This window comes from Miscanthus floridulus, chromosome 6 (genome assembly GCF_019320115.1).
Source record: "Miscanthus floridulus cultivar M001 chromosome 6, ASM1932011v1, whole genome shotgun sequence".
Taxonomy (NCBI): Eukaryota; Viridiplantae; Streptophyta; class Magnoliopsida; order Poales; family Poaceae; genus Miscanthus; species Miscanthus floridulus.
Window position 1 is genome coordinate 138,548,815 of NC_089585.1, and position 71,827 is coordinate 138,620,641.

Below are 71,827 nucleotides of genomic sequence, written 5' to 3' on the forward strand. Positions count from 1 at the left end.
CAAGCTCCCCCAGGCTGTGGTCAGCTCCGATAACCAATGGGTGGCATCGAACTGCTGCACCACGTCATCGGAAAAAGAGGGACCGCCAGAAGCAAGAGAAGGGGAAGGAGAGGCTGGCTGGGGCGAAGAAGGAGCGACCAAAGCAACCTCTAGGGAAGCTGGAGCCAAACCCTCAGAAGGACCCGGCACGATGGCCACAGTCACCTCCGGAGCGGCCAAGTCCGCAACTTCGCCAGGTAGCTCCGAAGCCCCCGCAGCAACTTCATCAACAGAATGTTGTGAGTCCTGAGGCTCGGAACTCGTTGGCACGGCGGGAGGCAGAGAAGAAGTCGATGAAGAAACGAGAGAAGACGAAACACTAAAAAGTGATAAAAGGAAGCACCGATAAGAACCAGAAGAAGGAAGATAGAAGCCAAAAAGATAAAAGCCAGAATTTACTCACCCGACCACTTTCTTCTTCGCGAAGCCAAAAGAAGGCCTCGCAGGGGGAACCACGATGGCGAAAACGTCCCCGCCACCCGGCGACGGGAGCGAGATAGCCAATAACGGAGCCGTGGAAGAAGCCGGGGCTAGAGCCGTGGAAGAACTCCATACTGGAGGAGCGGTAGAGCTCGGGACAGAGGCTACCAAAGAACTCGACACCAGAGCTTCAGAAGAAGTCGACGTGGGAGCTTCGGAAGGACTCACACCCGACCTCCAATTACTTCAAAAAATTCAAGACTAAAAGTCAAGATAAAGAAGAGAAATTCAATGCAACAGGAATATGGAAAACAACTCACCGTCGCATGATGAGGGGTACTTCATCATCCTCTTCTTCCTCAGCCAAGGAAACCAGAGCACCTGCTGAAAAGTGGATAAAAAGTACTCGGTTCAAGAGAGAAACAGGAAAATAAAGGAACAAAGAGTATTAAATGTGCTCACCTAAGAGCATGCTAGCAACAACTGGAGTACCTGAGGGAGTACTTGGTTTGCGAGGCTTCTTGGAGATAGGCAGGCCAGATGAAGACCCATCCATTCACCCCCTCTTCGGGACACTGCGAGGACCGCGAGGGACTAGACGAGGAACATATTCTTCATATACATCAACAAATCTAGAAGAAACCCCAGGAAGGGCGGTAGAGGTTTGAGACTTACTAATTGCAGAAGTTCCAGCAAGTTTATCCCCAGTCTCCGCCATGGTGGGGAGAACATCGAGAGGGATTGGGTCGACAAAGTTCTGTCCAAGCTCCTGCGAAAAAGGATAAAACACTGAGACAAAGAAAAGCTAAGCAAGAACAGACGTAGCAAGAGTACATAAAGTACTCAAACAAAAAGATAGACAACTCACAGCTGGGGGTGGGTTGTTAGCTGAGAACTCAGAGACAGCAGGAGGAATGACGCTCACTCCTTTCAGCATCTTCTGGAGACGCTTGAGTACCTCCTCACCGGTCAGCTCAAGAGCTAGGACCATGCGTGAAGGATCCTCAGCCCTAGAATACTCGAAGCCAAGGTGCTCCCGCTCTTTCAAAGGTTGAACCCAGCGACAAAGAAAGCTCGAGACAATACCGAAGCCAGTCAAACCCTGCTGTTTCAGCATACTAATCCTATCAAGGAGTGGCTGGATCACTTGAATCTCAGCAGGTGACTCAAGTTTCTTGTCCCATCGATCATTTACCACAGGACCAGATCCAGAGTGGACGACAAGGGAAGGGATCAAATTGGCAGCGTAAAACCACTCGGCACGTCAATCTTTTACAGAATCGACCAGGTCATAGTCAAAAAACTTAATCTTGAGACCCTGACGAAACTGAATCCCGCAACCGCCAAGAACGTTGGTTTCTTCACGGCGGGGTTGAGGTTTCAGACGAAAGAAAAAGCGAAAAAGAGATAGAGAAGGAGGGATTCCAAGGAAAGCTTCACAAAGATGAACGAAAACAGAAAGATGGAGAACGGCATTGGGGGTTAGATGGTTCAGACTAATCCCGAAATAACCAAGAAACTGATGAAGGAAGGCGGAAGCAGGAAGGCAAAGTCCGGCGCAGACAAAGGAAACGAAGAGGACAATCTCACCAGGACCCGGAGCTGGAACCCGATGCTCGCCCGGAACTCTCCATTCAGCAATGACTTTACTTTGGATCAAGCCGTCGCTAACGAGCTCGTGCAGCTAGTCTTCGCTTGTTGTTGGAGACGGCCAAACCTTCTGAGCAGCCCTCATGGCCACAAACTCCTAGTTTTCGATCAAAGAAAGGGATGACTCCTCGTCCATGAAGGTCGCCTGCGACTTGCTTGCGGTTTTCTTCTTTCCCATGAACTGGCGGAAGCAAAGAAGGCACTAGGGAAGAGGAAGCTAGGATGATGGTGCTCGGGTGACAGCGATGATGACGGCGGCGGATTTCTGAAAGCTAGGGTTTAAAGGCAAGAGCTAGGCAGCAAGGGAAAGGAAGATAAAAGGTCTTTAAATAGATTTTTCAGTAATAAAAACGGCCCACAAGGCCCGTTAAAACACAGTGTGAGAACGCAACGGTCCATTTACCGACGCAGCTAAAACGATGGAGGGCACAAATCCACACAACGGTACGAACCAACGGGCAGATTTCAGACTTATCCGTCCGACACCATGGCAGGGCTATCAGATCGCTACAAGAACAACTTGTCGAACCAAGAAGAAAAAAAGGGCTACCTCACAAGGAATGAAGGAACCCGGTTATTTAAGAAAGAACTCGGTAATCCTATGAACGAACAGGGATCACAGCAGAAAAGTAAAAGATAGCTCAGAAGACAAGATTTGTTCCATTACAAGTGGCTTCACAAATAGAAGATTACAAATCTTACAAGACCCAATGAACTCGGCACCATGAAAAGCAAAGTAGCAAAGAGGAACGCGGACACGGCTAGGCTCTAGAACGACTACGTGTCCCAAATTGCTACTCGGAAGGACAAACCGCCATCAGCTACACTGTTTTCTTCAAAGGATGAACGCAGTGCATCCAAGGCGGAAATCGGCAGCACGGTAGGGCAACATGGAGCAGAGAAGGCCGGCGGGCATCTGTCTACCCAAGACCGATGTGATGCTGGATATGGTGTTGATCTGCACCGGACAGTCTCAAGACAGGCGACGAGGATCAACCCAGAACTGCCAGATGAAGGAACAAAGCCCACATCATAAGACTTCCTCCAACTACCGCCATGAACATCCTGGCACAATGCTGTCGCGGGATTAGCCTACCTCTAATCCCTATCACAAGACTTCCTCCAACTACGACAAGACGCAAAGGAACTACAAAATATGCCCGGGGGCTGCTCTACTTCACAAACTACCATATTCATGACCACGAAGGTTCAAACAGAATGTCCGATGGATGAAAACAAGCACTCCGGGACAGTATTTATAGATCAAAGGAGCGGTGCACATAGACTAGGAGTACCAACGAAATAAGCCTAACAAAGGGCACAGTAAAAAAAAGGGGGAGGGGGACTCAATAATGGATGACTCAGGCGAGAGGGAACAGTACTCGAAGACAAGCATATTAGGAAGAATATACCAACACAGTACAACCCATGAACAAAAGGCATTTACACTCAACCACCACCATACAACTACCTCTGACAACAGCAGACTATCAAAGAATACGCCAAAACCTCGCATCCGAGTTCTTCCGGAACAAAACAGCAAGGAAATAAGCTCGGAGGCTGCATGCTGCGAAACTACTCGGATGATGGTTTAATCCAAGACTAAAGAGCAGCTTCGAAAAGATGCCGCAAAACTACTCAAATGATGACATAACCCAACTCTCAGGAACTACTTCAGAACATAAATTTTCAAACAACATAAAGATTCAAGACCCTCTAACTTTTTGTTCCAAATAGCAAGAGGCTCGGGGGCTACACTCAGTGAGTGCCTTTTTCTTCGAAAAAGCGCACGTCACCAAAAGACTTCTTCAACGCGGACCACTTCAAGACATTACGACAAAAAGAACCCGGAACGAGCCATATTCGAGTTCAAACAGAGCAACTTCAAGACAAGATCCTCCAACTACTTGTTCCAAATAGCAAGAGGCTCGGGGGCTACAACCAAACGGACATACTTTTTCTTCAAAAAAGCACTCACCACTCGAAGGTCCCAAGAAGCGCTACAAGGTTTCACTCCAGAAAGCACTCGGATGACGTTTGTTACTACTCATCAAGACCTGAAAAAGCAAAACGAGACTTTCAGAGCTCAACCATGAAGTGCTCGGGGGCTTGTCGATACGAGACCCACAGGATACCCCACAAAGGAAAAAGAAGATCTAGTCTAACTAGGATTCTTCCCTTATAATCCTAGTAGTAGTACTATTCAGTAATCCTACTAGTAACTCTCATTATAAACCGACTAGAACTCTGACCTCCTGACTATATAAAGGAGGGCAGAGCTCCTGGACGAGAGGACGACAATTGTACAACACAACACATCACAATCAATCCAACGCAAAGGCTAACACCGACTGGACGTAAGGTTATTACTCGATCTACGATTGAGGGCCTGAACCAGGATAAATTGACTGTCTCTTGCGTTAACCATCGAGTTCAGCATACGCCGAAGCCCGAACATACTGCCCCGATACCCCCGTGGCAGGCTATCGGTGGTGAAACATCGACAGTTACTCTTCATGCCTAGGTTTGTATTTGTATGCTTACATCTTTTGTCATGCATACACTAGGTATATCATATGGTAGGCTTGCTCGGTTTCATTCTTAACCCTTGAAGCAAACCTACATGGTTAAAAATTGTTTAGGAACACGGCACATAGCTTGTCTTTCGATTATTCATCTAATATATGCCAAAGTCCAAATTATAGATAATCTCTCCCAAATATCGCCTTCGAAAATGACTCTCATGTTTATGTGGTGTCATCTTTCAAGTGGTATTTTTTACTCTAAAATCAAATGTGCATGATTCCTACAAGTAGTCCATACTTGCATGCACAAATTTAGGAGGTGGTTACTCTACAAAGTTGGATGCTTTGAGACTAACACATTTTCAAGCTTATCATGTGTGTAGTAGTCTCATTGCAAGGAAAATGGAGTCCCCGGAGTTAAGCATCACACTTCAAATATCAACCACCTATTGCAAGTGGTAGAAATCAAATTGGTTTCCATATGTGGTATTTCTAAACCAATATCATCATGTTGATTTTATTTTGATATTTATATGTTTTCTCCATGCATTATATAGATTAAATTCCCTTGTGCAATAATTTGCCAATTATGCATATGCTTTCCCTTCTACCATATGTATGCATATATTTAGGGAGAGCTTAATCTATATAATGTGATAGTCAAATTTTGTGATCTACTTCACTCTATACACAAAGGATCACAAAGTTTGACCCTCCCTTGTGCTACTAATGTCTTCCTTTTCGGTGTTTGATTCCAAAGGGGAAGAATTTAGAGGACCAAAAGCAAGCATTAATAAGTAGGACCAAAAGCTAGATCATTTACAAGTGGTAATGATCTACAAATGGTGTCTATAAGTGGTAATGGTCCGAGAAAAGGAGGATAGTGGATTATGAATTAGCCTATGTAATGGGGAGAATTTGTAGAAAGCAAGGCTTAAATCCATAATACCACATGGGGACATTTGCAAGGGCAAGATAAGTTTTTATATAGTCTTACAAGTAGTATCTTTTAGCATCATATAATCTTGCCCCTTGCATTGCATCCTAGCAAGTAGGTAGTTTTCAAATTTCAAAATTCTATTATTTGCTTGTTTTAGTCGTGTTGTCATCGATCACTAAAAAGAGAGAGATTGTAAGGAAAATGGACCCTAGGCCTATTTACTTTGGATTTTGGTGTTTGATGACCAACACAACCAAATTGGGCTAATGAATTTACAAGTGATTGTTTTGTAGTTCAATAGGATGCAAGATGTGACTTGGACAAATGCGATGTGATGATCCAATGATCAACACCTCAAGCAAGACCTTAGGAGCACAAGAGAAGACCCAAGATATCAAGCAAAGTCCAAATATGAAGATATGAACCAAGCCGTATGCAAGATCGCGAAGAAACGAGCTCCCAGAGGTGATCGGACGCTGGACTGGACGCTGGAAGAAAGTGACCGGATGCTCCGATTAGTGGCTCGGTAACAACAGGCGTCAGCAGTAGCGACCGGACATTGAACAAGTGAATCGACCGAATGCACCGATGGCACTGTTCATCAGTCCGGCAACACACTCAGCAAGTGACCGGACGCTGGTGGTAAACCAATCGGACGCAGGACAACAGCGTCCAATCGAGTACAGAGAGGTTCCAGAGCGGCGAAAATACGACCGGACGTGTCTGGTGGCATGTGATCTGGAAGAGGCTTACCGGAAGGCATGTCGGAGACCCACTTGCGCGTGGGGAAGACCCGAGGCTATCCACGGAGTTACCCGACCGGGAGCTTGGCCCTTGCAAGGGATTCCTTGCGAGGGGCTCCAACAAGGACTAGGGGGAAGCTTACGCGCTTCTCGATACCTCGATAAAAATACCGGAGTCATCGACGGGAGTTTGCATATCTCTACCTTGCTCTTTAGCTTTCATATTTACATTGATTGTTTTACTCCTTTTTGCGGTAGAGATAGCAATACACTAGCAAAACCGTAATTGCATATTTAGATAGTTTATCTTTTGCATAGGTTTTGTTTGGATTAGAAAAAGAGGCCATAATTTTGAATTAGAATTTTAAGTTGCCTAATTCACCCCCTCTTAGATGTCATGGTCCCCTTACAGACGGTCACCATCATGGTTCAAGTCACAATAATTAAAGGGGCTATTGCGTTCTTGCCCCTAGTTTGAACCCCAATTGTGATTTTACCCCCATTTTCAGCCACTTTGTGTTTTTACCCCTGCTTTTCCAAAATGAAGGCTCCGTTTACCCCTACTCTGTGAACATCAGGTAACGGTGTTAAAAAAGTTAACAGATGACAAGTTTGCCCTTCCGAATATTGCGTTTTTGCCCCTATTTCAAACCACAATTGTGATTTTACCCCCACTTTCTTCCACTTTGTGTTTTTACCCCGACTTTTCTAAAACGAAGGCTCCGTTTACCCCAATTCTTAACTCAGTTATCTACATCCGGATCAAAGCAACCAAAAATTAACAAAAGGCATGTAAAAAGACAAACTTACCCCTTATCTCTCGGTCATCTCTCTCAGGGTCGTCCCTCTCAACGCTAGCAGGTAGCGGGCGGCTGGGTGCGGCGGCGGTGGCGGCGAAAGGGCAGCGTCGGGCCGTCGAGCGAGCGCGGCGAGTGGGCGCGTGCGGCCAGGCGGAGGAAGCGGCGCGGGCGTGCGTGGCTTAGCCTGACGTGGGCGCGTAGCCAGGCACGCAGCTCTGCTTGGTGCGGGCGCGCGTCTCGTGGAAGCAGCTGACCATGCTGCTTGGTCGCACCCATGGTCGGCTGCTTTCACGAGACGCGCGCCCGCCCGACGGCCAAGCCACGCGCGCCCGCGCCAAGCAGAGCCGCGTGCCTAGCTGCTCGTGCCCGCGCTAAGCAGAGCCGCATGGCTGGTTGCACGCCCACGTCAGGCTAAGCCGCGCGCGCCCATGCCGCTTCCTCCGCCTGGCCGCACGCGCCCGCTCGCCGCGCTCGCTCGATGGCCCGACGCTGCCCTTTCGCCGCCACCGCCGCCGCACCCAGCCGCCCACTACCTGCTAGTGTTGAGAGGGACGACCCTGAGAGAGACGATCGAGAGATAAGGGGTAAGTTTGTATTTTTACAGGCCTTTTGTTAATTTTTAGTTGCTTTGATCCGGATATAGATAACTGAGTTAAGAATTGGGGTAAACGGAGCCTTCGTTTTAGAAAAGTAGGGGTAAAAACACAAAGTGGAAGAAAGTGGGGGTAAAATCACAATTGTGGTTTGAAATAGGGGCAAAAACGCAATATTTGGAAGGGCAAACTTGTCATATGTTAACTTTTTTAACACCGTTACCTGCTGTTCACGGAGTAGGGGTAAACGGAGCCTTCGTTTTGGAAAAGTAGGGGTAAAAACATAAAGTGGCTGAAAATAAGGATAAAATCATAATTGGGGTTCAAACTAGGGGCAAGAACGCAATAGCCCCATAATTAAATGAGCCTGCAGCTACATAGGAGTAGCCATTGGAGGCAAGAGGAACAAGATAATATATTTGAGGACGAAGATTTTTAGGTAGCCAAGGCACATTTGATAGTCACTCGTTATCACACTGTTTTATAGTCTCTCATTTAGTTCTTCATTTTTTTAGTAGCTATATATATATGTAGAGAAAGTGAGAGGGTGAAGGATGTGATCAAAGGGGATAGATGACCAAGGCACTGGTGCCATGCATGAGCTCAATGCCATCGAAGAGTGTTGGGAGATGATGCAGGAGATAGAAGGTCGGTGGAGCGGTGGTGCAGCCTAGAAAGAATAGCAAGAGGGAGGCAATAGATTTATGGACCTATTGTGCATAAGCATGAGCACTCATGCCAGTGTAGCGGGATATGGTGTCAAAACGGCTCTACAAAACCATCCCGGGAGAGGAGGAGTGTCATTTGAACATTATCAGATGCTTTAAGGGCTACAATATTATGTTCGATATACAGTTGAGAGGTTATGTTGCCAGCTGCTGATATGTTAGGAGGTTATGTAAATTTTTTTTCTATTATTCGTTGACTTACTAGCCACCCATGCAGTTTAATAGGTATAATATCTGATTTTATACCTGAGGAAGTGAAGTAGACAATATACCAATAATTGTGAGAATTAAGTAGACTTTTTTCGTATAAAGCCTGTGTGTTCTCCTAAGTGGAGAAAAAGGACCTGGAGTGCTACTGTCTGCATTCATCATGCATATATACTACCTCCACCGTCGGCCATGCACCGTGTCGACGTGTCGGCACTGTTTCATACACATGTATGCACAGGCTCTGTTCGCTTGTACTATTTAGTCGGTTTTAATTCGTACAAATCAACCATAGAACAATATTTTTCTCTCACAATAAACCAGCCATACAAATCAACAGAAACCGATTTAATACCGGCCAAATAATATTTTTCTCTCCCAACGAACCAGCCTATCAATCATTCCTCCCTTCCGATCCCGTGCTTGTGTCGGCCAGTCAAACGGTGGTTTCCTGATCGATGTGCTATGGATCATGCATGCCTCAGCACGCATAACGGCCAGAGAGAGTCCTGCTTTTTTTTTTGAACCGCATTCCGCGGTGTCAACACTCGCAGGACGACGACGATACAATGCAAGAAATGGCAAGACGTGTAAGCCACACTAGTGGGCAGCTTGTGCTTCACAGTACAATTCCTGTGAGCGAGCTAGCTAGTGACCTTGACAATCATGGGCCATCACCAAATGGGTGGATCTATCGACGATAAGCAATTGGAGTGGATGTGAAGCCAAGCCAAGTGCTCCTATAGCTGGAATCTGGACCACGTTCATTAATTGTATATGTGTGTGTTTGTTCAAAAAAAAACTGTTGTTGGGTGGCTTTTAAGCTTTAGAGAGGAGGAGACAAACAAGCTATAGATAAGGGCGGGCATGCATGCATGTTCAAATTCATGAGGAGCTTAGCGAGATCCTGATCAGTAGCACCATACAACTACGTGTTCAAATTCATTGTGACAAAACTATCGTATTATATAAAGTACTCCCTCCGATCTATTTCAAATTGTTTGTCATTTTGGATTTTTAGGTATATAACTTTATAGATACTAGCAAAAGTTATATACCTCGAAAATTCAGAATGACTTATAATTCAAAATAAAGGGACCAATAAGTTTATTTTACAGCGAAACGATTGGAGAAATAACGTCATCTGTCATGAATGAAAAAACGACCTCAAACCATACAAATTAAAATGGTCAAAGGATATCTTGTCCCGTTGTAGGTTAGAGAATGTATGATTTATAATATTTGAGTCGGGGGAGGGGGCGGCTTTTCAAACTCAACAATAATTTCATCGGTCAAATGAACTTCACTAGTTGTTATAGTCAACACTAACTAATTTGCACATGTAAGGATCTATTTGGATAAATAGGCGTGTTAAATTTTTAACCAAGCCTCCAACTAGTTGTTAGCCAACTAGCTATTAACTAGCCCTAATAACTAATATAAACATGCCTTAAGTCCAGCATAACTTTTTTTTAACTAAACATACACTGGAGTAAATTGCAATTAGAGTCTGTACCCAGACATGAATACATGACGTCAAAGTTTAGAGGTTGGGCCGCTACCGCAGCGCTCAGTTCTCAGGATATATCCCCCAACTAACAACATCTGCATTTGCCTCCCATGATCACCAGCGGATCCTCTGCGCTGGCCGCCTGCCTGCCGATGCAATCACGTCCGTCGGATCGGGTGATCGACGGCGGACGAGGAGAAAGAGAGGTGTTCGGTGTGGCTGGTCTGCTCACCGGATGAGAGGCTCCAGCATGCACAGAGAACGTCGCTCTCGCAACGGGGACGTGCAAACCAGCGTGGAATTTTGCTTTTCAGTTTTCTCAAAAGAAAAAATTGCTATTCTGTTTTGCACTAGAGCCCTTTTCCTTTTCCTTTTTCACCATTTTCCATCTTGCCCTTCCATTCACTCTCATTGCTGGCAACTTCTTTTTGCGCGTTTATTTTAGTTATATATGTAATTGCCTTCTTAATGCATTTTGGTGCACTAGTTGCTGTTTATCAAGAGGACATTAGCTAAGGGTGGATATCTCAGGAAAAACAATGAATTTTCATTTTCAATGACATTGTATTGTTGTGATGCTATATTGTAACCGAGTTGATGAATAAGTTTTCACTCTTAAAACAATGTTACCAAGGAGTAGTAATTCTCAAGAAACAAGGCACGGATACATCTACATCATAGCAATAATGTTAAAGTTGACTTGTAGGGGCAGAAAAAATCATCATGATTTCTCTGTATTTGACCGTGTGGAATGAATCGAACCACCCAAAAAGAGCACAAAAGAAGAAGAAGTACGGAACAAACATAAATTTGCAGGCAAGAGAATTGCAAAAAAGAAAATAAAAATCGATAAACTAGGAGGGGGCAAACTGCAAGAAGAGCAAAAACTGAAAACTCCAGCGGCGTTGCGACTCGCGAGCGTGCTCTCCCCCACTTCCTTCCCACTCTCCCTCGCCCCGGCCTCGCCATCTCCGCGCCGCGGCCCCTCGGCGGCCCCAGATCCCACCGGCGAGCCACAGCATGGACCGTCTCCGGGCGGGGAGCCCCGTCTACGGGCGGCAGCGGAGCGGCAGCAGCACGGGCTCCTCCTCCCCCGGCGGCGTCTCCCCCTCGCACCACCGCTCCTCCTCCACCTCCTCCGCCGCGGGCGCGGCCGGCATCTCCAACGTCCGCCGCACGCAGAACGTCGCCGCGCGCGCCGCGGCAGCGAGGCTCGCGCAGGTCATGGCCTCGCAGAACGCCGCCGCGGCCGCCGGCGACGACGACGACGACGACGACTACGCCGCCGACCACCCGCCGCCGCCACCTGGGAGGTTCGGAAGTGGCAGGGTAGCGCACGGCAGCAACGGCGTGTCCCTGCTTGGGCGCTCCGCGAGATCTCCCTCCCCTGCGGTATTTTGCTTCCGGATCCCTTGCTCGTCGCCATTGATGCTGCTTCTCTGCTTAGGGAACGCCCGTTCTGGGATGCTGCTATGGGCAAACTAGTCCAAATTGGTCAAACTGAGGTCAAATTGTTACGAAACCGTCCATGATTGGATGAATTTGCAAATGAAGATAGTTCCCACTCGCTAGTGCTAGATCACCTTCTAGTAATGCTTGTTAAATCGTTTAGAGTTAGAATTGGGGGGAAATTGATCAGTGCAGTGTGTTAGTGTCTCGGACTTTCAGCTCTACTCAATTTCCCAACTCTGTTCTGTGGCTTTCTGCTAATTTGATCTCCTCATGTTTTCATTAGTTAGGTCGGAACATTGTAGAGCCACCTCCTACCGTCCGCTCATCGTCGGCAGGCAGGCCAGCTGTTTCATCACGACCGACCACCACAGTGGTGCCACCGATCAAAACCAACACGACACTGCGAACCCCATCCCCTATTCCACCTGTGGCTGTGGAGCCTCCAGTGGATCACACTCGGCCGAAAAGGTACACTTGTTACATTTCCCTCTCAAAGACGTGGAATATAAGTTGTATGCTAAAAATAGACTAGTCTAAATTATTGCATGATCAGTGGTACCAGTGTCCCAGCAAATGCTGCAAAACTAAGTGAAATTACTTGTTGTACCACTCTTTGGAAGAAGTGATGCTAGTATGCCACTAACTTACTGCATCTGTCAGCTCTTGCTACGGGTTTAGTCTGAATTAGCATTTATGTATAGTTGCATCAATGTAAGCATTGTCCCCAATAAGATATGGTCAAACAACATTGCCCATAAATTAACCTGAAAAAAAATAAACAAACAAAGAAATGTCACAGTGGTTTTTTTTAAAAGAATGACACCAGTAGCATAAATTTGAAATAACAAAAAGATTTCTGTCCACTGTGTACAGTTGCAGCAGTAAGCTCCTGATGTTTTATCTATAGGATGATTTGCATGATTGCTACAGTGTCACAGTGTGACTGAAATCTCTCTCAACTAAATTGGGAATTCAGGTACTAGATTAGATCTTCTGGTGAAAATTGTCTTACTCTGTCCCCCAAAAGTGCATTTCTAGTTTTTTCCTAAGTCAAAATATCTAAATTTTGACCAAGGTTATTGGTAAGATTATCAAAATTATGACACCAAATAGGTATACTATGAACATATATTTCATGATAGATCTAATGATACTTATTTGGTGTCTTAAATCTTGATAGTCTTCTCTATAAACTTGGTCAAACTTAGGATAGTTTGACCTAGGAAAAAATTAGAAATACACTCTTTTTGGGATGGATGCCAGATAAACACCTTTTCTATATGTTACAGCGAGTGCTGCATTGGTTTTGTTACAATGGAAACTGGGATTAAATGTTGTTGCATTATCAATTGCTACTTATAGCTTTGTTTTCTTTTCAACTTTTTTCTTTATTTTTGAAAGAAACAAGGGAAACATAGTGATTCAACCCTCATTTTCTCTTTAGATTTGATGCGGGGCTTCATAACTCAAGAGAATTGGGACTAAAAAGAGAGGCATCCACGGTTCAAGATGAGGTGTTCCTTTTTCTCTGAAGATGTCACTTATTTTTTTTTTGCTCAGTTTTTCTTATTAACTGTTAGGCCCCCTTTGGAACGTGGGATTTTTTCACATTCCTACGTTTTTCCTGTGAAAAAATGAACTAAATCCTATGGAATTCCTATACAATTCCTGTGAAATTCCTGCGTTCCAAAGGGGTCCTTAGGGGTTGTGACTGTAACATCAAATACTTGAGAATGTATATCTGTGTCAAAGACTAATGCTATACTGTTATACAGCTTGATATGCTACAAGAGGAGAATGAAAGTGTTCTAGAAAAGGTGAAACAGCAATACCATTAATATACAGTGCAATGTAGGCAGTGTTTCTATGTGGTGCTTCACTAAATTATTTCTTATTCTTGATTGACAGTTGCGACTTGCTGAAGAAAGATGTGAGGAAGCTGAAGCTAGAGCCAAGGAGCTTGAGAAACAGGTGAGATAAGATCGACTAAAAACATGTTATTTTTTTGGATTTGCTTGCTTCACGATGAGAGGGAGCAGCTCTTGGTGAAGGAGGATGAGATCAGACATAGATGGCAAGAGTATTTTGATAAATTGTTCAATGGTGAGAACGAGAATACCACCGTTCAGCTAGACGACTCGTTTGATGACACTAACAGGCGCTTTGTGCGGAGGATTCAAGAATCGGAGGTCATAGAAGCCTTGAAAAGGATGAAAGGGGGCAAAGCGATGGACCCTGATGGTATCCCAATCAAGGTGTGGAGATGTCTCGGGGATATAGCTATAGTATGGCTAACCAAGATGTTCAACAATATCAGCGATGGACCCTAATGGTATCCCAATCAAGGTGTGGAGATGTCTCGGGGATATAGCTATAGTATGGCTAACCAAGATGTTCAACAATATCTTTCGATCGAACAAGATGCCTGAGGAGTGGAGAAGAAGCATATTGGTACCAATCTACAAGAACAAGACAGATATCCAAAGTTGTACTAATTATCGGGGAATTAAGTTGATGAGCCACACTATGAAGTTATGTGAGACAGTCATCGAGCAGCGCCTGTGAGGAACAACGCAGATATCAACAAACCAATTTGGTTTCATGCCCGGAAGGTCAACCACAGAAGCAATCTTCTTAATAAGACAGGTTATCTAGCAGTTTAGAGAGCAGAAGAAGGACCTCCATTTGGTTTTCATGAACTTAGAAGGCTTATGACAAGATACCAAGAAATGTTATGTGGTGGTCTTTGGACAAACATAAAAGTCCCATCAAAGTACGTGACCCTCATCAAGGACATGTACAACAATGTTGTGACTAGTGTTCGAACAAACGATGATAACACAAATTACTTCCCGATTAAAACTGGACTTCATCAAGGGTCAGCCTTAAGCCCGTATCTCTTTGCATTGGTAATGGATGAGGTTACCAGGAACATACAAGGGGATATCCCTTGGTGTATGTTGTTCGCTGATGATGTAGTGTTAGTGGACGAAAGCCAGACGGTTGTAAATAGGAAACTAGAGTTATGGCGGCAGACCTTTAAGTCTAAAGGTTTTAGATTTAACAGAACTAAAACCGAATACATGAGATGCGACTTTGGCGGAGTTGTGCAGGAGGAGGGAGATGTGAGTTTGGAAGGTCAAGTAGTGCCTAAGAAGGATATCTTTCGGTATTTGGGATCGATGCTACAGAGGGATGGAGATATTGGACGTTAGCCATAGAATCAAAGCAGGGTGGATCAAGTGGCGACAAGCTTAGGGTACCACAAAAGCCAAAAGGCAAGTTCTATAGAACGACGATTAGACCGGCTATGTTGTATGGAGCAGAATGTTGGCCTACAAAGATTCGACATGTTCAACAACTGAGTGTTGCAGAAATGCGTATGTTGCGATGGATTTGCGGTCACACAAGAATGGATCGAATTCGGAACGATGATATACGTGATCGCCTGAAGGTAGCACCAATTGAAGAAAAGCTTGTCCAACATCGGTTGAGGTGGTTTGGCCATGTCCAAAGGAGACTTCCAGAGGCACCAGTGGATTGTGGAGTCCTAAGCCAAGCTAATAATATGAGGAGAGGTAGTGGTAGACCGAAATTGACATGGGGGGAGGCAATAAAAAGAGATTTGAAAGCTTTGGATATACCTAGAGATCTATGTTTGAATAGGAGTGCTTGGAAAGCAGCTATTGAAGTGTCTGTACCGTGACTTGGGGCTCTTGGTGGGTTTCAACTCTAGCCTACCCCAACTTGCTTGGGACTGAAAGGCTATGTTGTTGTTGTGATTTGTTTGCTTCACTGAGATACCTTTGCTCATTTGTAAGATGTGGTCTGAGTCTATCTCTAATGTAATTGAACCTGAACCTTAAAATACTGGAAGAATTTGGCCTTTCCATGCTGTGTAGGGTTTTATATCCATGAAATAATTGCTTCTTGTGTAGTGACTATATGCATGCTTGCTTATATCATAATTTATTGTTATACAGGTAGCTGCTCTTGGAGAAGGAGTATCATTAGAAGCTCGTCTCTTGAGCAGGTTTGTTCTGTGTTTGAATGCACATGTTTTATAAATCCACTACTGGTCATGACAAACATGCGCATGCATACTGGCAGGAAGGAAGCAGCACTTAAGCAGAGGGAGGTTAGTTTTCTTCTTGTGTTCTGCTATAGGTTGCTGTCATTCATATGTTATCATACTGCTCGTTTAGCCAATATTTAGATGCATATTTTCTCAACTGTTAGATCTTAAATGTTGTTTAATGTTAAAATGACGATAATTCCTGTGCGGAACTTCAATTTCAGTCTTTACACTTTGTGTTGTCACTAAATATATTATGTTCAATTGTTCATGCTAAATACTTAGTGCTTCGAAGTTTCCTGAAATGATATACTATGAAAGCGCATGAATATATATTTTAAAAGCTGTTACAAACTAAATAGCCGCATATAAACTTACTTATCCCTTAACCGCACTTTGATGCTAATTTTGTAACTCTTTATCAATACTTCATTCATCCTCAGGCCGCACTAAAAGCTGCAAGAGAATCAAAGGATGGTAGAGATGGGGAAGTAACAACATTAAGGCAAGAACTTGAGGTAAATATACTTCTGACAAATTTTAATGTCCAAATCTTTGTTGTATATGCTGCTTTATTGGACTCCTATTGTTCACTTACACGTTTGAATAGTCTGCCAAAGAAGAGGTTGCATCAGCAATGGACCAGCTAAAGGAGGCAGAGTCTGAAACGAAGGCTCTCCGATCTATGACTCAGAGAATGGTCTTAACTCAAGAAGAAATGGTTAGCCTGATTACTGCTCAATCCTCCTTTTGTTTTAATGACATGGATTTTAATCTAGTTAGAACTTTGTAGGAGGAGGTTGTCCTAAAAAGGTGCTGGCTTGCACGCTATTGGGGCTTAGCAGTTCAATATGGTAAGTTGCTTGATAAATCTTAATGGAAAAGTCTTGAACATTTTTTTGATTATACTGACTAGTCACTAGACATTTAGAAAGGAGGTGCTTGTGTGGTACTATTGATGAGAAGCATTCCATTTGCACATGCACTATTCATTTTTTATTTTTCTCTCTTCAAAGGCAGCTAAATAGCTTATTTACTGTGATTTACTTTATTGGATGAATTTCAACAAGATACCATGTTATGGGTCTTCTAGCCGCTCATCCACTGATGATGTTATTATATGGACATCAGCAAAAGATAACTGTTCTTAGTATAGAGCAAGATACAACATTTTATGTAATTACTGTGCAATGTAATGGCATAGCTTGTCTCTCAATGCTCATGCTTAATCTTCACACTAAACCTTAGCTAACCTGGCTGTCTTTAGTACTGTACGTGTATGGTTTGGCTGGCCCATGTCTAGGATTGGCAACCGAAAAGCAATTGGGCCTTGTCTAAAAAATGTGCAGTATGCCTTTATCAGGGGCACTTAACTGCTGATGTTTTGTTTCCCACCTTATTCATGATTATCTGATGATTGATTAATCAACTTCAAGGTGTGTATCCCGAAATTGCGGTATCAAAATATGAACATTGGTCATCATTGGCTCCTCTTCCTCTCGAGGTTGTTCTTTCTGCTGGTCAAAAAGCTAAGGAGGAGCCTCGAAAACAAGGCAAGTTTGCATCCTTATAATACTTAAGTTGTAGATCTTAATTTATTCCATGCACCCCAATTAAATAATGGCTTGAAATTTGTTCATGCAGGTGAAAATGGTCAGGGCAGAAATAAACTTGCACGAGAAATGAGTGATGTAATGGGAGAAGGCAATATAGAGAGCATGCTTTCAGTTGAAATGGGCCTTAGAGAGCTTTCTTCATTGAAGGTGTTACATTCACTTCCTTTTGTTTCTAGATTTCTCCAAGGCAATGTTGCGGTAGCTGTTACTCAAATGTAGAGGCAACCTCCTGCGTAAGAAAAACCATGAGGGAAGACATAAACTCTCCTAATATTCTGAAACTGTTGGTAGGTTATCGTAATATCCAAAATTCCAAATGTAAAACTTAACATGCTGGTTCTGTTTTGCTTCTGCTGAAAGTTGGAAGGACTTGGTTGGACTTCCTACTGCTCAAAGTAACCCTTTTTTTTTTTATACAAAGGCTATTTAAAAGTTGGACAAATCAGTGAATCACAAAGGCAACAAGGGCTATTTTGCCATTATACTATTGCACACTTTCTCACCATTTGTAATTATTGGCTGGCTACTCTAGCATGTTAAACCCAAATTCCTGTTATTGTCATGTAGGTGGAAGATGCTGTTGTAGTTGCACTTGGCCAACATCGCAGACCTAGCATAGTTCGTCAGTTCACATCAGGTTTGCTGTTTTTGTTATATTTTTTTCTCTTCATTCCAGTGAAATTATAATTGCTTCATTGCTATAGTAAAATTTTAATGGCACTAAGTTTATGGTTGGGCTTCAGATTAGTTCCCTTTCATTTGCAATATAGTTTTCTTTCATCTTTTTTTTTCTTCAAAAAACATCTGTTGTGCGAGATTAATGAAATTTGATGTATCAGTTATCGTCTGTTACACGTCTCATGGCAAGTTTTGACTTAATTATGTGTTTGCAACATCCAAATCCATTTGCATATTTGCATTGTGTTCTTCCAAATACTATCTCACGAACACTGTAATGCTACATGATAGTAACTATCTCATGAAAGTATGAAACAAATACTGACTGTAGGGTTCTGTGATGCCATCTACAAATGCATGCATTTGATTTTCTTTTCAGGGGGGAATTTTACTTTTAAATGCATCTATTCGCTTGCTTGCAGAGTTAGTAACTAATCAAGTTCTGGATTCTTTTGTTTTCTACTTTTTTTTTTCAGATTTCAAATCACCTGGTGAACCTAAATACTTGGAGGCATTTGGTACTACTTCCTCCACCTTGTCTAATAGGATTTCCGTGAAATTCCACTTTTACTGTATTTCACTACATGCATTCAGAAGCATTTCAGTCAGGTTTGTATGGCTTGGATTCAAAACTGAGACTATTTCTTCATTTTGCAGATCTTAGCCCAGAAGAGGCTGAAGATGTTAGCTTTAAGCAGGTAAATCTTCAGCCATGTGAACTCTGCAATTCTTCCATTATTATTAAACATGATTTACGAGATTCGCCCTAAATTCAGGCATGGCTTATATACTTCTGGAGAAGAGCCAAAACTTATGGTGTTGAGGAAGATATTGCTGATGACCGGCTTCAGTTTTGGATTGGTCGCAACGCACAAGCTCCAAATTCTCATGACGCTATAGATGGTATGATGCTTGCATGTTACTAGTTACTAAACTAATTAACTATTGGCAGATCTTGCTGTTAAATTTACTGATCATCATGATGCTCATAGGGTGGACTTAAATCTTTTTTTTTTTGAGGCGCATGAGTGGACTTAAGTCTCCACAGTTCCTTTTGAGCATTTGACCCCAAAGAATGATCGGGCAGTCTTATTGCTATTGAAAGTGCAAGCCAAAAGATTGTTTTAGATGTCTTTATGCATACACTAGCTAAAGATTGCTCTGCGAAACACACCCTTCTATACATGCTGTCTATTTGTTGTTTTTTCTTGGCTTCTTGCATCAGATCAGTTGTTCTGGTCCAAGGTGGCATCTTTTACATTGTCTTCTGACTGCGGTTCTGTCAATTTTATGACTGCAGTGGAGAGGGGTCTAACAGAGCTCAGGAAATTGGGCATAGAGCAGCAATTGTGGGAGGGCTCGCGAGCAGATATAGATCAAGCTTCTTTGGCGATGGAGAATCAGTAAGAATTTGAGAATTTTCCATGGCTGTGTATCATCCCAGTTTTGGAGAAACGGGAACATCGGTTCCCAGCAGGTCTCGGCCCGTTGCATCATCAGGTATCAGTCACAGAATAGTGCTCCGAGCTTGGGGTGTGAGCGATGGACTTTGTCCAAATTCCGATGAGTCTGTGTAGTGCATGTGCAAGCCATTCTTCTGTTATTAAAATTAAAATAGCTTTGTGAAATGTGTACTAGCTTTGCGTTGGCAAGAGAACCGATGACAACGACGACCTCACTTCCAGCAATTGTGAATTTTGTGATTATCCCACCTTGTTTATTCTCTGCTGTCGAGCTCAACTTCTCCGCACCAAGGAACGTGCGTGTTCCTGCAACAAATGAACGACATGATTTTGTACAATTATCTGGATAGTACGAGTTTTGTGCTGGTGGCTGTGAAGTTTTAAAATCTTAAAACCATCACTCTTCAATACTGCATTCTCTGTTTCATGGTTGGTCTTCATCATCAAGCAAAAGATGTAACATTTTTGTGTTCCTGTGCTACTCCCTTTCCTCGCAGTTGGAAGTGCCACACTACAAGGTTAGTTCTGCTGTCTGTATTAGGCATTTGTTCATACATACATACATACATACACCTGCGGTCTCTGTCTGTTCCCATTTGTTTTGTGACATGTTTGCGCCTGGTTGATCACGATCAGGTCACAACTCACCATCGGATCTCAAGCCCTGGTTCGTGGTTCGCTGCTCCAACACGGCAGGTACGCTAAACGCTGGCTGTTCGCGCTGCCCGTCCCTTTCGCTCGTCACATGCCCTCATTACCAAACACGCAGCAGAGCAGTACCCAGCCAAGATTTGCATGCACGGACGACACATGCAGAAACATACCGCCGCCCTGCGTGCCTAGCTGCATCCAGTATTCCCATTCATTCTCACCCTTGGTTTTCACGACCAAGACATGATGTGCAACTCTCCAGACGGAGCCGGCGCTTGTTCCAGCTAGACCCTGAGCACCAAGATCTCAACCCGACAGCGGCCTCGTGCTATTTGGTTCGGTTTCAATGGGATCCAGCCATGGCCGGTTGCATGGCGAGGAGGGAAGCCGGCGACTCGGCTGGCCGGCGGCGATTGGTGAGGCGTCCTTGTACGCCGATTAGGTGGGCTAGCTAGCAAGAATTAATCGCCCTTTCGCCTTTGCTGGAGAGGGAGAGGGGTCAAAATGGGTTTAGGGCCGTCACGGGAAGCCTGGGAGTGCCGCTCGCCTTTCCGCTTATTTATTCCCCCAGCTTCCCTTTCATAGCTTCCGTCGCCGGGCATTCACCCAATCCATCGCCCGGTCGTGCCCATGTTGCCTGCTCATTCCCTCGCCAGCACGCTACAGGCCACCCCTCGCCGTCGTCGTCGGGTACGGTTGGCGTTGGCTACTAGCGCTGCAGCTGTGTGTCTCTGGGATCGCGCGGTTTGGTCTGGTGGCTCCAGAAGTCCAGATTCGTTCGTGTCTCTGCACTGTGCACTGTGCTGTGCAGTGTGTGTTTATGTGGTGGTAATGCTGGTTTAGCTCATAAACGACGATGAGGATCTAATCGTAAAGGTGCAAATGGACACGTCTACTGCATGTTGTATACATGCATCTCTCATCTGCAAGTGGCCACTCAAATCAAAGGTGTCACACACCAATATACACCCTAAACGACTCTTTTTTGGATAGACGGAACATTTTCTTATCTCCAGGTTTGCGATACGTATAGGAGTGTATGGATACATGTTGGTGTATCTGGTTTTGGTTTGCTCTGTACACCTAATTTGAAGATGATGTAGTGATAATTTATCTTTATATAATTTATATGCATGTTATGAAAAAAAATAAAGGTACTATATATCTGCAAGCAGTGTCTCACTGATGGTGGCCATTTAAAAATAAAAAATGGAGAAAGCTGCAACTGAACTACCACTGCCAGTAAACACCTATCTCTCCTAGGGATTAGTAACCTTCGCTACTGGTAACACCTGCGTTACTGCAATAGTAGTAGCTGTAGTTCCCATCCTTACAAAGCTGGATGAACCGCTCATTAATAAAAAATAAACAAAATCCCAACAGCAGATATATTATTATAGTATTATGCATTCATCAATTCACGGTAAAATCCTTTCCAACCGTTCGACATGTTCTTCTATCAATTTTTTCTTGTTTCTCTGAACAAATAAATCTTAAATTTAATTAGATTTATAAAAAGAGACCAATATTTATGATACATAATAATACTGATACGTAATAATACTTATTATGATGTGTAAGAAATATCAGTAGATAAATCATTGAATATATTTTTATAATAAATCTATTTAACGATACAAAAGTTGATAATTTTTTTTTCATAAATTCAATTAGATTTGAAAATTCTGGCTCAATCTAAATTTGAAATGAACTTTTCTTTAGAACGAGGTAGTACTGCTGCCATCTGACGAACCCACAAGACGGAAGCCACGAATCAATTCTTCTCTCGCTTTTTTTTTGCGACGAATTCTTCTTCTCTCGCTCTGCAGAAAAGAAAACAACACCCGTGAGCCGTGGACCGTGGTAGACAGGGCAATCCTTTTGCCTTTTTTTCTTCACTGTTCTCTCTCCCAGCGCTGGTATGGTATGCTCCCGCGGGTTTACATTCCCTTGGCTTGCGCTGCGCTGCGCTGCGTCTGGCTGTCCGGCAGCGTCACAGGATGCGTGAGAGCTTGTAATTGGGAGATGCCGCGTTGCGTTGCTCTTGTGCACGCTCGAGGGACGAGGGATTCAGCACAGCAGGAATTCATTTCAATCATGTACCCTTCCCCTCGTCTCCAAACCGTGAACAGAACGATCCCTCTCTCTCTTTTGCTCCCTCGCCGTCGCATGCAGTCTCTTTCTTCATTCTTTCTAGTTTCTACCGGTTGTTTTTTCTTCTACTACTTTCTGGAGAATTAATGGAGGGTGGGGATGGATTTCAGTATTTCACTGCTTCAGTTCTCTACCGTGTCCGTGATGAACTAACTACATGTTGCTAGGCAAGATGAGACGGGATGGTCCTTTCCTCTATTTCTATTTTACTATATGAAACATATAATAAGTAATGAATGTGGATTCTTTTTCCAAAACACATTTTTATTAATAATAAACCTATTGTTGATCTACGATACCTCTCTTCATAATTTTGTACAGTAGTGTTCATGCTATCTTTCCAGTAATAATATAATAAAATAATAATAACGTGTGAAAGTAGGCCGACTATAGATAGATTAGTATTATTGTACAAACTATGAACGGATGCTGAAGACCTGTAGAGCCTCTTACATCTCAACGTGGCAAAGTATGTGGGTGGGACAAAAAAAAAGTTTTACTAATACAATGCGTGTATGCTAGACAAATGCTACATCCGTCCCAAAAATGATGTAATATTAGGCTTGTATTGAATCAAACTTTCATAAGTCCAGTTAAGTTTATAGAGAATATTATTAATATTTATGATTCTAAACAAATATACTACAAAAATCAATGCTAGTATTTTTTTTAATCTAATGGTACCTATTCAGTATAATCAATGGTACCTATTCATTATAATCAATACTAGTATTTTTTTTTATAAATTCAGTCTAACTTCAACTCTTCAATACAAAACAAGAATTGTATCTTTATTTTTGAGACGGATGGAGTACGTGTCAATCTTGATATACATTTTTTTTATCACCAAACGATTCAAAGGAACCAAAACCCAATGCAAGGAGGATGGGGTGGGGGGGGGGGGGGGGGGGGGGGGCACGGGCAAGGCAAGGCTCACTACACGCAAAGAAAGCAGCAACGGGCGGTGCGGCGGCCGTTCCTTGTTGAGGCTTTTACATGTGTGCCATTAAAAAGTTTGTAATTACACACAGGCCATTTAAAAAGTTGACCGCACACATATGTCATCGTTCTGAACTTCTTTGCTTTCCAAGCCATTCCATCCGCATTCCGTTCATTTTTCACCGTTTGGGAGTCCTGACAAGTGGGTCAGGTCAGTCAAAAAATCCATAATACACCTTTCATCCCTATCCTCTCTCTCTCTCAAACTCGACCTTATCTCTCTTCTCCGCGCGCACCCCCGGCGGAGCTCGCCCGCGCCTGTGGCTGGCCGGGGCGGAGCTCGCCCGCGCGCGCCTGCGGCGGCCGGGGCGGAGCTCCTCCGCCTCGAGCTCCCGCGCTGCCATGGCGGACGGAGCTCCCACGTGGCCATGGTGCACGCCACGGCAGGCGGAGCTGGCGGGCCAGAGCTTCACTGCCTAGAGCAGCAGTAGCAGCAGCCCTAGGGGCGAAGCTCCAACCGTTGGAGCGTCAGCTCCGCGGACGGGGACGATGGCGCACCCGCCTCCGGCTCCGGCCACCGCGAGAAGAAGCTCCGCCTCGTCAAGTCGTCATGGGGCTCCACGAGCTGCTGCTGCTTGCCCATTCTTGGTGGCGCCGCCCAGATGGGAATCGGGTTCCGACACGCACGCGCCCACACAGCGCACCTCTCCGCGCCGCGATGGCTGCTTCGCCTTCAACCGCGCCCGCTCCTTCCTCAGCGTCAGCGGCGGTGGTCTTCGCCGTGAACGGCGAGCGGGTGGAGCTCCGCGAGGGTGACGTGGACCCCGGCGCCACCCTCCTCGAGTTCCTCCGCACCCGCACCCGCTTCACCGGGCCCAAGTTTGGCTGCGGCGAAGGCATGCCACCCCGAACTCCTCCTCCTCTCTCCCTCCCTCCCTCCCCCACGCTCTTCTGTTTCGTTCCGCGATTTGAGCTTGACGACCCATTTCTGCAGGTGGATGCGGCGCGTGCGTGGTGCTGCTCTCCGCGTACGACGCGGCGTCGGGCGCTGTGTCGCACGCGGCGGTGAGCTCCTGCCTCACGCTGGTGCACGAGCTCCACCACCGCGCCGTCACCACCACCGAGGGCTCGGCCGGGCAGGAGCGGGAGGCCTCCACGCCGTGCACGAGCGCCTTTGTGCTCGGGGGAGCTCCGCCCTCGGCTGTTGCAGCTCCCCTTTGCTCACCCTGTCCATCCCCGCCATCTCCTTCTTGGCCGTGGCGGCACGGGAGGCGCGCCTACACCTCGCCCACGGCCGCGAGCACGACGAGCTCCACCACCGCGAAGGGGAAGCAGCAGCACACCGCCTGCGCCGTGACGACGAGCAGGAGCACGGGGAGCGCGGAACGGAGGCGTAAGAGAAAGAGAGAGAAAAAGAGAGTTTGTGTGGCTGACAAATGGACCCCACCGTAGGGTAAAATGGTCATTTCACCTGTCGGTTTGACACCGTTAAGTAGAAAAACAGACGGAATGGCTTGGAGAACAAAGAAGTTCAGAACGGTGGCATATGTGTGCGGTCAACTTTTTTAATAGCCTGTGTATAATTACAAACTTTTTTAATGGCACACCTGTAAAAGCCTGTTCCTTGTTTCTCCCTGAAAAAGATGGGGATCGGAGCAGCTTTTCCCGGCTGTGACCTGTGATTGCGAAAACAAAAGAAGGGCAGCCAAGTAGAAACCGATTACCGATGCGCCAGACAGGTGGCTGTACAAGCATTTCGATCTGTTTCTGTGCACGGAAGCCTTTGCCCGGCCGTCGGCGCCCGCAGTCGCAGCCGCAGCGCTTCCTTTGGATCAGTCTGCTTCTGCTCCTACCAGTTCTGATGGAGTACATGTACATCCATCCAAGCATGGATTCCACATTTCCACGTCACTGCTGAGCGAGTCCTAATCACGCCAGATAATGCAAATGCAACTGTATTTGTATTTGTTGCCGCATGCAACATGACACGACGACATCGCGTACAAAATTTGTTTTACAAAAAGAGTAGTGTACACGTACGCACACCTTATGGCTATATGTTAATAGACAAACTTTGTGGCAAAGGCGCTGAGAGATCGAAAAGAAAATTCCAAAATTGTGCCAAGTATTTTTGACGTCATCTGTGCCATGCTACAACCAAACAGATCGACCTCAACTCGTGTTTGTGAAGGAAATCTTGTACACGATATTGCACATGCAAATGGGAGCGTCTTATGGATAGAAATGAATATATTGAGAAACCAAGTATATGGCACCGAGAAAATGGTAATATTTGGAGACAATAAACTTATTTCCTAATATTTGGAGAAAATGCTAATACTTGCAAAATGCTAATATTTATAGATAAAAATATGTCTTATAGATGAATTTCTGAATGTATTTTCATAATAAATTTATTTAGGCTAATAATTTCTATAAACCTAGTCAAACTTAAGAAAGTTTGACCGGCATGAATCTCATAGTGATGCTCTTTTTTGAAATGGAGAGAGTAGGCATTTTAGTTATTAATCTAGCTATAAAAGTACATGTCGCTTTGGAGGGCAGGAATAATGTGCCTAGAGGATATCAAAGGATAGTAATAATTTTAAGGTTCAACAGAAGGAATTTAATTTGGTTCATCAAATGAATACTGTCTAGATAATTATGTGGTGATCTTAGCAAGCAATTATTGTTCACCAAATTAATCAAGGGTGCGCCAAAGCCCAAGCCGGATTAATCCAGGATTATATTAACCAAATAGTTAAGCAACGCAAGTCGACAATTGGCAATGGCTTACCACACGCAAAGCACACCACCAGCCGGCATCCCGGCCGATTCTTGGTAAAAGACGAGCAACCGATCGGACCAGCAGGTTTTCCGGCTGCCAAAACAAAAGGCAACCAAGAAGAAACTGATGAAGCGGTCATATCCGGCCGTACACGTGTTCTGCGCACTGGACAGGCGGGCCCTTTTCTTGCTGCTTGGAACGCAACAGTTTTGTTGCATCATGGCACGACATCACGTCACGTAGAGGACATTTTCTGTTTTGAAATAAAAAAGGTAGTACACCTACTAATGCTTGGCCATGCTGTACAACTGGGACGGAATGCAAAATCTTGATAAACTTTGTGGCGAAGTTGGTGAGAAGGAAACAAAACTGTGCAGTATTTGTGATGTGGCATAAGAGCAATCCTTCGATCAAACAAATCAACTTATATGTATGAAGCAAATGAGGTATGATTAAGGCTATTTTTGACGGGGCTCCAAATAGTTCCGACTTCTATATATAGTACGTGAAGGAGTTGGAGCCGGTGAAGCCCAAAAATAGTGGCTTCACGGTCTCCTAGTCCATTTTGAAGAAGAGAGATCTACCAAGCGCGCACTGTGCGCGTGTGCACGCACACGTAAAGGCAAATACTAGAGGTGAATGAGATATTAAAGGAGACCGCGTGCATGGCAAGCTAGATATAAGTGTTACCGCTTGCCACCAAGGTAATATAAAAAATAAATTATCAAAATATTTCGTAAATAACTTACAAGAGTCGTTGCGCATGCAGTGCACGTGTTTATATGATTTGCAGAACAACCGCCACACTCATAGGTTTATGTCGGTTGATTGTTCATCATGTCTGCTTTTGCGACACCAAAATGACACTTTGGTAGGTTCGTTAAGTAAAAAACTACTTTTTATTGGTTGTCGGGTAACGCTCTATTAGGTGGGCCAACCCTTTTCTCTTTCAGTCTGGTACGTGCACGTGTTATTGCCCTGTTCGCTTGGCTGATAAGCCATGGCTGAAAGTACCGTTGGCTGATTTGTTGTAAGAGAAAAATACTATTCGTTGGCTGAAAAAGTACGGCTTATAAGCCAAACAAACAGGGCGAAGGTAATCGTAGCACAAAAGACATTTACTAGAGTTTAGTTTCCTAGCTGGTATTCTAGTTCAATGGACTACAAAGCACAACAAATTTCCGCTCATGCGTGTTACTAAATCACTTATCCTAATAGTTGGGAGGATAAGAATGTGTCAGTGTAATAGGGGAGAGAGGTCGAATGGTGGTGAGGTTTAGGTCCAGCGGATGGAATAGATGGGAGGAAGAAGAGAATAGGGCATTTGCTACCTAGGTCTCTAACACTGAATATGGCATTTGCTACATAGGTCTAACACTGCGACGTAATGAAACTCGTTCCATGCACCGTATGTATAGTTACCTTTTAAGTACTATAATCGAAACCAGTGTTGAGATAAGTATATAATGGATCAAATCAGGTGATCATCAATACTAAAGCAAACAAGCAAAGGTTCATCGCAAGCAAACCACCAGCACCGGCATTTGTTCTCCTTCGCCAGGACTCAGGACCTTCCAGAGCTAAGCAACAGACCAAAAGAAGCTTTCTTTGGCAGTGCACTCAGGAAGGCTGCACCTACAACGGCACTGCCAACACGAAAGACGCAGCCGCCTGCTAGCCTGACAAACACGCATACTCTAGATCCAACCTAGCTACTCGTTCGTCGCAACGTAGCGATGCTTCAATTCATTCCAAGCTGCATGCAACCTTAAGCTCCGGTACATGCACGGGTGATGGGTTCCACATCACTGCCGAGTGAGCCCTCATCTGATCTGATCAGCTAGTTGTTGCAACAGTTTTTGTTGCGCGTAGCATATCAATATGACACGACATTGTATTAGATCCACCAAATGCCGCTTGAAGTAGTATAGCAGTTTGTAAAACTTTGTGCTCCAAGAAACTTCATAGTTTTTTAAAGTAAAACTTTGATAACCTTTTCCCTTCATGGAGGTAATATAATCTTTATGGCGTTCTTTTTTGAAAGTGGTGAAAAGGGTACAAAATTGCATTGTGCCGTGATTTAGAACATGACGCAAGAGCCATAGCCGTTTGCATGTGGAGCAAGTCTTGTTCAAGGCGAGGAAGCTTCCTCCCTCTCCCATAGAAAAAAACGCAAATACTATCGGTAACGCAAACCTCTCTTTCTCTCTCTATCTCTGCCTAGTGTCTACTACACCTCTCTCTCTCTCTCTCCTCCGGGTCCCTCCCCTTATAAGAGGGCAACCAGGGCCACGGCACTCTGTGTTGAGAGAAAGAGAGAGAGAAAGAGAGTTGCCAGTGAGCCAGGATAAGTGAGGAGATCGGCAAGGAGCGGAAGGCCGTGGCGGTAGCCATGGACGACTCGACGGAGGTGAAGCTGGTGGACGAGATCGCGGGAGAGGGAGGGGCGGAGGGGGACTGGGGCTACCTGGGCTCCGACGGGATGGGCTCCGGCTCCTACCCGGGGTACCCCTTCCCCAGGGACGTCCTCTACACGCCGACCTCTGCGTCGCTGCTCCTCTCCATGGACCCCGCCGCGTTCTTCGACTTCAACAGCACCTTCCCGCCCTCCTCCTCCGCCGCCGCCACCGCCGGCTCCGCGCTGCCCGCCTTCCACAACTTCAGCTGCGTCAACCCCTTCGACGACGCCGGCCACTTCCTCGGCGGTCCCCCGCCGCTGCCGCCGCCGGCGGCGTCACAGCAGCAGGGGCAGAAAGTTGGGTTCTTTGCGCCGCCGCCGGGCTCGGACTTCAACGACACCGGGATGAGCTGGGACGACGAGGACGAGATCGACCAAAGCATCGACGCCTCCTCCATGGCCATCTCGGCCTCCATGGAGAATGCTGCGGGCGCGGCGGCGGGGGGAAGTGGGGCCGGCGGTGGCAGCGGGAGAGGCAAGAAGAAAGGGATGCCGGCCAAGAACCTCATGGCCGAGCGCCGCCGTCGCAAGAAGCTCAATGACCGCCTCTACATGCTGCGCTCGGTGGTGCCCAAGATCAGCAAGGTGATCGACCAGCCTCGCTCATCCATCTCCTATTTGTCTCGCTTCCCATCTGTGCTTAGTATGTGGAGTATTATGCTTTACCTATGCTGAGTTATCTATAATGGCGGTGCAGTAGGATTAGAGTAGGATTCTATACTACGATATATTTTTCACTTCAGTATGTGTGGATTTCGGTGTTGAATTCTTGAATTGTCCATGTTTAGATCCAAAAGCTACACCTTTTGGTAGATCTATGGCATTCCTATGTGGCTATTTTCCTTTGCTTCAGCTCTTAGCAGATAGCGCCTTCACACGTCGAAAGTGGTCTTTTTCCATGGCAAATCATATGCAAAAGGCCATATTCTTTTGATTACTCCTTATGCCAGAGGCTTGTAAAATTTGACCATGCAACTCCTTATGTTAATACGAAATGGAATCTGTTTTTTTAGCTCCTTGTTAATGATTGGTTTACTGTCCAGCTATGGAAATTTTCAGTCATGCATTAATTTGTTGCCATGGGATTTGTCGTTTCTTATTACTTTTGGCGTTCTAAAAATTCTGAGGCACGTCCTGATTCAGTGGTGTGAAATTAACAGGGCCATGCACAAGATGTTGTCGAAAGCGACCCATCAACGCATAGCTTGCAAAATAATCATGTTTTTCTTTCATTCGTTCTGTTCTTGACAATTCTAGGTTTTGCTGGCTTTAATTTGTTTATAACTATTGTTGTGTTCCTTAAACAATTCACACACGCTTGGATGACCATGATAGTACGTGTTTGGTATTAATCAACTTGCTTTCACTGATCAAGATGGTTTTGAGCAACAAAGAAAGACTTGAAGTACAGCTATTGAGAGATATGTAACGAGTTGCAGCATAACAATTCAACACCATTTGCAGTAACCCTTTTTTTAGTGTAGCAGGACAGCTTGTTTGTTTTTAATTCTTATCCCGTTGTTGATTCTCATCAGCATTTCTCCTCTGCTGTGACAGATGGATAGGGCTTCTATCCTTGGTGATGCAATTGAGTATCTGAAGGAGCTTCTGCAAAGGATCAGCGATCTTCACAATGAACTCGAGTCAGCTTCAAGCTCTTCGTTTGTTGGACCAACATCAGCTAGCTTCAACCCATCAACACCAACATTGCAGACATTTCCTGGCCAAGTCAAGGAAGAACTTTGCCCAGGCTCATTCCCTAGCCCTACTGGACAACAAGCCACGGTGAGTCCAAATTTGGTTATTAATGTTAACTTAGGCACCTCATTTATTTTAGTTTTGTGATACAGCACTACCTAAGCCTGCTTAATGATTCACATTCGTACACTGAATGTTTTACAGTCCGTGTTAGTACATTTATCAGCTGCAGGTCTTCATCGCCCCTTATTTCTTTTTTGAGAAATGTTCAGGCAAGCACTGACATGTAACGGTACCGATTCGTATGACTCTGAGTGAGACATTACTCTCTTGTTTGTTCAGGTTGAAGTCAGGATGAGGGAAGGGCATGCAGTCAATATCCACATGTTCTGTGCGCGTAGGCCAGGCATCCTGCTGTCCACAATGACGGCCCTCGACAGCCTAGGCCTCGACATCGAGCAGGCGGTCATCAGCTGCTTCAATGGCTTTGCGATGGATGTCTTCCGAGCTGAGGTCTGTGGTCACCGCACTAATACCATTTCTGCTGAATTCTGATGGATTCAATTCAACCAAATTAACCCACCGTTGCTCACCCTCTTCATGTCTCTGTTGCCCCCTCCAGCAGTGCGCGGATGGTCCTGGAATGGTGCCTGAAGAAATTAAGGCCGTGCTGATGCACACTGCTGGTCTCCACAACGCAATGTAGCCGGTCCGAAAACAGGCCACCACCAGGATGATGATCCTTTCTACAGGCTTCGATTTAGAAGCGGCATAAGCTGTGGTGACCATTGGTTTCTGGGGCAAGTGATGAATTTAAGATGAGGCTCTCCATCTCGGGCATGAGACATGAGTGATGGTGTAATAGAATCTATGCTGCGTGTTAAACAATAGTATAATGGTGAATGGTGATGTGATAATTAACATCAAATTCAGTGCCTGTTTGTCAGAAATGATGCACAGGGAGATGAATGCATCAGCGTCCAGCAATGATTGTTTTTTTGAAGAATCTCCAGCAATGATTGTGACTGGCAGGCAGAGGCAGGCAAGCCGTATGGCCTTGGCCCTTGGGTCTGTCCTTGATCCAAATGAATTGAATCCTCTGGCTTCTTTGTTATTTATGCCAACTGTTTTGCAGAATTGCAGTCAGTGAATCCTGCCCCCATGTCCATGTGAAGACTGAAGACTGTAGGCTGGGCACTGGAGTGAGGCTCCTAGATGAGTACAGTAGGCTGGTAGCTGATAAATAGGGAAGGATTTGCTGGGGAGTGTGGATGGCATTGGCTGCGTCACTGCCCCGGATTCAGTGATGCCTGCGGTGCCTCCAACCTGCAGGATGCAGTTCTTGCCTTGTGCAGTTGTGCTGCCATGCCCTCCGGGCCCTCCCAATCGGCAGTCAGACCACTGCGAGATCTGCAGTGCAGCTGCAGGGCTAACGGCTCGGACTTTAAACACATCTATCCAATCTAGCCATGGTAGGTGATAATCAATGTTTACCATTTAAAAATGGAGATAGTAAGTACATGCATTTTTTATCTCTTTGATCAGAAAATCAATAATGCCCGGGGTTCGTGAGAATCGTGACACAAGAAACTGATCTAAATCATTCCAAGAGGTCCAACTCGAAATCGAAATAGATATAAACCCCATGTAACTCTCTGGTGCCACTCTCGCTGCTCTCATCCTGTCATCCACCATGTTGTTCTGTAAATTCTTTTTGAGTGGCAATTCCGATTGCCATCCCTAGGAAATACTACCTTCGTTCCAAAAAAGAATGTAATTTTAGGTTTGGATTGAGTCAAATTTCTTTTGTTTCGCTAAGTTTATAGAAAAGTTATTAACATTTATCACTCCAAATAGTTATACTATTAAAATATATTATATAATTAATCTAACCATACCGATTTGGTATCATAAATGTTGACATTCTTTTGTACAAATATAGTCAAACCTAACACTGTTTGACTCTTCGAAAAGCTAGCATTACATCTTTTTTGGATGGAGAGAGTATATTAGGTGGAAAAGTCTCCCTTTCCTCGGTTGACAAGTTAGAAAAAGATCAAAAAATGAAAAGTAGAGTCCAACAAAAGAGAAAAATAGATTTGTAGGTCAAAATTTTCATATATACTCTCTACGTCCACAAAAGAATGCAATTCTAGCATAGTAACATATTAAAGTAGTTTGAGTTTTACTAACCATAAATAAAAAAATCAATATTTATATAATATCAAATAAGTACCATTAGATTTGTTATGAGATATATTTTTATACTATACTTATTTGGTGTTATAAATATTGATATTTTTATCTATATATTTGATCAAATTTTACATACATTAATCCAGAATGCTCCTAAATTTGCATTATTTCTTGGATAGAGGTAGTACTTATGTTTTATGCCTTTTTTTCTTCCCTAAAGCACAATACAAATGTGAAAACTCATGTGTCCATATGCACACTCGCGATAGGTACATACATGCATCACTTTGATAAATCCTTGACTAATAAACTTACTTTATGTGCCTCGTCGATGGAAATATACTTTACTATGGAAAAATAACTAACTAAAAATACGAGCACTTATGCCGGGTCAGATATTCGAATCAAGGACATATTCCACTACAAGGATCTAACCAACTAAGTCACGCTTAGTTCACTTGTTTTTGAATTATGATGTAAAGTTCGAGATATTCCTCTCATGACCCTTAAGTTAATCCCTTCGCCCACAAATATATATATATATATATATATATATATATATATATATATATATATATATATATATATATATATATGAGATTTTGAGGATAAATCAAGTAGAAAGAAAAAAAACTTTCAAGCCCCCCATTAAAGCATCAGAACTAGTTCTTGATTGATATAATCAATAGTCGGGCCATCCTAATTAGTCAACTCTTCATTTGATATTTTATAAATTCTTATATTTGTGGACAGCTTTGAAGACCAAAAGTAGTTCTTATATTTGAGAACAGATGAAGTACTCCTTTTGTTCCAAATTAAGTGCACTTTTAGTAATTTGAGATTTACCCAAAAATAAGAACACTTCTAGTCGTTATGGTCCACCTAATTCTAGTAGGCCTTTTTTACTTTCTCTACTTCTAAAGAGCAATCATTACATGCCAAAATAGTTTTTGATAAGATTAAATTTATAATTTTTAAGTAACATTGATCTTCTCCGAGGATTCTAAAAGTATACTTATTTTTGGACGGAGGAAGTATTAACTTAAAAGCTCCATTTTAAACCCTGGTCCGTGCAATACCCTAGGCACGGCATATTCTCCTTCCCTTTCGCAAAAGTTCCCTTTTATATCTCCTTTGTGTAAGATGTATCTCATTCTTTGTTGCACCACTTTTCTGAAGAAAAAATATGCTAGCGACGCCCTCTTGCTAACATGGCCTCTACAATATTTTTATCTATGAATGAATTAATTTCTATAGTTATCTTAAGTAAATTTTTTTATGTTTAGCTAAATATATTAAAAAGAAGACAAATGTTTATAATATGAAATGAACATATTATGAAAATATATTTTATAGTGTTTCCAATAATACTAATTTGGTGTCATAAATCTTCATGCTCCTTTCTATAAATTTGGTAAAACTTAAAAATATTTAACTTAAGATAAATCTAGAAATTGATTTATTTGGACAGAGATAGTAGCTTCCTAAAGTCCTGTCAATCTGAGTTCAAATCTTAATCCGGTCGTTGACAAATTTCCCGCAGCTCTCCGCCTTGATGGCACTATTACGGAAAAAAGCAAACCCGCCTTCTCTACCACTGGTCAGTCTCCACTCCACGCACGACAGAGTAGGAGGGGCAAGAATGGCGACCCCAATGCGGTCGGCGGCCGCATCCTGCCGCCTCGTTCCGTCGATACCTCCGGCGAGCTCCGGACATGTTCAACAACTGGCGTGCTTCGGTATCCGAACCGAGCCTTGCGGTGCCCGAGGGTTGTCAATGGTGGTCGCCGACTCCACCCGCCGTCGGGCCAAGTTAGGGGACGGCGTCCTCGGGGCGTCTGTTCTTGGAGGGCTCGGGATGGCGGGATTGGGGGATCAGCTGAGCGTGGTCATGAAGTTCGGGGGGTCCTCGGTGGCGTCGGCCGCGAGGATGGCGGAGGTGGCTGGCCTCATCCTGACCTTCCCCGAGGAGCGCCCCGTCGTCGTCCTCTCTGCCATGGGGAAAACCACCAACAACCTTCTCCTTGTACCGATTGCTTCGCACTGCTCTTGATTGGTTTTCTTTTAGGCTTTTAGCTCTGTCCAATCTTTCTTTGCGTTGCTTTGCCAAAAGTTTGCTGTTCCTTTTGCCTGCTGCATAATTCGCTGGTTGAATGCATCAAGAAGAATCTTCAGTCACCTAAAGTGAACTTTTCATTTTTTTTTTTTGGTAATGATTAGCAATCTAGTCGTGAATCTCTAGGCCTTGGTAGATGCTTGGTGAAAAATCTGTGTTGTCCATGGTTTGCTGCAGGGGTGCATAAAGAATGCCTAGAAACAAGGATTAAATTTACTAAAATACTGAACCTTTATCCATGTTATGCTGTTTGCATTGTATAAGAAATATTTGAGCTAAAGGGAGCCGTGAGTTATTTTAATCGTTGTTTCGTGTATACCCTAAAATTCATGGTATATGTGATCGTTTTTAGGCTGGAGAGAAGGCTGTGGGGTGTGGAGTGATCCATGTTTCTGAAATTGAAGAGTGCAACATGATCAAAGACCTACATATCAAGTATCCCACTTTCTTTTTGAGCTGCTAACTATTAGAATACTTGCAATAATCTCAATTGATGTTGACTTGCTCGCTGTCAAACCAGGACAGTGGATGAACTGGGGCTTCTAAGATCTGTAATACAAGGTAAACCCACAACCTTATGTGACCACCTTCTGTATTTTTCGGCCTTTGTGTAACAACTGTGGACAAACTCTGTAGACATGCTGGATGAACTGGAGCAACTATTGAAAGGTATCGCTATGATGAAAGAGCTGACGCCTAGGACCAGCGACTACCTTGTTTCATTTGGAGAATGCATGTCCACCAGGATTTTTGCTGCTTATTTGAACAAAATTGGTGTCAAAGCACGGCAGGTACTTCTTGACGTTTCCTTGATTTGCACTGTGATTCAGTGAGCTTTTCAGGCTATGAACTTATGGATACATCAGCCTACAAAAATTTGCTATAGTATCCCTGCCCTATGGTGGGGATGTCCTGAAAATTTGATTAGTCATTGATTTTTTTACTGCGTACGCACTACATGTTCTCAAGTTTCAGTTCATTATGTTAGTTGCTTGCCGCTAGTATTCTTTGGAAATTTCATATTTCGATAATGATTCATTCATTGATCTTTTTCTTTGTGTGCAGAAAAGATTCTTAGATTCTTTAGATTTTGTGATTAATTCGATATTTCCATAAACTTATAACCTTTTAGATAATGGAGATAATCTCCGGCCTCTGCACCAACCAGGGTCACAAACACTATTTTATCCTTTAAAATGTGGACAACAGAATTTGAACCGTTATAGTGGAGTCATACACCCACAACTCAATTGACTGTTCGATTACAATCTGGAGTTCCCTTTATTTAATGTCTCAATTTGATACAGGGACCTATAATGGTAACCAGCCTAGCTGCAAATCCCCAGTGTATCCATATATACCCAAAGTCTTCTGAATTATGCAATGATGTGAACTCACGTTCATTATTAATTTTATTTTGAAATTCTTGTGCAGTATGACGCATTTGATATTGGTTTCATGACAACTGATGAATTTGGTAATGCGGATATCTTAGAAGCAACCTATCCTGCTGTTGCAAAGAGACTTCATGGGGACTGGATACTGGATCCAGCGATACCTGTTGTTACTGGATTCCTTGGGAAGGTATCTCATCGACAAACAATTTCTTCATCCATGAGGCAACTTGTTTATTGCAACCGCCATCACTTGCAGGGCTGGAAATCAGGTGCTGTAACTACTTTAGGCCGAGGTGGTAGCGACTTGACTGCTACAACCATTGGTAAAGCCTTGGGACTGAGAGAAATTCAGGTCTATGTTTAGTCTGAATAGATATTGAATAAACCATATTTTTCTTTCTGAGGAAAAAAGTTGAGACAACAGTTGATGCTAATCACTAAGCTAGCATGTGCATTTCATGAAAATTGTTGTTTATCCCCATACATTGTCTATTTTGTCTGAAAGCATACTGTGCCTGTGCTAGGTATGGAAAGATGTTGATGGTGTACTGACTTGTGATCCAAATATCTACCCACATGCAAAGACTGTTCCATACTTAACATTTGAAGAGGCTACAGAACTTGCTTATTTTGGTGCCCAGGTATTCCATTCATTTTGAGTGAAGAATCGAAAATAACATTTCCCCCAAGAAAAACTATCTATCTTGGATTGTTAAAGGGGCTATGACGGTTGACATGCAATGATTCATTTTTATCACTAATGATTCTTTCTACAAATTATATTTTGAACGTTCAAGAGAAGAGTTCTGGAACTAAACAACAATGATAGGGTACAGGATATTTCATGTTTATAGCAGGTTTTCAGTAGTGTGGCCAGGCTGCTTCTCAGTGAATAAATGGATCTTTCAGTTGCATACTTTTGAAAAACGAAAGACTCTTTAGTGCATTACTAGGGGTTCAGTAGATAGACCTCTGTTCCTTTGTTTACCTTTTAAAGCTATACTGATTGTTGCTTGGCATTTGCTTTACTAATCATCATGAACTGAACATATAGCTCATGATGTCAGTCTTATTCACTCTGCTGAACAGAAATGAGAAATTTAGGTTCATTATTGTGGACTGTGCACTCCAATGCAGGTTTTGCATCCACAATCGATGAGACCTGCTAGAGAAGGTGATATTCCAGTTAGGGTTAAGAATTCATACAACCCTAAAGCTCCAGGCACCCTTATTACCAAACAAAGAGACATGGATAAGGTTTGTAGTAGATAATTTTAAATATATCCTCGCATCATCTGCTTGGCTTTCAAGCAATTGATTTTTTGCCCCTCTTTTTCACTACTAGGTTGTACTAACTAGCATAGTGCTCAAGTCAAATGTCACTATGTTGGACATCGTGAGCACTCGGATGCTTGGTCAGTATGGTTTTCTGGCAAGGGTATGTTGAGCACTGACACTGAGCCATTTTGTTTACTCATATTTCATTATTCTGATCGCTGTATGTATGACCTTGAGCAGGTATTTGCTATATTTGAAGATCTAGGTATATCTGTGGATTGTGTTGCTACCAGTGAAGTTAGTGTTTCTGTGTCACTTGATCCATCAAAGATTTGGAGTAGGGAACTGATACAGCAGGCAAGAGTTTCGATCTACATGCTCAATGACAAGTAGCTGTACTCTTGCTACATTTCATTCCTTCATAGTATTAGCAAGTAAAAGCAGAAGAGAAATTGTTTTAGTGACTTGATAGTCCATGCCTGAACATTTCCCAGAGAAATGTTTTTATTCTAAATCTCTGCGCTTCAACATTGTTAACAAATCTTTCAGGAACTTGACAATGTAGTTGAAGAGCTAGCAAGTAGAAGCACAAGAGAATTTTTTTCAAGTGACTTGATAGTCCATGCCTGAACATTTCATGAGAATTTTTTTATTGTAGTTCTCTGCGCTTCACCATTGTTAACAATCTTTCAGGAACTTGACAATGTAGTTGAAGAACTTGAGAAAATAGCAATCGTTCATCTACTTCAGCAGAGGGCAATAATTTCGCTTATCGGAAATGTGCGGCAAATGTCTCTTATACTAGAAAAGGTATAACGCCTTGTACAATCAATATTTCTTCTTCGGATTTTCCTCTCTAATGTTCTTTTCATTGGATAATAACCATTTAATAAATCCTCAGACCGGACATGTGCTGAGGAAAAGTGGGGTCAATGTTCAGATGATCTCGCAAGGAGCGTCCAAGGTACTCCCTCGCTCACCAGAGTCATCATAGCATACCAAATGAGTAACTATGTGCCTGTTGCATTCATGATTCTCAGTCACAACATCTATCGTCAATGCAAAACCCAATCGTTGTTCGCCGTATGCATGTTTCTGGCTCCGACGTTTACTGTGCCTTACATCCTGAGCAGGTTAACATGTCGCTGATAGTCCATGACAGCGAGGCAAAGGCACTCGTAGAAGCTCTCCATCAGGCGTTCTTTCAAGACGATGTCCTGGCGCAGGTCGAAGCGGAGAACCTACTCGTGGGCTGATCGACGTAGGTTGTTGTTGCCTCTAGGCTGTTATCTCCATCAACGGCTTGAACCTATCCTCTTTGGCATGAAAAGTATTTGTCTTTCCAGCTTCCCAGCGAATGACTGCAAGACTTTGCGTTTCTTGTTTCCCAAAAAACTGGTTGCAGACACCAGGGAACACCGATTGTCAACAAGATGGCAAGCAAGCCTGTGATATAATTCCAACTGCCTCTAATCAAAATTTCTAAGGTTTGACTAAGGTTACGAAAACATTATTAATATCTGTAACACAAAAATAGATATACTATGAAAATATGTCTCGTGACGAATAAACTCGGTGAAAGTTTGACTCGATAGACGAAGAGGGCAGGAGTGTCAACCTTTATTATATAAATAAACTCGGTGCTTGGGACAACAGGACAGCTCCCAACAGCTATACATCTGAAAAACAGTTTCACTCTTAATTTTTTTCTAACCAAACACTCTTACCTCTACTTTCAAAAACATAGATGTAGCTCCGAGATTCATGAAATCATAGAGCTCCTCAAGAGTGCTCTGAAATTAGTTATTTCTGAAAATCAAGCATTTTTCGTCATCGACGGCAATCAAGAGTGCTTTGAAAACTGTGATTAGGCCTGTGGTCCAGTGGTAGGCCTGTCCAGTGAGACGCTACCCACCAGGGCTCAAACCCTGGTGATCGCACATTTTTCTGGAATTTTTCTAGAATTTTCAGGGTACATGCACGCGTGCGCTTTTGGTGGTACTGTGCGTTTCCCGCGCACTAGAGGCGACACCTCCGAATCTCTTATTTGCGTATGTACGGACGCGTGGTATGAGTGTGGAGTGTGTGGGTTGTGTACGTCCAAGTTGTAAAAAAAAGAGTGCTTTGAAAACTCCTGGTTTCAGAAATTAGTTATTTCTCAAAACCAAGTATTGGCTACTGACTAAAATTTCTCGAAATCCAGTATTGGCTACTCACTAAAATTTCCATTGGTTATAACTTATAACTCGTGTCGTTAGGGTTCCTCGACAGCCGGCTATTTGCTCGGCGTGTTTGTATTTGGTAGATAGTTGATTGTATCCTTACAGGGTTCATCTCCTCAGATATATCACTCCTCGCTACTTGGCTGATTGGCGCAAGCATTACATGACAACTCTGGGCCGGTCACTCGAACATTACGGGCCCTCTTCCTTGTGCTCTTCCTGGGCCTTGCCCCTTCCGGTGGACTGCCAATGTGACATGGAATGAAGTTGAAAAAAATTCACATTACCTTCTTCAATTTTTACAAAAGTCGGTTTTTCCTCCATGAACTCTAAAACTGGGTAAACCACATCCCTGAACTTTTTAAAACTGTTTATTTTACCTCCCTGACCAAATATAAGCGGTTTTCACGGGCGGTTTTGTCTTTTTCTTTTTTATTTATCTTGGCTGAATTTTTGAAAAATCATAGTAAATCACAGAAAAATCATAAAATAAAAAATTCAATCATGTTGTACTCCAAATGAGTATATCTACACAGTGAACATATAATATAGTATGCTTTAGTACAATTGTTTTGCTAAGCTTTAAATCTATGATTTTCTATAATTAATTCATAGTTGTAATTTCTATGGTCCAATTATGGTGGTATTTTTATGGTGGGCTAATTATTGTATGCTTGAACTGTAGTAAAAATTTTATACTCATTGTATCATGTATAATTAGTTATAGATTTATAAATACTTTTTAATAAGCATACACCTAAATAAATCTATAACTAACTAAGTTATACTTCCTCTATTTTAAATGATAAGTCGCTTTGATTTTTTTGGTTCATCCATTTTGTTATGTATCTAGATATATTATTATATCTAGATGCATAACAAAATGAATATACCAAAAAATTCAAAGCGACTTATAATTTAGAACGGAGGGAGCACATGATCCAATGAGTATAAAACTTTTACTATAGTTCAAGCATACAATAATTAGCCCACCATAAAAATTTTACTACAATTGGACCATATGAATTAATTATAGAAAAGCATAAATCTAAAGGTACAACAAAAAATATGTACTAAAGCATCTCATATTATATGTTCACTGTGTAGATCTACTCATGTGGAGTCCAACAAAATTAGATTTTCCATTTTATGATTTTTCTGTGATTTATTATGATTTTTAAAATATTCAGCCAAAATAAATAAAAAAAGACAAAACCACCTTTGAAAACCATTTATAACCGGCCAGTGAGGTAAAACGAATGGTTTTAAAAGTTCAGGGAGGTGGTTTATCCGGTTTTAGGGTTCAAGGAGGAAAAGCAGACTTTCGCAAAACTTGAGGGAGGTAACATGGACTTTTTCCATTAAAGTTTAGTCACTGGGAAACACCCCCTAAGCCTCGCAATGCATTCTTCTCCTTATCAGAGAGAGAGAGAGAGCTTCAGCGAACGCGGGCTTGTTCACACAATGGGCCTTGGGCCTTGGACCTCTTGTTAGTAGCCATATCTTATTATTTGGACCGATCGATTACCTGTTGTTTCACTAGTAGCCCAAGAAGGCCTACTGCTCAGCCAGTCGTTTCCACCACTTTGGGAAATTTAAATATTTGCCATCGTTGCCGGAGGCACTTGGCCAGTTGCTAACCTCAGTTTTGCGTCACTTTGAACGACGTGGCAAGCCAACTCACCACACCAGCGTGTACAAACCGTGCGAAATGACACATTGCCCCTTCCTGATCTCTTTCAGCCCACCTCCTCTCTCTCGCTGCCCCACTTCCATGTGGACCCCGCTTGTCATCATCTACCTCCCGCCGGCTCCCATCTCCTTTGTCCACCGCTGTAACCCAAGCCACCATGGCTGCCACCGCCTAGGCCATGAGCTCCGCCTTGCTGCCGCGGCCGCTACCTCCAATCGCGCTATCGCTCCTCCGCCTCCACCTCCGCCTCCATCCGCTTGCGCCCTTTGGATCACACTGCCTCGACCTCTACCTTCACATCGCCCCAACACGTAGATGCAGTTGTCGTCACTAGCTCCGGCCTCGCGTCGTGTAGGGAGGCACAAAACGCGCGCTCCCACCCGTACTCCTGTCCGTTGCACATGCCTCGCGCTTGCAGGCTGCCATGCCACCGACTTGTCATCGACGACTCCCCACCACCGGCCACATGATGGCTAGCTGGTGTGTCAGAACCGCTCGAAATAACACGCTTTTGGAGGCGCTCATCTTCCTCTAGACACTAAGCACCCTGAAAGTTAGCTACATCGGACAGTTCCATCAAGCCCACCCAAAAGGAGAACTCAAAACAATCTACGTTTTACATCCAGAATCCAATAATAAGTATGAGCTTACAATACTTAGTTCATTTCATACAACAAGAGTTTTTGGAAAATATTTATTACAATACCAGAGTTCAGATTGCGATAATTAAACAACGGAATGAAAATAAACATCTAGCAAAAACGATACAAGGATCCGTCTGTGCCCACCAGAAAATCCTCCACACAAGAGCTACTCCTCAAACTACACCTGCAACAGGGGCAAAATAAACTCTGTGTACACAATGTACTCGCAAGACTTACCCGACTAGTAGAAATAATTTCTCGACTCTAAGGAGTATGATAGGCAATATGGATTTAATGTTTTCTTTTTGTTTGCGAGAAGGATTACTCATAGTTCATCCTTACAGTCAAGTTTTATTAGCAGTCATGATTACTGAAAGCATCTAGGTCCCTAGTTGGGTTTTGGTGATTAATGATGACACGAGATTATTATGACTAACGTGTGTTTTGCAGAGACAATTTGAGTTAGGTCATGGTAATGGAAATTGATTGGGCAATCATGGTTGTCATGCCCCTGTCGATGGAAATCATTTTGGTTTTCAAAGGAAGGATGACAAGGTTAAGGATGGACTAGTTCTAAGTGTCGTTTGGCGTTAGGGGGACACTTAGAGTAGTTTAGGACTTTGTTTTTCTTTTAGCCGTACTATTAAAGGGGGTATGGACTAGTAGCTTGACCTAGGTGAGTCTAATGGATTAGGTGTGGTACACACATGTCAAACTTAACACTAGGTAGCTCAGGAATAGCCCTAAGATCGATAGAAGTCAACTTCATTCTCGAAGAATTTCAAATTGGAAGTGAATGGAGGGTCAAATGACTAACCGGACGCTGGGTTGATTATGACCGGACGTAGCATGAAGAGTCTGGTCAGTTCATTTGATCAGCAGCTATAGTCATGTACTAACCAGACGCTAAACAGTACATGATCGGACACTAGGGTGCCTGCGTCCGATCAACATCAGAGAGCATCCATAGGGGCATTTTGCTGACCGGACGTGTCCGGTGGGTGATGACCAGATGCAGGTCAGAGTCTGGTTAAAGCTAATGGCTCTATCTGACACAGTGACATGTATTACTGACCGAAGCGTCCGGTCACCCTGACCAGAGCGTCCGGTCACCCTGAAACTTGCTGAGTTGGCCTCCAACCGTTATGTTTTGAATGAGGGGGTTTAAATACTTGTCCTACTCATTCATGGGAGTTCTCTTGCCCAATTGTTTAGTTGTGAAATGCCTTTGGAGTGCAAGGGAGAGCAAGAGCCTAGTGTGGTGATTGAGAGTTGTTAATCCAAGATTAAGGACCTCACTAGTGTATAGGGAGTAGCAAGTGTGCATCCATCTTTCTTATTAGGCTTGCCTTGGTCAAGTGAGAGTTTGTGCTTGTTACTCTTGGTGATTGCCATCACCTAGACGACTCGGTGATGGTTGGGAGCTTGGTGATCATCTGGCGGAGCTTGTGGATGACCCAAGTCATATTGTGAGCGGTTGTGGGCGATTCACCATGACAGAGTGTCAAAGATTCAGCCCATAGAGAGCATTGATCTTTGCGTGGATCAAGGGGGAGCTATACCCTTGCGCAGGTGCTCCAACGAGGACTAGTGGGGAGTGGCGACTCTCCGATACCTCAGGAAAACATCGCCATATTCTTTTCTCTCTTTATTTTGAGCATTTACATTTGAGCAGTTCATTTTGTATCTTTGCATTCCTAGAATTGTCATGCTAGAGTAGGATTGGAACCTAGGATGCAAAACTTTTGTACGACAGAACATTAAAAAACATTCTAGATACAAGGGGTGAAATGGGCTAAGTGCAGGGCTTAATTATTGTAATAAAATTTAGAATTAGCCTAATTCACTCCCCTTGGGCGTCTTGATCCTTTTAATTAGTATCAGAGCCTCGTGCTCTCTAAATTAGGCTTAATCGCCTAGAGCAAGATGTCCCACGGGGATGGACCCCCTCCTATCTTTGAGGGAGATGATTTTCCTTATTGAAAAATTCGCATGGAGGCATACCTAGAGGCTTTAGATGTTGGAGTTCTTAGAGCCGCCTCATAATGCTTCCCAAAACCTAAGGATCTCGCCAACCTTCAAGGCGATGAGGTTAACTACGAGAAGTAGAATGCAAAGGCTAAAAACACCCTCTTTAGAGGCCTTTGTAAGGATGTCTTTAACCATGTGCGGAACCACAAAGATGCCCATACACTATGGTCAGACATTTGTGCGCTCCATGAGGGAACCAAGAGTGAGCATGAGGAACGCTATCACCTTGTGATGAAAAAGCTTAATTCATTTGAGATGCTTCCTAGAGAAAGTGCCAATGAGACATATTCACGCTTGAATGTTCTTATAGAGGAAGTCAATGGGCTTAGACTCACACAAATGCAACCATCTGATGTTGTGAGAAAGATCTTGAGTATCCTCTCCATTGACAAGTATGGGCATATTGTGATGGTGCTTCATCAAGGTGATCTTTCCACTGCTACACCAACTTAAATATTGGGGAAAATCAATGCACATGAGATATACATGCACATCACTCCACAAGATGGCTCTTCTTCCACCAAGAAGAAAGATTTGGCATTCAAGGCTAGCTAAGAGAAGAGGGGCAAAGCAAGAATTGATCATGATAGCTCAAGTGATGATGAGATTGATGATGATAGTCTTGCTCTCATGGTGAGAAGAACCGCCAAGATGCTCAAGAAGCTAAACAAGAATGGTGTCAAGTTTGATGGTAAGAAGAAGAAATTCTTCACTAGTAGTAGAAGGAAGCCCATCTCTAAAATGGATTGCTATAGTTGTGGAGAACTTGGTCATCTAGCTCATCAATGCCCCAAACCCAAGAAAGACAAGTACAAGAGCAAGAAAGATGACTCAAGTGATAAAGATGATGAGAAGAAAAAGAACAAGCCATACAAGAAGAAGGATGGCAAGAAGAAGGAATTTCACAAGAAGAAGAAGAATGGCAAGGCATACATTGTTGGTGATTTGCTCACGGACATTGAATCATCAAGTGGATTATCCAATGATGAAAGTGAGAATGAGAAGGAAAAGGTGGCCGCTCTTGTGATTGATTCTTCACTATTTTCACCAACACCGCCATCATCATCCTCTATACATCTATGCCTTATGGCCAAGGGTGAACGAAAGGTACAAAATGATGATGATAGTAGTGGTGAGGATAATGCTAGCAATGATGAAAGTGGTAGTGATAGTGATGAAGAATTTGAATCACCTTCTTATGACGATCTTGTCAAGTTGCTAAACCAATACACTAAAATCATTAGAAAGACAAGAGCTAAAAATAAAAAGCTAGAACTTGAGAAGGACTCACTCTTAGCAAAATATGACATAGCCAAAAAAGCTAGTGTTGAGTTTAGAGAAGAAAATAAAATTGTGTCATCCAAACTCAAGGAGCTCAAAAACTCTAAAAAGAAGCTTAGAGAAAAACATGATAAACTTGAGGGGATACATAATGAGCTAACCACTAGTTACAATTTGCTAAAAGAAGAGTACACCAATCTCAAGATTAATCTTTCTCATGAGTTATTATCCAATAAGCCACATGATACTACTAACAATGTTGTTAAGATTGATATAGCTACATCATGTGATGACTTGATTGTTGAGAGCATTGAGCAAGGTTCTAGTAGCAAAGGAAAGAAAGTGGTTGAGTCCGACAATTATGATGATTATGTCAAGCTCAAGAAAGATCTTGAAAAGCTATCAACTACCAACACAATTGTGATAGAGAATCTTGACAAAGATTATGATATGGCTCTTGAGAATGAGATGCTTAAAGAAGAGAACAAGAGACTTATGATGGAGAAAAATCATGATGAACTTAGAGAAGAAAACAAGAAGCTCAAGTTGGAGAAAGAGCATCTTAAGACCGGTTTGAGCAAGTTTATAAGAGGCTAATATCTCCAAAGTGAGCTACTCATGAACACCGTGATGAAGATGGATAGAAGTGGTATTGGGTACTTGACAAATCAAGAGAAGAAAGCTCAAGCTCAACATCAACAACAATACAAGTCAAAGCCTAAGCCAAAGAGATGCTTTGAGTGTGGACAAGAAGGTCACTTTACTCATGAGTGTCAAACTCCACCACCACAATCCTTGCCCAAGCATGCTAGACCCTTTGCCTTTAATTCTCACTACATTCTTAGAAAGGATTCTAGTGGAAAGATGAAGTCATGTTCTTAGGTCCACCCAACAAAAATAGGGCTAAGCAAATTTGGGTTGTAAAGTCACTAGTTGAGAAAGTCAAGGGCCCCCATCAAGTTTGGATCCCTAAACAACAAGCTTGATCTCTTGTGTGAAGGTAAACTACAAGACCGGTGGAAGTCATTGGGTTATTGATAATGGTTGCACTCAATATATGACCGGTGATCCTCGTATGTTTACCTTACTAGATGAAGTAGATGGTCAAGAAAGGATTACGTTTGGTGATAATTCAAAGGGCAAAGTTCAAGGATTAGACAAAGTTGCAATATCAAATGATCATTCAATATTAAATGTGCTATATGTTGCTTCATTAAGTTTCAACTTGCTATCCGTTGGTCAATTGTGTGATCTTGGTTTTCAATGTTTGTTTACCGAGAAGGAAGTGGTTGTGTCAAAGAAAGATGATGGTCAAGTTATATTCAAGGGTTTTAGATACAACCTATATCTAGTGGATTTCACCTCCGAAGATGCCAACTTGAAGACATGCTTATGCACAGAAACATCACTTGGGTGGCTATGGTATAGAAGACTTGCACATGCTGGGATGAGCTCATTCAAGATGCTAATGAGGAATGAATTAGTGAGATGTTTGAAGGATGTGAAATTTGAGAAGGACAAGGTTTGTAGTGCATGTTAAGCTAGCAAGCAAGTTGCAAACACTCATCCAACAAAAAGCTTATATGTCAACAACAAGAGTGCTAGAGCTTCTTCATATGGATCTATTTGGACCAATAACTTATAAGAGTTTGGGAGACAATCTCTACTGTCTTATGATAGTTAATGACTACTCTAGATATACTTGGGTGTTCTTCCTTCAAGACAAGACCAAAGTGGCCGCATGTTTCAAGAAGTTTGCTAAGAGAGCACAAAATGAATTTGAAGTGAAGCTCAAGAAGATAAGAAGTGACAATGAAAAAAATTTTGACAACACAAAATTGAAGCATATTATGATGAAGTAGGGATCAAGCATGAGGTCTCCACAACATACACTCCTCAACAAAATAGTGTAGTAGAGAGAAAGAACCGAACACTTATCACCCTTGCAAGAACAATGCTTGATGAGTACAATACACCCGAAGCTCTATGGGTGGAAGCTATCAACACCGCATGTTATGCATTCAATTGCCTATTTCTTTAAAAGTTTCTTGGCAAGACCCCTTATGAGTTGCTCGATGGGAAGAAGTTGGATGTATTATTCTTCTAGGTGTTTGGTTGCAAATGCTACATCTACAATTGTGGCAGAACTTCCTAAATTATAGGGCCCACATGCACCTGTCACTGTCCAATAACCTTTGATGACTATGCATATGTTCCCAGTAACTTAAGAAGACTGTCGGGTGTCCTTAGAGAACCCTGAATCATCCATGATTTTCCGAGCAGGATCCTATTACAAAGTCATTGCAGTATTACAACAGTTTATTCATTAATATACATCAGAGTGAGATAGCAGAAGTCTTAAAATAACTTAATTTATAAAATAGTTGTTTCACAAACTAAGTACGATTATTATTACAAACCATAGTAGTGGAGTGGCATTATTAACATAAACATAACACGCAAAGAAAGTGCCCTACCCAAGGACCACACATTTACTCGACATCATCAATTTGAACAACCGTCATGCAGCACGGTCCAAGACAGACCTGCCCATGTGGCTCACCTGCAACAAGGGTCAATGAACCCTGAGTACAAAAGTACTCAATAAGACTTAACCGAAATAAAAACTGATAAGACTCAGAAATGCAGGCTCAGGGATTCAAGGTATGGCTTTAGCAATAAATAAGGTTCTTTTGCGTAAAAGCTTTCTAACAAGATTCTTTCTTTCAACATTTGTATCTCCATATCAATCATATATAAAGCTAACATGATCCGTACTGAGATCATGAAACCTCATATTAAACTCTTTCCCAAAACTTCCTCAAATTACAGTTATTAACTACGATGATGAACAGTGAGTTGAGTCTCCATAACCGAGGAGCAACGACGATTCAAACCGATTATATCCCAGCTGGGGATTCCCAACCACACGACATATGCAGGTCCTTGACCTACATATACCAACCTACCCTCAGATCCTCTAAAACAAGAATGGGTCCGTGCCACCCGAGAATACAGTACTCCACCAATCCAGCCCATTGCCACGTGGGTACACGCTACTCTCGCTATCTCTCCACTCCTAGTGCGCGAGTAGCCATTATCATAATAGAATAGCCAAGTTAAGGCTTACCGGAGTATGTGATCAGTACTACAAAGTCTCACCTCATGCAATTCAATAACGGATGTGTCTTAATCGACACAGGCGGAAAGAACCCGCTCACAAGACCTCCATGTCTTGTGGCTCTCATACATCGAATCCGTCCGGTCTAGATTTATTACTTCACATGCTCATATCTCATGATAACATAAATAACCAGTCGTATCCAAGAAAACATTTATATCTCGCAGGTGACCGGTAATCACCCGACTTTTATCGTTCTAAGCATGGCTAAGCATAATTAAGCATTCTTGGATTGAAACGGGTAACAAGGTTGATATTGAAAAATAAGGTTGGTAATGCACCAATTAGGTTTTCACTCAACTCCTAATCACTTAATGCAGTATATAAAACCAAAAGCGATATAATTTGTAAAACACAAGGTAGGTTTAAATGCATCCGGGGCTTGCCTTGGTTGTCGGAAAAGTCAGGTTCCGGGGATGTTCCACAGTTATCAAATCCGACCTCAACAGACGGATTAACTTCCTCAACAACTTGATTGACTACCACGTTCTCGCTTTCGTTCACTACACATAGTAACAATGCCATGTTTAATATGATGCGAGATATAAAACATGATGCTTGACGATGGATGCAAAAGTTAAAAACTTGAATACAACTTTCCTTCACGGTACAGTTGCAAACCAACAACTAACTAAACATTTTCATAAACTCAAACACTTCCTTTAAGTATCATGAATTATTTTATACTAATGACCCAAGGTCATCACTCAATCCAAAATTCAAACAAAACCTAAGTTATTAAGGTTTACTATTTGCTTTTATAAATTAATTATTTAATTCAAAATTATGAAGTAAATCAACTTCTTCCAAATGAGCTCAAAATTTTTGTGAAGACTCATCATATGATAACTAAGTGGCAAAACAATTTTCATAAATTTTGGATAATTATTTAAGCCTAGAAAAATCATGGAAATCCATTTATTAATTAAATTGGGCAATTTTTATTACATTCAAAATGTACTTAAAAGTAACATTAAATATTTTTCCTAAATAGTTTACATCTCAGAGAGGTCACACAAAAATTTTTATAATTTTTGGAGCTCTAATTAATTCTATACAAAAATAACAAATCACAACACTATTCATTTAATTCTTCAAAATAGAAAAATTCCATTTTCAAACCCACAGTCACTGACATCGGGGTCCCACATGTCAGCATAGTACCCCGCGCTCAACAGCGATGACCGCAAGTTTGACCACCGGTATCTCGCCGCCGGTGGTCTCCGGCCACGACGACGGTACCACCACGTTCCCTACATCACAACGCATCGATTGGTGGCACAAGCTAGACCAATTACGGCATGGACCGAGCACGACGCGCGGCCATGGTGGCCACGACGGTGCGGCTGTGGTACACCAGTGAAACAAGGCCGGTAGCAGTTAAACAAAGCGTTTGGGAAGAATCAGGAGCTCACCCCAAACACGTTCGAGCAGAAATCAGGACTGGAGGAGCAACGGGGGAGCGAGTCGACGATCACCGCAGACACGGCGACGCAAGCAACGTCGGAGGCGGTGCTCCGGTGGTTGCGGTGGACAAAATGGTCACCCAACAAAGCACAAAGCATCACGGCAACATAGCGAAGCTGAAGGTATGCTAAGCAAGGGTAGGGACAGACCATAGAGCACTAGCCACGGTGATGCGCACTCGACGACGGTGCTGCCGGCTGCGAGGAAGAAAGCGCGCACAGGGGTCTCCCGACGGAGTCAAGCTTCAAGAGCTGGTCAACTGGATGCGCAAGGAGCAAGCGGAGCTATGACAGGCTTTGCTGCGACTGGTAGGCGCTACAGCGACGGCACAAGCGTAACGGAGCAACGGTGGCGACGTTGGGAAAAATAGGGGAGAAGAACGGAGAGAAAACGGCGACGGTGAAGACCATATAGCGCGGCTCAGAAGCAAGAAGAAGACACGCCGCAGCCTTCTCCACGCCAGCATGAAGCCAAACATGGCCACAAGCACGCCTGGAAGCCAGAGGAAGCTCGCCGTCGGTGAGGTGTCGCCCGAAGACACTGTTCACAGAAATTACCAAATTGCCACTCGTCTATTTTCCCAAATTACTCCCAAATTTATATGGTAACTCAAAAATCTCCAAAAATAAAAGTTGTTCCAAATTCAAAGTTCTACAACTTTGCTTTAATAACTATACCCAAATTATGTCTACATTTTGAAATGCAAGTTTAAAATCAAAAGGGTCACTTTAAGAACATGCGCCTTTTCAAATTACTTCAAAATTTATATAACAACTTTGAAAACTCTAAAAACAAACTTTGTTCAACTTGACAAGCTCTACACTTTTGCTTTTAGGCTCAACCCCAAAATGTGCTTAAATTTTGAATTTGGTTTTCAGGGTAGAATTTAAATGCAGAAAATTACGGTTTTCGGAAATTCCAAATCAATACAAAGATTTTGAACTAGATTCAAACCATACAAGTCAACATATATCATCATAAAAACAAACTTGTTTTAGTGGATGCATATCAAAATTTTCACTAACACCAAAATGATGTGCAATGCATATGATGATATGGCAGGTTTTAGTATTTAAAACACCCGAGGTGTTACAATCCTTCCCCCTAAAAGAAATCTCATCTCGAGATTTAAAGTCCGAGGGTAAGTAATGAAAAAGGAAATGTGTCGAGCGAACACATTCAAAACCTGTCCATAAAATAGCTAAGGTCTCTTTACAAAACACGATTTGTAACAACAGAGCACAACTAACATTATTCTATATTGACGCAAGAAACTCCAGAAACTTTTCTAGCAAGTAATCTTCGTATTCTCAAGTAGCTTCTTCTTCAGAATGTTGATTCCATTGTATCTTGTAGAATTTGATTGTCCTCCTTCGAGTGACATGGTCTTTCTAATCTAGAACTCGAATAGGATATTCAGAATAGGTCAAATCAGGTTCAAGTTCCACTCCTTCAACCTCAACATTCTGATCAGGCACTCGAAGACACTTCTTTAATTGCGAAACATGGAACACATCATGTATAGCTGAGAGATGTTCTGGTAACTTCAAGCAATATGCCACCTTTCCATACCTCTCCAAAATTTGAAATGGTCCAATATAACGAGGTGCCAACTTGCCTTTAACACCAAAATAGGTAACTCCATTCATTGGTGACACCTTCAGATATACAAAATCTCATTTATTAAACACCAAAGGTCTACGTCATTTATCCGCATAACTCTTTTGTCGGGACTAAGCTATCCTCAAATTACTTTGTATCTGCCTAACATTCTCTTCTGTTTCTTTCACAAGGTCAACTCCAAAGAACCATCTTTCCCTAGGTTCAGACCAATTTAGTGATGTTCTGCATCTATGACCATAGAGTGCTTCAAACGGAGCCATCTTAATGCTCTTTTGATAACTATTATTGTATGAGAACTCAACCAAAGGCAAATATTCATCCCACTTATTGGAATAGTTAAGGACACAACACCTTAACAAATCTTCAAGTACTTGATTTACTCTTTCAGTATGACCATCAGTCTGTGGATGATAAGCTATACTATATAGAAGTTTGGTACCCAACGAAGCATGCAATTGTTTCCAAAAGTTGGAGACAAACTGTGTACCTCTATCCGATACAATGGTCTTTGGTATACCATATAAGCTCACGATTCTTGCTAAATACATCTTGGCATATTGGATAGTAGGATATATACTCTTGACTGGAAGAAAATGTGCTGACTTAGTTAGTCGATCTACAATAACCCATATTGAGTCAAAACCTTTTGCTGTATTGGGTAGACCAACGATAAAGTCCATACTAATATCCTCCCACTTCCAAGCTAGAATAGGCAATTGCTGTAATTCCCCAGTGGACCTCAAATGTATAGCTTTCACCTTTTGACAAGTATCACACTTTGCTATATATCGAGCAATCTCTATCTTCATTTTGGTCCACCAAAATCTCTGTTTCAAGTCATGGTACATTTTATTACTTTTCAGATGAATAGATAACTTAGTTGTATGTGCCTCTTCAAGAATTGACTGTCGCAACTCAGAAACCTTTGGTACCACAAGGAGATCCTTGAACCATAACACATCTGCATCATCTATCCTAAAGCATGCTGCTTTCCCCTTCCTGACTCTTTCTTTGATATGGGCTATACCCTTGTTTTCTTTTTGAGCGGCAACAATCTGGTCTCGAATAGTTGATTCAATAATTATATTGGTCAAACTACCTTGTTGAATTACCTCTATATTCAACTTTTTCCATCTCTTGACATAAAGTCAGATCCATTGTTTTTACTACCAGACAATTGCAATGACTCTTACGACTAAGGGCATCTGCAACCATATTTGCCTTACCAGGATGGTAATGCACCTCCAAGTCATAATCTTTAATCAATTCTAACCATCTTCTTTGGCGCATGTTCAACTTTGATTGAGTAAAGATATATTTTAAACTTTTGTGATCTATATAAATATGACATGTATTACCAAGCAGGTAATGTCGCCAAATCTTCAAAGCATGGACAACTGCTGCTAATTTCAGATCATGAGTTGGATAATGTTCTTCATGTTGCTTAAGTTGTCTGGAAGCATAGGCAATGACTCGGCCTTCTTGCATTAATACACATCCAATACCAATACTAGAAGCATTACAATAAACATCAAATGACTTCTCGATATCTGGTGTGCTAATACTGGTGCAATGGTTAACAATCTCTTCAAAGTGTAGAAAGCTTCTTCATAATTAGATGACCAGACAAACTTGGCTTGGTTCTTCAACAACCCCGTGATGGACTTGGATATTCTAGAGAAATCTAGAATAAAACGATGGTAATAACCCACCATTCCTAGAAAACTTCAAACTTGATGAACAGTGGTTGGTGGTTTCCAATCTAGTATATCCTTAACTTTGCTTGGATCTACTGTAACTCCTTCAGCGGATAAGACATGCCCTAAGAACTGTACTTCCTTTAGCCAAAAATCACACTTACTGAACTTGGCATACAACTGATGTTCTCTTAGGCGGGTCAGAACAATTCTGAGATGTTCCGCATGTTCTTTCTTGTTCTTGAAATATACTAAGATGTCATCAATAAACACCACTACAAATTTGTCTAGCTCAGGCATGAATACTAAATTCATCAGATACATGAAATGAGCTAGGGTATTCATCAAACCAAAAGACATTACCATGTATTCATATAATCCATATCTTGTGGTAAATGCCATTTTGGGAATATCTTCAGGCTTAATTTTGATTTGGTGGTAACCTGACCTCAAATCAATCTTAGAGAAAACTTTGGCTCTAGCCAGTTGATCAAAAAGTAAATCTATCCGAGGTAAGGGATACTTATTCTTAATGGTCACTTCATTCAATGGACGATAGTCAACACACAATCTCAGGGTCTCATCTTTCTTTTTCACAAAAATTAAAGGACATCCCCAAGGTGATGAACTAGGTTGGATAAACCCTTTATTAATCAACTCTTGCAACTGAGTCTTCAATTCAGCTAATTCCTTGGGAGGCATCCTATAAGCTCTCCTAGAGATCGGAGCTATTCTAGGTTTTAGATCTATTTTAAACTGAACATCCCTATTAGGTGGTAGACCAGGTAAATCTTCAGGAAAAACATCTGAAAATTCATCAACTATAGGGATATCTCTAATCTCCTTGACGGAAGTCGCACAAACTTTCTCCACTGATCTCTTTAAGATTGGAAGTTAGATAAGAAGCTGAGAATTACTATCTGGCAAACTCACCCTTATTGTCCTATTCAGAGTATCTACAACAGCTTTATGCTGATACATCCAGTTCATTCCCACGATCACATCTATATCCTGATCCTTTAGAATAATCATGGTGGTGGGAAAAATGTGCCCACCCAGGTTTATAGGTACCTGTTACACCATTTCCTTAGTACACAGATGTCCACCGGGCGACTGTATATAGAAACTTTCCTTTGTTTCTCCAATTGAAATTTCACGCTTTATGACAAAGGTTCTATTGATGAATGTATGAGATGCACTAGAATTAAAAAGCATAACTGTAGGATGATCGGCGACAGGAAACATACCCAGCATCACGGGTTCCCCTTCTAGAATCTCTCCAGCTTGAATATAGAAAACCCGCCCCATCTTCTTCTCATTTTTGCCCTTCTGAGCACTTTGGTTGTTGTTCTTATCCTGAGCTTGACCCTGTTGTTGATTTCCAGGAGCCTTCTAGAAATTTGGATTATACTGCTTAGGATACGGACATTCCCTCGAGAAATGACCTGACCTTCCATAATTGAAACATGGGTAAGGGTGGCCTTGGGGTGTTGGAGCACGAACACCAGGAACATTTGACTGTTGTGAGTTTGGATAAGTCACGGCAGGACGAATATTTGGTTGTTGATCGGCTTGGAACTGCGGCGGGCGATAAGGAGGACAATAGTGATTCACTGGATGATAGATTATCTTCTGTCTCTTTTGATTGCCACTGAAAGACCCAGATGGCACACTTTTTTTCTTTTTAATCTCCTTATGCTACCGATATTTCTCCTCGGATGCGATAGCAATGTTGACGGCCTCATGATATGAGACATTGGTGCAGGTAGTCATCATGGTCTGAAGTTTGGTATTTAGGCCATGCATGCACCACTTCTTTTTCTTGGCATCGGTGTTAACATGCTCATGTGCATACTGTGAAAGGTGATTGAACTTGCCCACATACTGCTGACTGTTTGATCACCTTGCTTTAAAGCAAGAAACTCATCAAGCTTCATGGCCATAACTCCCTCCGGAATATAATGAGCACGGAAAGCAGTGCGGAACTCGGCCCAAGTTAACTAAATACCTGTTGGTTGCATAGCCACAAGGTTTGTCCACCAAGCACCTGCTGCACCTCCAAGCTATTGGGCAGCAAAAACTGGCTTCTGAAACTCAGTGCATGGAATGAGATCAAACTTCTGCTCCATGGTACGAAGTCAATCATCAGCTTCAAGTGGTTCATCAACCTTGGTAAATACTGGTGGTCGTGTATCCGTGAAGTCAACATAGGTAGCTTCTTGCCTATGATGATTACGACCACGGTTCCCTTGCATCATATTCTGATTGCTTTGAGCTAACTCCCGAAGCAACCGAGCATTATCTACAGTCACATTGACTAGTGCTGCGATAGCATCAGCCAAATTTGGTGGAACTGCTCCATTTGATCAAAAGATACCGTGACACGTTTAGAGCTTCTGTTTGATTTGTTTTGTAGAAATATTTAGTGTCTGAGGAAACATTGAGCAAATGAATATATAGCAGGATCGTGGCCGCTAATTCCTTATAAATAGATGAGGGTCATGGTAAAATGATTCTGAAGATGATCAATGATGTCTTCTTTTTTTTTGACACCAGGCATCACCCCATTCCCATTGATAGCAAAGGAAATACATTGTTTGAGAGTTTACAGAAAGCAGCAAAGAGCGGTAAGCAAGATAACGACTGTTCTAGACACATCGCCTGCATCAGACGAGCTACCGTGCAGCATGATAGACATAACAGAACTAAAAAAAAGTAACGCGTCACAACTGTAACACCCCTGGTGTTTGCCTTACATTGGTGCATCTGCATTGCATCACATAAGCACATTCATATCATTACCACATGTGCATCATTCTATGTTTCCATGTTGCAACACGGTGTTCTTTACTGCTCATGTATGTTTGTACCTTCTGTGGTGTCTGTGTGTTATGCCTAGTACCCTAGAGGGGTTGTACATGTCCCATGTACTAGGGTCTAGTGTTTCAACGGATTGTTTCGCTTGTTTCGAGTTAACATTCCATGTGTTGCAAATGCATGTTTAAATTGATTTGAGAAGCTAGAGCAATTGCATCACATGCAAATGAATGTGGTGACCCACCAAAACACCCTAGCTACATTTATAATGTCATTAGGAACAATGTTCATAAAGGTCATTAGTCCAAATTAGGTTTCTAAGCCCTAGTTGACTCATGTTGACCCTAGAACTAGTTTTGTTTGACTACTTAAAAAGTGCAGCTTGGAGTGTTTGCTTGGAGGAGCACCCTTAAGCAAAGTTGTAGTAAACTTGCTAAGGAACAAAAGTTGTTTTATGGTCATCTCATGAAAATGATCAGAACACCTGCAAAAGTGGCCCACATGGCAGAATTGGGGCTGTTTTAGACTTAGCAAATTTTGCTAAGTGTTAAGCTGTTTTACAGTTTCGGGGTTCATACTTTGGAACAATGTAACTCCCAATCTAGGTCGATCCAGCTCTAACTCATGTTGACAAAGTTGTAGTTCCCATGTAGCTCTACATCTTGTATTACTGAAATTGTGGCAAAGGACGAACAGATTTGGAGTTATGGATCGTTGAAAATGCAGTTTCAGTCGGTCTAAAAATGAACTGCAGAATTCAGTTTCGGGGTGCCCTCCTTTGGAGCTCCGTATCTTCCAATACCGTCCGAAATAGCTCTTGATCCTTAAAGCAATATTGTTCACCTCGCAAAGATGTACAACTTTGCCTCTTTCTGCTTGATCACTGGACCACCGGATCGGGAGTTATTGAATGAGAAAGTTAGAGTTTCAGTCGTATTTTCGCGGTGGTATTTCGTAATCAGCTGAGCAGCAATGGCCGACCGCGTGCAGGTGATACGAGCCGCGTGGCCTCACGCGCGCACGCATGCATGCCACGGCGCCACGCTCGCTCATTTTCAACGCCCGAGTGCCCTCCTTGCTCTCTCATTCACTCCATCTGCGCACCTCTCGCTCCTCTGCTCTCTCTCGTCGTCACGGTGCGCCGCAGACATGGCCGACAAGCAGAGCTCCTTTGCCGCTGCCATTCTTCCTCCGTCGAACATCCTTGGAGCTCCCATTCGCCTCCACCTTAGCCACTCCCTGCTCCACTGCCCTCTCGCGCCCTCATCCTCCACCTTGGCTCGCCGCCGCTGCTCCTCTCCGCCGGGCTTCCGCCATGCGAGCCTGTCGGCGCTCGCGGTTGCCATGGCCGGGCCACCTCCGGCCGCCTACCGGCCATCAGTGACCACCAGCGAGTGCGCGCGGGCCTCCCGGTGCTCCGCCGCCGCTCCACCATCGCCGACGAGCCCCCTACGGCCGTCACCGACGAGCCACAGTGCCTCCTCTGCTTCCTAATCCCACCAGGGACTGTTTACTAGAATTCGACGAAAGTCAGGGGCCTAACTGCAATGTCATTGACTCAAGTGAATAGTGCTTCCGAGGACCTATTTGTTGTAAATCGGGTAAAACTTTGAAACTTCATAGTAAATCATAGGAAATTCGTAAAATAGCAAATGAGGACTTTTTGGAATCCTTGTGAAGTTTTCTATGCAGTAGATCTATAATCTTTCATGTTTTAGTTTAAAATTTTAGCTGTGAAAATGGATTTATGCATCTAGGTTTTTAATTCTAGTTGTATTTGTCTTTTTCATAACTGCAGTTGTAGGGCTCCAAATGAAGTGAAATTTTTGTGGCGTGCTACTCATGTGATGTTTGATGTGTGGTAAAAATTTCAGGATTTTAGGCTTGATCAATTTAGAGATATAAAAAATAACAAATGACATATGCTGCTTTGCTTCTATTCTGGACAGTTCTGCATGTATGCATTGTTTGGCTCAGTTAAGTTATGAATCATGCCTTGTTGATAATAAATGAGTTGTAGTAATTTTCATAAGCTTTTCAAAAAGCTAAAGAGCACAATTTTTGGTTAAGTATGTGTTTAGCTATAGTTGTTTAAAGTACTGTGGCAGTTTCTGCCCAAACCCAGACAGGGTTGCTTTGTGTGCCATGTGTGACCTTGTTAGTAGCAGAATTAGTTCTAGATGTTTATAGCAAAGTTGTTCAAAATTTGTTAATCTTTCCAAAAATTCCAGAACCATATTTATTGGACATGTGGAACTCAACTTATAGCTGTTTAAAGTAGCATATCAGTTTCTGTTCATGTTTTGGATATAGATGTCTTCCTTGGTTTAATTGACCTTGTTAACTATGAAATCATATTAAGATGATAATAAGAAAGTTGTAGGTAACTTTATAAGCTTTCCATAAAGTTAAGAATCATGTTTGTCGGAGGTCTAGAACTCCATTTATGCTTCTCTAAAGTTCCTATAAGTTTTCTGTCCATAGCTGTGCCTCTGCTGTTTAGGCTGCTGGTGCAAGTGTTACTTGTGCAACTAGTTTCATGGTGTAAATAATGTTTACTGTAGTTTTGGTAAATACAAAAATCGTAGATGATTATCTTATCTTTCTTGTGTTAAATTTTCATGATCCTAGGTCTGATAGTTTAGGAGTTGCATGCTTAATAAGTCTACTGTCAGATTTTGATTACATTCTGCGTAGACTTAAAAGATTAGCATGTTTGGTCATGATAACTTGGGAATCATGCTGAGATGATTAAAGATGAAATGTGGATAATTTCCTAAGCTTTCCAGAATGTCTTGTTTTATATCATTTGGATTTATAAAACTCCAGATATGATTGATTTATGAAGCTGTTGTTTGCAAGTCCAGAAATTGGCATATTCCGGTTATAGTTGTTGCTTCACCTTGACTTGCTTTGCATGTTGCTAGGTGTAGTTCACGTCCTTGGTAATTAAGTTAAATACACCTGAGATCTTGTTAGACTTATGTGCCATGTATAATATTCTTTGTTATCTTAGCATGATAGATTGTGTGATGTTAAGTTAAGCATCGCAAAGTACTTAAGTGTGTTTAGTGTAAACGATGCTTGTCTTGCTTGCTATTTGTGATGCGTCTCATGGTACTATTCTTCATATTCATGCACTTGCATCTTGCATCTCATCTAGGTACGCTAGATGCACCACGTGAAGGACGAGATGTTGGAGCCAAACCCGAAGATGGTGTTGGTGGATCCCTCCCGAGGATGGAAGGATCCTGGAGTGCATGCCTAGAGTGGAGACGTCGTCAAGACGGAGCAAGCTAACTTGACTGATTCGTGTCGGATCCCAGGCAAGCCCCGGAGCATATTAAGCCTCCTAATTTTCGAAATACAGTTAAAGTATTATTGTTACATATATATATTGTTGCATTAAGTTTAGGTGTTGGATGCAAACACTTGCTGCATTGGTTATCCAATCCTTGTCCAGATATTGTTACCCTGAATCCTATATAGCTCAGGTTCGAGTAGTGCTTAGCCCTGCTTTAACACGGTAGAAGTCAGGTGATTTCCTGTCACCTGCGAGATATAGAAAGATACATATGGCACGGTTGGCTATATTTGCTATCGTGGAAAAGAACCTGGCTTAAATTTGAAATGAAGACCGGGCGGAGGCTTGCCGGTTTGCAGTGACTCCGTCTGTGTCGATTAAGGACTGGATCTTGGAGCCTTTCCTGTTCATGTTGAACACATGCCTCTCTCTTAGTTGGCCAGCCCGATGATCGACCGCGAAGCCGAGTAGCTCACCTCAGGCCGGGAGTCGATAAGTATAAAGTGCGCCTCGGAAGGGAGCCGTATGCGTGAGTCCAAGGGCAGGTGATTTAAAAGTCCTGGTCGTCCTGGCAGAAGGGTAATCCCTGAGAGTGCTGGCGCTGATCGAACCCGCAAATTTGGTTCCTGAGTTGTCCCAAAGGTAACCCACGGCTACCCTTGCAAAGTATGCCAGGGTGAGAGTTAGGAATACCCCCTCAGCTGAGTTGTAATTCGATTCGAGTCGCCGTCTCTCCCGGTTAGTGAGAACTTGACGGGCTTATCTCCAATGTAGATACACTTAATAACTTAATGGTTTGGAAATGATGATATGATGATGACAGCCTTATGATACCTGCTATGGTTAATATTGTTTGCTCCTAATAAGTGAGTGCTCTAGTACAGGTGCTAATCTAGTGGACAGATAAATGATGATAAGCTTGATGCTAAGTTTAAATTGGTTACTATAATCATAAGCTCTTTTATGCAACTGTGTCAAGCTAGCCCACCTAAAAGGCCTTGCATGATCCTTGGTGTCTTTTATTCTAGTTTCGACGAGTAAGTCTAGCTGAGTACCTTCTCGTACTCAGGGTTTATCCCACCATGTTGCAGGTGAAGTTCTTGGCCTGTGAAGATGGTGGCTAACCACCGGTGGCTCGGTGATTCTATAGTTACTTCTCATCTATATGCTTTTGTCGGATGATGTCACTTATACTAGCAATGTATTTGGAACATATATTAATGTAATCTTTTGAAAGCTATGTTGTTTTCACTAATCGGTTTTGAAACCCAAACTTGTACTATTATTTGTGAATCCATTTGTAATATTATTTTCCGCTGCAACCCTGCGTATGTGATGTGTATTTGCTTAATCACGCGATCTTGGTTGTGATGTTGATTTACCGAGGTCTTTTGGGACACTCGGCGGACTACCGGATTTATATGAGTGAAAGTATGTGTGTGTCAACGTGTTAGCGGGGACAGCCGTACTTGATCTTGTATAAATTGGGCGGTTCTGTTACAACAACTACTAAAAGGCCCTCCAGGCCAGAAGAGCAGACATCTGCAGACTAACAGAAGCACCAAAAGAACCACACCACTTCCAGTTCAACAGCCTTCATAAGAGCATCCTTAATCTCGATCTTCCTCCAGTCCATCCTCCAGCAGGCGTTGTCCTTGTTTCACTGCTTTCTTACTCATTAGCTTGACCGCTGTCGCCAACATTGATCAATGATGTCTTTTTGGGTAATATATATAGATACCTACTTGAGAAAGAAGGCTCGACAAATAATCAGTGAGAACATTACCCTTGTAATTGGTCAACTCTTGACTAGATTGGTGGTGTGTGGTCGATAAATGAACTCCTGACAAGATGAACACAGGAACAGCGCACAAAGAATTCATCAAAAGTATTGCTGACAAATGGAACATGAAATTAAGCCAAAACCATGCCAGTTTGAAGGGAGACAGATACATTCCAAACAGCATACAAACACAAACACAGACATGCTGAATATATATGTAGGATACTGGTACAACGATTGACACGGAAGATGAAGAACTTGAAGGGCCCTTCGTCATCTTTATTCAATAGATATAGTAGAAGCAACATAAGTAGAAATACTTCAGAAATAGCAGGAGGAGCAGTAGCATGAACGAGCAACACCAACAACTCTTCATCTTCGGTAGGAAAGGTAGCAGTTACATAAATACTTTGAATTTTTTTTAATTTTAACACTTTTTAAAAACTAATTTTAAATCTAACACTGTTTTTTTTAAACTAACACTTTTGGCCGTGCCTATTGCCCTAGCGCGGCCAAATGCCTATGCCGCGCCATGCATGGTGGCGTGGTAGATGGCTGACCTGGCGGCGACCGGAATCGCTATCGTTGACGTGGTAGGGCTCTGCTAAGCCACCGATCTTGGCGTGGCAGGACCAAAATATCGCGAGCGAGCCCGCCCGCCCGCACGCACGCCTGCCCGCCCGCCCACCAACCACACGCGCCCGCGCCCGCCCACTCCCCAAACAGCGCTCGCGCCGGCCGCGCCACAAATGCCGGCGCGTCAAGGCCGCCCGCTCCTAAGGTATCTCTCGCTCGATTTCATGTTATTTTGATTATTATTGATTTAGGACAATTAGTGATTTAGGATAGTTAGTAATTTAGGATAGTTAGAGTTTTATTATTGTTATTGATTTATGATAGTTAGTGATTTAGGATAGTTAGGTTAGTGAATTTATTTGTGATTTACGTAGGTAGTTTTTAGGTTTGAGGTTGTGTGTTCTAGTATAGTTAGGATTTTGGGTTTAAGAATTGATTAGGTATTTATTATTTAGTTTATAGTTAGTTATTTAGTTAGGGATATTGGGTATAGATACTAGTTTACAAATATCGGTACTTACCAGTGCGTGATACGTCGATTTTGATGACTTCATGAAGTTTCGTCAAATGCTTATATTCCTAGTGAAGTTGTTTATGTTACTAGTGCGTGATATGTCTGTTAATGTTACTATGAATATATACATGTGCTTTCATATTGTGTTCGTATTGCATAACAAGTAGTTCAAATTTTGCAATGCTACGTAATGTTAATTTGAATTTTATTAATTTGAATACTCCAACGCTTTGTTTATCAATTTGTAACAGGATGACCCCTTCCACGCAGCATCTGTTGTACCCCATTCTTGAGGTGGAGTACGATGACCAGCACCGAGCACACATCTTGAGTGACAACGACGCAGAGGTGGCCTTGCCTACTTTGAGGCCCCGCACGCACACCAGGGCGCACCAGTGGGATGAGCGTTACGCGTCGTACATACGACATGCCGGCTTCCTCGAGCTTGTCCTTGTTGTCAACCACGGTCTTCCGTCCCTTGACCCGGCACTACTTACTGTAGCTGTAGGTGCGAGTGCATTCTTTGTACGTAAACTTTTTTATAACAAATTTGAGGCAACTAACAGTCGTTTTATTCTTATAACAGGTGGAGGCCTGAGACCCACACGTTCCACCTACCTTGTGGCGAGATGACCTGGACCATACAGGATGTGAAGGCTATTTTTGGCCTTCGGTTGGGGGGGACTTATAGTGACAGAAATAGTTGACAACGATCACTGGAGGGAGCTGGTGGCTCAGTTTACTGGCTTTCTACCATCGGACGACGAGGCTTCCAAGAAAAATAAGTGAGAAATTCAAGCCTATTTAATACTTGCGTTGCTTTCCTGCAGCCATCGGGTCTCATTTTCTTTGGTCAATTTCAGGAAACGTTCTGGTGTTTCATCGTCCTGGATCATAGAGCGCTTTGATTACTTGGACCCACAGGTTGAGGAGGCTCAGATCGACAGGTTCGCTCGAGTGTGGCTCTAGCACTTTCTTGGTGCTTTCCTCTTCCCAGACGTCTTGGGCAACACCATCAGCTGGACCTTCCTTGACATACTACGCCAGCCGTGGGAGAATATAGCGGCGTACAGCTAGGGCAGCGCAGTCCTAGCATGGATGTATCGACAGCTATGCGTTGCCTGCCGTCACACCTTAGGGTATGCGAACCTTGGGGGTTGCTTGTATCTACTCCAAGTTTGGTGTTAGGAACAATGGCTTGTTGGGAGGCCCTTTAATATTGGTTTACTAGTAAGTACTTTGGTTCATTATATTCTTCGATATGGTTACATATGATGAGTTTATTAATGGCTAATTCATTATTGTGTTCAATGCAGCAATGGAACGGGTAGGATACACTCTCTACAGCTATGTTTATCTGGACAGAATCAGAGTTAGTTAGAGGGAATACGAGGCGCAAGTACAGGGAGTACACGGACGGTCTCGACGTCCTGACACATCACCGGGTTACGCTCTCTTTACTATCATACATGTGTCTTGTTCGATGTACACTATATCACAGCCTAACTCAATTACAAAATATTCAGGTGCATTGGTGTCCTTGGATGCTCTAGAGTTTTAGTATTATCTCAGTCTTGTCACTAGGGACGAGTCAGAGGAGTATCGCTATAACGTCCCTCTTCTTTTCTTCCACGTGGTCGAGATTCACTTGTCCGTCAAGATCTACAGACAGTTTGGAAGAATGATAGGCTGCCCACCACCACTTTACTCCACCAACCAAGGATTGCACGGTGTATTATCGATTAATAACAAAGCTACAATTCAGAGGTGTGTGTGGTACAACTAACATCGTTTTATTACAGGTATGACCGCAGGAAGAGGTACAAGACCAAGGATTGGCGTGTGATACACAATGTGCACATCCACTTATGGAAGATCGAGGAACAGCAACCGGTCCATGCAGGTCCTCCACACGACCATCACACCTTCGACGAGTACCTGCGGTGGCTTCACAAGTCTACGAGGACACATATCAAGCTCCCTATGGGGGTATGGCCCCCGGTATCCACAAGACAAGACATGAGCCACACCATCAGAGGTGGTCCAGCCCACAAGATCAAGGCATGCACGGTGCTGCTCGGCGTGCACCGCAAGCTATTGTATAGTACCAAATAGGTTACTTTCCTTGTAACCCTACCCCTCCAGAGTATATAAGAAGAGGCAGGGGTCCCCTAGTGGACACGATCCATACATCTCAATGCAATACACCAGAATATAGGATGTAGGTATTACGTCATACTGACGGTTGAACCTATCTAAATCCCGTGTCTTGGTGCTTGTATTACCATCTCGCTCACCTCTATGACAAATCTACCATTGTGGGAACCCTCTCGGTGGACTACCGAGCATCTTTTGTCGATAGTTGGCGCGCTAGGTAGGGGTGTGCGCTTGATCCCATGGCGAGCCAGATAGACCTCAAATCAACAACGTGTTCTTGTCGTCAATCTCGTGGAGATCCATGTCGGTCCACAACGACGATTCATCGCTGGCTACACCAGCCCCTGCGACAGCAGATCTGATCTTGGAACCACCTCTGAGGTCATCTTCACCAACAACTCACCGCTCGCCAGGTGCTCGCCGTCAACGCCGACCAGATAACGCCATACGTCGCCGACCAGACTTTCTGTCTAAAGCTAAGTCACGCTTTAATATTTTCCTAAATATTCTCCAATCTCCGTATATCGCCATGATGTTTCTCTGAACTGTTTTCTCCATGTTTGCTCTCCAAACGATTTTCTGAACCCCCAAACAGTCATGTTGATGCTCGAACGCCTCCAGAGACGGTCCTATCTCCGGCTCCTCCCTACACGTGCTACGGGCTCTGCGCTCTGCATTATGGGTGGTCGGAAGTGGCTCCTTGATCACGCCTATTCCTCCTACACATGCATGGGCTCCGTGCTCCGCGTTATGGTTAATGGACTAGCTAGGGCTGGAGACTCAGCTACACACTAACTAGTCGGGCAGTTTATATTAAATATAAATACATCTTCACTCCAACTGATCGCCAAGCTACATACGCTATTTTTTCTCCAGAGTTCATATATTTTTACATCATGTACTACACGTTCTACATATTTGTATTGCAGGGTCATCGTCCAGGTGATCGGACCACCTGATGCTTGGACTTCTCCATCGATCAATTGGTCGGACCGCTTGGTTTATCAACTTCGTCGCCAATCATTTGATCGGATTATTCGCCGATCGTTTGTAGTCAATGCTCACTTCATCGCTGACCAGTTGACCAAACTGTTCGTCGCTCGTGCTTCATCGCCAGCTACGCCGGGGACACCTCAGCGCTCAGTTTCTTCGTGCTCGAGGACTAAGTGGGCACACTTTACCGCATGGGTGTCGCCAGCTACGCCGGTGCTCGAACCTCACTAGCTTCGTCGAGAACTCCTTAGTGCTCGGTCATCGCCAGCGACGCCGAGGACTCCTCGGTGCTCGGTCATCGCCAGCGACGCCAGGGACTCCTCGCTCCTCGGTGCTCGGTAATCGCCAGCGATGCCGGGGACTCCTCGCTCCAAGGTGCTCGGTCATCGCCAGCGACGCCGGGGACTCCTTGGTGCTCGGTCATCGCTAAGGACGTTGGGGCCTCCTCTCTCCTCGGTGCTTGGTCATCGCCAGTGACGCCGAGGACTCCTCGCTCCTCGGTGATTGGACATCGCCAGCGACACCGGGGACTCCCCGCTGCTCGGACATCGCTAGCTACGCCGGGGACTCCTCGGTGCTCAGATATCGCCAGCGATGCCATGGACTCCTCGCTCCTCGGTGCTCGATCATCGTCAGCGACGCCGAAGACTCCTTGCTCCTCGGTGCTCAGTCATCGCCAGCTGCGCCGAAGACTCCTTGGTGCTCAGACCTCGCCAGCGACCTCGAGGACTCCTCGCTCCTCGGTGCTCGGTCATCACCAGCGACACCTGGGACTCCTTGCTCCTCGGTGCCCGGTCATCACCAGCGACGCCAGGGACTCCTCGCTCCTTGGTGCTCGGACATCGCCAGCGATGTCGGGGACTCCTCGCTCCTCGGTGCTTGATCATCGCTAGTGACGCCAGGGACTCCTCGCTCCTCAGTGCTCGATCATCGCCAGCGACACCGGGGACTCCTCGCTCCTCGGTGCTCGATCATCGCCAGCGATGTCGGGGACTCCTCACTCCTCGGTGCTCGGACATCGCCAGCGATGTCGGGACTCCTCGGTGCTCGGACGTCGCTAGCTACACCGACGGTGATCCCTTGGTGGTCGGATCTTGCTAGTCTCATCGGTGTGCTATTAAGCTACTCCATGTTGTTCGGATCAGGGTGCTGATCTTGGGTAGCATGTCTGAGGTCTTGATGCACACATGTCGGATGACGTCGGCAAAGCTTTCAGACTTCTTTTTCTTTGACCCTGCTACAAGATTCATTCTTCATCTTCCAGCAGGCTCGGGGACTAAGTGGGCACACTTCACCTTGCGGTGAATGTGCTTGTTCTCATCTCGAGGCTACGCTCGGGGACTGGCTGCCTGCTCGGTTGGTCTTCTACTTTCTAACCCTAACATCACATGACTATGTCACCTACTGTTAGGCTCAGGGACTAGCTGTGGGGATATGGCTCCCGATATCCACAAGACAAGACATGGGCTGCACCATCAGAGGTGGTCCAGCCCATAAGATCAAGGCGTGCACGGCGCTGCTCAGCGTGCACCGCAAGCTATTGTATAATACTAAATAGGCTACTTTCCTTGTAACCCTACCCCTCTAGAGCATATAAGGAGAGGCAGGGGTCCCCTAGTGGATACGATCCATATATCTCAATGCAATACACCAGAACACAGGATGTAGGTATTACGTTATACTGACAGTCGAACATGTCTAAATCTTGTGTCTTGGTGCTTGTATTACCATCTCACTCCTGATCTCGCTCACCTCTAAGACAAATCTACCATCGTGGAATCCCCCTCGGTGGACTGCCGAGCATCTTTTGTCGACACCCCCGTACACTGAGGAGGCGATTGACGAGGACTCGGAGGAAGATGTCATCGAAGATGTGGACGACGTTATCACTAGGGAGGACACACAGCTACAGAGAGCCCCGCTTCAAAGATACGTGGTAAGATACTTGAATGGTACAATTTGTTATCCTTTTGGTATTAAGTATGTATACTAAAACTGTCTAACCGTGTTTCTGTACCCAGGCGACACAATTGTCAAGGATGTCCAACGAAGCAGCGTTCCGGCTTCACGAGTCTAGAGGACAGGGGCCAGACGTTCTCACGGCTTTTGTGGAGGTAAACATAAACTAGTCCATTCCAAAAATGTTTCTTTAGTGTATATGCGTTTAGGAAATACACTAACTTTAACGTCTATTTATACAGAAGGTGAAGAAGAGCTGCAGGAAGCTAGATCAGAAGCTGAGCTACATGGACACTCCTTATGAGGAACCGCCACTCCCGACGTGGTCGGGTAGCACGTCTTTAGCCTCTTTGAGGACACCAGCCAGCTGTTCTCAGTCGATGACAGGTGTCACTTCCGCGGTGCGTACACCACCATATCATAGCGCTGGGAAGGACCCTGCAACTGAGGACGACGAGGACGATGATGACGACGACGATGACCCCTCGGGCTTCCGCAGACAGCACGACCAGTGGGACGATTGGCCGCAGGACGAGATCGGCATGTCTCAGCTAGGTGGTGCCCTGCTTGGTACCCAAGGAGCCTCACAGGTACTAACAAAGGTAGTTTCTTTAAATACGTAGGCTACATGAACTAACGATCATAAAGAATTCTAAGTAATCGTGCATATCATATACTTGCAGGGTACGAGCCGTACTCACCGGCAACGCGATCACACCGACGTTGGCTACACTCCCAATGTGTTGCCAATAAATCTGAAGAGACAGAGGCGTCTGAGGGATCCTTACACTCATGGGTCTTAGTTTGTTAGGTCAAACTATTATTGACGTTCGAAACTTGCATGCTTAGTTGGTTATGTTATGTCGAACTTATGTCAAACCAATGAAAATGTTATGTGGCAGATTGTCAACTTGCGCACGAACTTCATTTATTTGCTTCATATTCGTTTCAATACGTCGCGGCATCACTGCATACGAGATTAAGTAGCAACTAGTTCGAAAACCGACAGTCCCGGGGTATCTCGACGTCGGTGGCCGGCGTCTTGCGCGAGGGGTCGAGGAAGCCAGGATCCATGGTCGCGTCGCCGCCGATCCTACAATATGGGGCTCAAAAGCCAAATAAATAAGTTCCCTTAAAAAATATTCATTTCAATCTGATCAAATTTTTCGTAATCGATTAGTTAACATGGTGGTTAACCATATTATGAAAGACGAAAAAAATCATTGACTTATCAAATTCTCTATTCGATTGTGAAAAAAAATTCAACAAAAGACAGAAATAAATTCACTATTGTCCATGGTCAACGCCGGGCCCAACACCAACGGATCCCACTTCTTCATCTGATGCAAGGACGCCCCGTGGCTCGACGGCAAACACATCGTCTTCGGGAGGGTCGTCCGTGGCATGGACGACGTCGTCAAGGCCATCGAGAGTGTGGGGTGCAGGAGCGGCGCCACCTCTAAGGTGGTCAAGATCGCCGACTGCGGCCAGGTCTCCTAGATGTATAGGGGGTGTTTGGTTCTTTAGTCGCTTCTAAAATTCATGTCACATCAAATATTTAGATACTAATAAGGAGCATTAAATATAGATTAATTACCAAACTAATTATATAGATGGAGGCTAATTTGCGAGATGATTTTTTAAGCCTAATTAATCTGGCATTAGCACATGTTTACTGTGGCACCACGTTGTCAAATCATGGACTAATTAGGCTTAAAAGATTCGCCTCGCAAATTAGTCGTAAATTATGTAATTAATTTCATAATTAATCTATATTTAATACTATATGTATGTGTTCAAACATTGGATGTGATAGAAATTTTAGAAAGTACTGCGGTAACCAAGCGGGGCCATAGTCTGCCCGGCCCGGCCGCCCGCCCGCCCGCCGTCGGTGTCGAGTCAGCGTGCGTTGCTCGTCCTTCCACTCATCATCAAATAATAAGACATTGATATGAGGTGCGGATATGTGAATCCGATGATGTCTCTACCTAATTCGTGCCCCCTCACTGCTGTGATAGGCTGTTGGGTTCTACTAGCTATTATCTTTTGTATTTGCCAAAAAAATTGTATAGGCACACACAGGCACTCGCGGACGCACACTCGTGACTACTTCATGCGAATTTGTTATCTTACTATACTCAAAGTAAATAAAAAATAAAATATAATCTAAAATCAAATTGATCGCATTCAATATTATATTCAAATAATTTTTTTATCATAGTGGTACGTCATCTGAGCACTGTATAGCCTTTTTCTTAGAAATCCATTGACTTTTGGGTCTTAGTAGATAAATAGCTGCCGGATTGACGTGCTATGCTATACTGATTTTTGGTTGTGATAGAGGTAAAAGATAAAGTTAGCAATGAATGAATAATTCAATTATATTTTGCGAGTTTATCAAGTGATAAAAGCAAAGTCCACCCGCATAGCTCTGCTCGCCGCTCCTCCCCGTCACCGTCCGTCCGGCCCCGAGTTGGCTCCTTGGCCTCGAAGCAACGAAACTGCTTGACGTTATCTGTCGACATGTATGTCGGCCACACAGCATTCAGACTAGTGATCCATTGTGGTGTACTTGTACCGAACGTGGGCGCACAAATGGCTTGAGAGGCCTCATGGAAATTTTAGGCTATGAAACGACTGAATGGGATTTCCTCACAGAATGAACGTACGAGTACATTGATCAGGGAACGCCACCAAACCTGCCCTGTGCTGTGCCCTTGTTGTAGTGGCTCGCAGTAGTACTAATAATAATATACTAATACTAACATGCATGATAAGGGCGTGTTTGGTACGAATATGGCTCCTTCACCAGCACCAGCACAAAAAAGAAAGAAAGATAGGGGAAGTGGCAATTTTTCTGTAATTCTAACCAACTTGAGGGGCAGTGTACTTGTACATGGCTCTAGGGGATGTAGAATCGTTCCAACAGTCTGTTTATATGGTTTTCCATTTTGTCCGGCTACGTATTCCACGATCCTCACTGGTCATATTTCCCTAGCCGAGTCCATACTTGCTATGTGTTGTCCGCCTGTCCGGACAATCAGGAGGTGGATGAAGGTAGGAAGCCTATCGGATGTGTGTGAAAAATCTGATGATGTGGTAGTTTTAAACGTGGACAAAAGAAAATTTAGCTAGACTGTTATAAAACTCTACTTTTTAGATATATTTTCTATTTTACATAATGGCTAAAACTTACAATTTAGCATCTAATTTTATCTAGTCTCTTTTGTAAAATCTACTCTCTAAATCATCATTTAGAGAGTCATTTGAGTAAAGATCGTTTTCTATATCTCCAACAACTTTTCTATATCTTGTGCACAGGCTAGAGAGTTATCCTCGCTCTCCATCTTTGGCTACCGAGAAATCCGAAATAGAGAATATTTATTTTTGATATCCAATTAAAGAGGTTGTTGGAAGATAACTTTTTCACTAAAACCTCTATTCCTGTAAATTAGGAAAGATATAAAGAGTAAAGTGGTTGAGGAGGGGCTCATCTCTACTGATTATATATAAATTAAGAACAAAAGGTTAAAGGGTACAAAGCTCTTAAGGCTGTTCAAGAAAAAAAAGAAATGAAGAAAATCAATCAGATTACTTGGCCGGCCTGGCTGGTCTCCGTGGTTTATCTCTTATTATCAAAGCAGGAGACTTTGGCCGCCTCTCAGGCTATCCACGTCGCCACCTTCGTGTACAACCGTTGGATCTTCGATCGTGTGGTCATGGTTGCCTGGAGCAGATTCGGCCGGAAGTGGCTTCTGCCGTTGTGGCTTCGCTTCCACAGCTTTCCCTTACCTTCTCTCGGGCTGTTGTGCGGCTTCTGCTCCAGAGCAGGCCCATCAGATATATACGCCGGCTTCCGATTCTGTCTTCCCGATCCTTCCACCGCTCCCTCTCGTGTCCGCATTCGCGCCACTTCCCTCTCCCTCATCTCTCACGGCGGCGGCTAGGGCAGGCCCCCAGCGTGGCGGCCAGGTGACGCTGTGGCCCTGTGGCCCCCTACCACGGAGGTGCGGCCGCCAGGCGAGGCCGCCCACCAGCGCGGCGCTGCGATTGTGGCCCCCAGGCACGGCGATGCGGCAGAGCGGGCCGAGTACTCCCCTCGCCACAACTGTGCGGTGGCACAGGTGGGCCCCAAGGACGCACCCTGCACACAATGGCTCCGGCGTGAGCAGACGCAGGTGAACATGGCCTCATTCCTTGCTCCTCCTCTCTTTCCCTCGTCGGTGCCCAGCGTCGATATGTGCTTGTTGCCTGCTTTGCTGGGTCGATCCGGGGCCTCCATGGCCGAATCCGGTCGTTCCCCTAAGTCTGTGTAGAACACCAAGCGTGAAGCTTTGGGGACCTCCATGACCGGATCAGTCCTCCCATGCCTGTGGCCGTCCCTTTTGGGTTTTGGTTGTCGTTGTTCCTCGCCCCTTCTTTCTGCGCCGTGCTTCTCGGCTTCCCCAGCCGCTGCTCGATCCTCCTTGCTATGACCGCGTTTTGCCGTGTGCCTTCGGTTCTTCCTGCATTCCGCCTTATTGATCGTCGTGTTCCTTCCTCTGCTCGTGGATTGGCGTTTGTTAGGGTTAGGCGCTACAGTACGCGCCGCCGCCGGCCCGCGCCGTCTTTCGTGTCTCAACCGCAGCCTTCCTACGCTTGTCGTTCTGTTCTTTGCCATCCGGTTTGCTTCCTTTTAATTTTCGGCTTTAATCTTTGGTTTCTCTGCGGCTGCCCCTTTTGACTTTCATGCTCCGCCTGCGCGGCTTGATTTAGTGATGTTTTAACCTTT

The 71,827-nt window shown here is 43.6% G+C and overlaps 3 protein-coding genes across 5 annotated transcripts; all 3 read left to right on the top strand.

The window, feature by feature from the left end:
- Window positions 1-11,071: 11,071 nt before the first annotated feature.
- Window positions 11,072-19,682, top strand: LOC136457112 (coiled-coil domain-containing protein SCD2-like). Its single transcript, XM_066457158.1, has 17 exons — window positions 11,072-11,547; window positions 11,891-12,075; window positions 13,052-13,121; window positions 13,383-13,424; window positions 13,516-13,578; window positions 15,591-15,640; window positions 15,718-15,745; window positions 16,126-16,200; window positions 16,293-16,403; window positions 16,476-16,536; window positions 17,119-17,235; window positions 17,327-17,445; window positions 17,866-17,935; window positions 18,453-18,494; window positions 18,634-18,674; window positions 18,753-18,879; window positions 19,277-19,682. Exons 1-17 carry the CDS (start codon window positions 11,176-11,178, stop codon window positions 19,381-19,383), a joined length of 1,680 nt encoding a protein of 559 aa, XP_066313255.1. The 5' UTR covers window positions 11,072-11,175; the 3' UTR covers window positions 19,384-19,682.
- An 8,601-nt stretch (window positions 19,683-28,283) lies between these two features.
- LOC136459850 (transcription factor ICE1-like) lies at window positions 28,284-31,190 on the top strand. Of its 2 annotated transcripts, none has more exons than XM_066459682.1 (4): window positions 28,284-29,014; window positions 29,987-30,214; window positions 30,470-30,640; window positions 30,753-31,190. In XM_066459682.1, the coding sequence occupies exons 1-4, from the start codon at window positions 28,364-28,366 to the stop codon at window positions 30,831-30,833; spliced, it is 1,131 nt and encodes a 376-aa protein (XP_066315779.1). In that variant the 5' UTR covers window positions 28,284-28,363; the 3' UTR covers window positions 30,834-31,190. The 2 variants fall into 2 exon arrangements, with proteins under 2 accessions (XP_066315779.1, XP_066315778.1); XM_066459681.1 differs by having other exon boundaries at window positions 30,750-31,188.
- Window positions 31,191-33,913: 2,723 nt separating this feature from the next.
- On the top strand, window positions 33,914-38,621 carry LOC136459851 (aspartokinase 1, chloroplastic-like). 2 transcript variants are annotated; one of them, XM_066459683.1, is made up of 13 exons: window positions 33,914-34,349; window positions 34,792-34,874; window positions 34,960-35,000; window positions 35,076-35,230; window positions 35,874-36,023; window positions 36,093-36,188; window positions 36,361-36,477; window positions 36,974-37,093; window positions 37,182-37,274; window positions 37,355-37,471; window positions 37,808-37,924; window positions 38,016-38,078; window positions 38,248-38,621. In XM_066459683.1, the coding sequence occupies exons 1-13, from the start codon at window positions 33,966-33,968 to the stop codon at window positions 38,368-38,370; spliced, it is 1,659 nt and encodes a 552-aa protein (XP_066315780.1). In that variant the 5' UTR covers window positions 33,914-33,965; the 3' UTR covers window positions 38,371-38,621. The 2 variants fall into 2 exon arrangements, with proteins under 2 accessions (XP_066315780.1, XP_066315781.1); XM_066459684.1 differs by lacking the exons at window positions 37,808-37,924; window positions 38,016-38,078; window positions 38,248-38,621 and adding an exon at window positions 37,664-37,759.
- The last annotated feature ends 33,206 nt before the right edge of the window (window positions 38,622-71,827 follow it).

Bases quoted from the DNA above. Each gene is read 5' to 3' on its own strand.
- LOC136459851 (XM_066459683.1), top strand. From the start codon at position 33,966: ATGGCGACCCCAATGCGGTCGGCGGCCGCATCCTGCCGCCTCGTTCCG. The intron at 34,875-34,959 runs GTATCCCACTTT...CTGTCAAACCAG, and splicing joins ATCAAAGACCTACATATCAA to GACAGTGGATGAACTGGGGC. The intron at 36,189-36,360 runs GTCTATGTTTAG...TGCCTGTGCTAG, and splicing joins TGGGACTGAGAGAAATTCAG to GTATGGAAAGATGTTGATGG.
- LOC136459850 (XM_066459681.1), top strand. From the start codon at position 28,364: ATGGACGACTCGACGGAGGTGAAGCTGGTGGACGAGATCGCGGGAGAG. The intron at 30,215-30,469 runs GTGAGTCCAAAT...TTGTTTGTTCAG, and splicing joins CTACTGGACAACAAGCCACG to GTTGAAGTCAGGATGAGGGA. The intron at 30,641-30,749 runs GTCTGTGGTCAC...TGCCCCCTCCAG, and splicing joins TGGATGTCTTCCGAGCTGAG to CAGTGCGCGGATGGTCCTGG.
- LOC136457112 (XM_066457158.1), top strand. From the start codon at position 11,176: ATGGACCGTCTCCGGGCGGGGAGCCCCGTCTACGGGCGGCAGCGGAGC. The intron at 13,579-15,590 runs GTGAGATAAGAT...ATTGTTATACAG, and splicing joins CCAAGGAGCTTGAGAAACAG to GTAGCTGCTCTTGGAGAAGG. The intron at 16,404-16,475 runs GTTAGCCTGATT...AGAACTTTGTAG, and splicing joins TCTTAACTCAAGAAGAAATG to GAGGAGGTTGTCCTAAAAAG.